The sequence below is a fragment of the Tasmannia lanceolata genome, unplaced genomic scaffold (assembly GCF_043159265.1).
Source record: "Tasmannia lanceolata isolate RefF3 unplaced genomic scaffold, GAP_Taslan_0.1 ptg000019l, whole genome shotgun sequence".
Taxonomy (NCBI): domain Eukaryota; kingdom Viridiplantae; phylum Streptophyta; class Magnoliopsida; order Canellales; family Winteraceae; genus Tasmannia; species Tasmannia lanceolata.
The window spans coordinates 11,057,529-11,129,617 of record NW_027518696.1 but is presented as its reverse complement, the minus strand read 5'-3'; the positions used below and the strand labels follow the sequence as shown (position 1 = coordinate 11,129,617).

The window sequence follows — 72,089 nt, the reverse complement described above, 5'->3', positions numbered from 1 at the left end:
AAACCCTTTGGTTTGCTGCAAACCCTTTCATTTTTTCCTTCGCCTATAAACCCTAGGTACGAAATCCGTGGTTTGCCATAAACCCTTGCATTTTTTTTGTGGATCTTTGGTGTCTAAACCCTTTTAGCTTTTTTCTGCCATTTTTTTGCTCTTCTCATCTCTGTCTAAGCTTTCTAAACCCTAGAACTTTTCATGGATCATTTTTCTTTGTTGTATTTTTCTTTTTTGTGCCATTTTTTCAGAAAACCCTCGTTTTTAGCTGTAATCTATGCTTTGGAGCCCTCATTTTTGGGATGATGTTTGTTTTTTCACTTATTTGGGCTTATCTGTGTTTATCCATTTTGGGTTCTGGAATAAAATTTATTTTTCTGATTTGGAACTGTGATATGAGTTTTTCCATTTTCGATTTGGTATTTAGTTGTGATTGAATCGTTTGTTGTGAACTCTTATTATTGTGTGTGATGGTTAACCACAATGGTTTATCTATTAATTGCTTCATAATCAGCTATGTTTATCATTTGTAGAGTTTTTTATTAATCCGTGATACCAAAATTATCTTGTTGTCGATCTTTTTTGTGTGTGATTACATGGCTAAGCTACTAGATGTACTGTTAACATGGAGGTGTTAATGTGGGTTTGTTTGTGGTGGTGTTAATGGGGGGTTTGCTATGTTGGATTTGATGGGAATCCATCTTATTATGTTTTATTGGTGGTGGTGTTAATCAGATCTGATTTTTTGCAGGGGACACCAATTTCTGATTCTCAATTCTCTGAAGAGATCCTAACTTGCAAGGTAATAAATCTGATGTTTCTTTACATTTATCTTGTTGTTCTAATCATTTATGATGTTCCTCTTTCTTTATCTTGTTGTTGATCCATTATTAGTTTGCTTCATGATTTTAATCTTGTTTGTATGTGATAGTAGCATTGTAGGATGACATTCTGGTTGAATGTTGAGATGGGGGTATTAATGGTGGTATTTGTGGGTTATGGATGGATGGTTTATGGATGGATGGTGGTATTTGTGGTATTAATGGTGGTATTTGGTGGTGTTTATGCGGGTAATAATGTTTATAGATGGATGGGTTATGGATGGATGGTTTATGGAGTGGTTGTGTATGGATGGATGGTTTGTGGAGGGATTTGTATATTCATGGTTGGTAGGTTTATGGAGTGGTTCTGTATGGATGAATAGTTTGTGGAGGGATGGTATATGCATGGTTGGATTGATGGTTTTTGGATGAATGGTTTATGGAGAAAGTGTTTATTCTGTTTGTGTTGTTTCTGATTGTGTTGATTATCTTATTTTTTTATTGTGTTTAAGATGCCTTATTTTTTATTGTGTTGTATTTTCTATTGAGTTATTGACTTCTTATTTAGAGTAAGATGCCTCGTCGTCCTACAAGGAGGAAGAAAATAGTGTTGCGAAGAGCTGAGTTGAAGCGTAGGAATGAGTTAGTTGGGCAAGCAGTCGCACTACTAATGACTGGTGCTGCTGCCATCTTAGTACTTTGGAAAGAGTACTATGAAAAGTATCTTCTCAGAGCTCCCTATGAAAGCAATTACTTAACGCGTCGTACGTTCATTTCTTTTGTCATCGATTCAGATGAACATTGCTACGGATGAACGTCAGCTGCTTTCGTCAATTTGTTGAAATATTTAAACAGGCGGGAACCCTAGAAGATACAATCCATTGTAAGGTGGAGGAGCAAGTTGCCATCTTCTTGCATATTGTGGCACATAATCAGAGGGTTAGGACTATTAGAGCATGTGCTAGACGTTCAGGGGCAACTGTTTCGACGTATTTCAACAAAGTACTAAAGGCAATTTTGGGTATGCAAGATTTCTTCATCAAACCACCGACAGGTGAGACACCATCGCAGATTGAGGGGAATCCAAGGTGGATGCCATATTTCAAGGATTGCATCGGTGCAATAGACAGGACATACATACGTGCTAAAGTACGTATTGAAGACAAACCTGCCTACTTTTGTCGTAAGCATTTTATAGCTCAAAATGTTTTGGCGGCCTGTGACTTTGACTTAAAATTCACGTATATCCTAGCCGGATGGGAGGGTTCGGCTTCTGACTCGAGAGTGTTAGCGGATGCATTAACAAGGGCTGACAAGATTCCACTTATTACAGGTACATTGTATATGACATAGTTACATTCTAGTAAACAAGTTCCCACTTATTACTAGTTGCTGATATAGAATCTTTTTTTATTTGTAGGAAAGTTTTACCTCGCCGATGGCAGGTACCCTCTCTTACGACATTTCATTACCCCGCATCGTAAGACCGCATACCACCTAAGTGAGTGGAGTGGGCGGCGTCCACGGACTAGTAATGAGTTGTTCAATCATAGACACTCGTCCGTTCGAAATGTCATTGAGCGCACATTTGGCGTCTTGAAGAAGCGTTTCCATATTCTTAATGAAGAACCAATGTACAATATCGACCTTTCCTTCTCACCAAATGTCAAATTCTATCAATGCAATGTGCAAATTTTCGACATGGAAGTCATTTATTTATGATTTAGACATCTCTTTTTGGCTTATTTTGGATATTCCTTTTCTATTGATGAAATAGGTATAGAATATTTTGGATGGGTTTTATCTCCTATCAGTTGCACTTTAGTGATCCAACTGGGTCCAAAATTGTAATATATTGCCTATTCTTATGAATTATTTACCATATCTATAGCCCTATGAAATGGGTTTTTAACCAGAGCAGCTAAACTATTAGCATATTTGACATACACATTATTCTCACTGCCATTGATGCTTCATACAATGATCAATTAGATGGGCAATTCTACTTTCTTCTGTTTTTTCCTGTTTTTATTATATCTATTTTAACAGGATCAGGCCTACAGCAGTTTTGGAATTTGGACAATCGATTTCATATTTAACAGGTCCGTGCCTGTAAGTTGGAGAAATGGACGGTAAAGATTGAACATGTATTAGAAACAGAGGCTCATTTAATGGATATGCATTGTCGAAACTTACTATGTTAATGAAAGCTAATTTTCTCATATTTCATGACTTTAATGATTGAACATTTAGGCTCTGTTTCTTTCAAAGTACAACAAATCACTTGAATGAAATATTGTGATGATACTGATGTTAATATCATTCATTGAGGCTCATTTCATGGATATGCATTGTTGAAACTTACTATGTTAATGAAAGCTAATTTTCTCATATTTCATAAAACGGGCCATAACTAATTCTTATCGGGCCGAAAAATACATAAAACGGGCTGAGCCAAATGGGCCTTATCACTACTGCTATTAAGAAATTCGAGACCATTCAAAAAGAAAGAAAGAAAAAAAAAATCGAGACGTGGTCCCAATTATTCCTCTAATTGGATAATTGGCTAAAGCGAAATTTTGTAGCGTATCAGGCTTCCTATGCATCCTATTAGTAAGCCGTTGTATCAGGATCCTATTAGTAAGCTGGTCCGGGCTTATTAGAGACCAATTATTAGTCTGCTTTGATATATATTACCAAAACTGATTGGGGATATTTCATGGCGAACAACAGTTAGTTTTCAGATGCTCCACAGGTTCCTCATAAAATGACTGTTGAAACATCTTAAATAATCACCCACAATAGGAATTCTATCACCTTTGTACACTAGTATTTTCAGATGCCTAATGGTCCAATTCTCATGTAGCTAACAATCTACTTGAGGTTATTACTCCGGGTCCGTTTGGTCCCACAAAAAAATGAGAAAATTTTCCTTTTCCTAGCATTGTTTGGTTGTCAATTGCTATTTACATGTGACAGTAGTTATCGGCTGTAAAATTTTCAAATGCAAACAGTTTTCACTGTTTCACTTTGCTCTCAAATTAGGATGAAAAGTAAAGATACATGGAATGTATGGCTGTAGACACCCCATTTTGACCGTACCCTAAATCTCTCCTTGTTTGAGCAAAACCCCATCAAATGAATGAGATAAAACCCCAAATTTCTTCCTAAGCTAGGTTAAGGTCTCAACTAGCTCCCCGTAAAATTTCATCAAAATCCGAGCGCATTTGCCTAGCGAACGATCCGAAGAAGTGTCCGCAGTGTAACCGAAAAAGGGGGGCGAATTATCCTGGAGCGGTGCGATTTAAATCTGAATAAGACACGATTCAATCGCGCGCCCATCAAAATTCGCGCAACCGCTCGCTAATCATAACCCGTTGTGCCAATATCTATTTTTTTTTTATTTTCTATAAATAACCATTTAATCCTCGTAAAAAAAAGAAAAGAGAAAAAATCCCTTTTAGAGAGAGAAAGAGCGAGAGAAAGAGAGGATTGTAGAGAGAGAAAGTGGATCTGATCTTCTCCGATCATCTTCTCCGGCAGATTTTCGGCCGGTGCGCTTTTTCTGTTTCTCCTTTTCATTGTTTTTCCTTATCCTCTCGTAAGAAACCATAGCCTAAAGTTCTTTAAATCTCAGATCCTCTTTTCTAGATCCTAAACTCAAAATCTTAGATCTGTACGATCCGAAACCCTAAATTTGTTTCTCTTTTTTCTCCGATCGCTTTCCGGTTGATCTTCCGGTCAGATTCTCTTCTCCGGCAAACCTTGGCCTAACTTTTTACTCATTCAATCACTATAAATCTCTTTGACTTTCATCCTTGTTAGCAGATCTTGCTTTTCTTTTAATTAGAAATCTTAATTTTTCACATCGAGAAAATCAAAACGGAAGAAGAGGAATCAACGAAGAGATCTACACGTTTACAAATCCGATGGTTTGAAGCATAGATCTGGCTATTATTCTAACGGATTTCATCAGATCTGAAAGAAGAGAAAAATCAAATCGAAGGAGGTAAGTCTTGCTCTGTTTTGTATTATGTTTTGGGATTTTGTGTTCTGATCGCGTGTTAGGTTGTTTTGTAAGATAATCTTCTCAGTTACATAGAAATTTTATCTCACATGATTTTTTTTTTACCAGCTGGTGTGAGAAAGAAATACATCTGAAATATTATATATGTATATGTGTATATATATATATATATTATTATTTTTATTATTATTTTTGAAATAATGCAATCTATGCTAATAAAGAAAATGTGTTTTAAATCTGTGACGTTTAGAATCTTGCAAATTTTATTGTCTTTAGAGCTTTAAGAATAGTGAAGATAATTTTAAATACTAAAAAAATTTGTGGCAGATACTCATTGGTATATAATTGTGCTTGATATGCTTTTAAAGTTCAGTTATATGAAAATTTTCTAAACTTGTTTAATTTCTTTGAGAAAATGATGTAGTTGTTTTAGAAGATATCATTTGGTTTAAAATGATGTAGTTATTTTGAAAGGATCTCATTGAAATCTCCTTCGTGTCGCTGATCCGTGAATTCATGTTTGCTGGTGTGATTTTTATTACGAAATTTGCTTCAAATTCCTGTTGTTGTCTAGGATAATTTATGAGAAGATGGTTCTTTAATTGTTGGATTGAAACACTTATTCCTTTTGCACTATATGATCTCGAAATATAGGATCATCTTCTATGAACTGTTGTGTTTCTATCTTAGCCTGTTAACCTCTGAATTCTTGGATTTAAGAATCTAAATTTGATACACTTTGGCAGCCATCATATGTTTGGAAAGTATTTAGTTAAAAAGTCTGTAAGAACCTATTTAAGCATGTCTGCTATTGATTTATTTCATGTATCTCTACTTCATGTGAGCAAAAGTTGTTATTTGGTTTTACTAAGAGTGTTTGTGTGTCCATATGAGTGTTATTCTCTCATATGGATAGATTTTATCCTTAGGTTGTAAACAATACTCATGGGTAATGCTATGTAAATTATAGGATATTTGATGCTTAAAGCTTTAATTCAATGCATTTAAATGTTTTGGTCATTGTTTGGAATAATAGTAATTACATTTTCTTTTCTTTTCTTTCTTAATGAGAAAGGTATTTTGGTAAGATAAGAGTTTAATTTTGTGCATGATAATAAGGGTTATTTATGTAAGCTTACTGAAACTTTAGAGTTGTTAACATTTTTTTTAAAAAAAAACTGACCTTGAGTTGTTATTACCCATGATCAGTTTAAAAATTATGTGGGATTAGTTATATTATATTTCAATCCTGTTTGAGATTTTGTAATATCCTAAAATTCTATTAAGTGTTGTCCTTCTTAGCTTCAATTCCACTAATTAACTGGTCTTGGACTTTTGTTTTGTTGATATAATTTAGACCCGGAGGCTGATGTAATCATCTTTTTTATCTCAAACCTTCATGTGTGAACCACATCATTATTTCTTGGGCCATTATACTTCATTTATATTTAGAAAATTTTGCTCACTTGGTAATCGCACAAGGCTTACGGTCCTTACATTCTTTGCTTTTAACAAAACTTTTTCTCTTAGCAATTTAGTTTAATATAGGTGGGCATTACCATATTCAAAAATTTGTCATTATCTAGATTGCCTTGCATGTAAAAAAAATGACATTAGACTGTATTGATCATAGCTGGTTGTATTGTTAATAAAAAGAAAGTGAGATGATATGAATGAGAATACATGGTTATATTGATGTCATTCTCTCGGCATAATGGGTAGAGGAATTGATATCTGTATTGATATGCTGTGATGGTGGCATGACATTATTGTTCTTGTGATTGTATAATCAAATTGGGTGGCTGCTTCAAGCACGAAAGCAACAAATTGATAATACTATTATTAATATTAAAATGAAGGAGTCCACTGTTGATTATAGATTGTACGAGTATATACCCATTCCATGCCCCTTTGGGTTTGAGCTTTATCAAGCGAAGAGATTATTTAAAATGCTATGAGCCCATTTCTTATGTATTTTATTGATGTTATCAAAGATCACTTGAGGTCATTACATTTTTTTTTAAGTTAATTTCTTTTATCTGTTCAGTGATAGTTCTAATTAATATATTAGTGTAGCGATGAGTTTTAAGCTCGTTTGATGAGTCCTTCTATGGTAAACAAAAATTAAAAATAGGAGTGTATAATGATATAAATATGTGAGAATTGTATAATCATTGTGTTTAAACATTATTTGTAAATAAACATGTTTTTCTACAGTTTTCAGTTAAAAAGTGATAGATTTAACTAATGCATATGGAATGATATTAAAATTGGTTGAGTCCGCATGTCATAGAGAGTTTCTTTCAAGTATCATGAATGATATTATTTCAAATATTGACGTATTAGTCATATTAAGTCGATATGCCTTTTCTGTGAACATCATAATAACATGAAAACTGTTGAATTTTCCCTGTTGCTTATTGATTGACATAATTTGTTGAAATGGAAGATATTATTAGTTTAATATGAATGAAAAATTATCGAGTATCATTTATAATTTACAAGCAAGGTTATTTTCTTAGTATACCAGTGAATGGTTTTGTACATTGAAATTGTGAGATATACGTTGTAAATGCTGTTCATAGTGATAGTGTTGTTGTTAAAATAGAACAGGGCTGCTTATGTTACTGTTTCTTGCTGAAAGTGTAACCATTTAGGTATTTCTAACTGCACAAAATCAGTCCCATTTTATTTTGATTGTCAACATGACTTTCCGATTGGACCTGCCTGATCATATTCTTCCTAGGGGCTGTTTTGATGGAGTGGAAATTTATCTGCGAATTTTTCCATGGAAAATGATTTCTCCCTTGTTGGCTAAATCAGTCTCTCGAGAATGAAATGTTTGCCCTGTTTTATAGGAAATTTGCATTCCTACTTGTTCCTTGATTTCTTACCTTGGATATATATATATATATATATATATATATATATATATATTTGTAACTTTTCCCTACATCTAAACGTTCCCTTTAAAAAAAAAAAAACTTGAAATCACATCTGACACTTATTGTTGTTAATATTTCACAATAGGCAACTCTACCTTCATAATTAGCAAATTTAAATAAAAGTCTAAATATGGTGCATATATTTGGGATGTGGAACTTCTTGTGCTATGTACTTTGCAAAGCATTCCTCTTTCAGCATTTTGATGATGAATCTTACTATTAATTGATTGATGAAATAAAAACACTGAATTTGGTAATTTTATTATTAGCTTTTCTTCTTGGGGTTCTAAGATTACAAGTTACTTGGTTTGGAGCCATGTTACTTCGGATTGTTTCCGTGTTGTAAACAGTGTGGTTAAAATCTTATGATGCTCTATTATTACCTAAGATGCAAATTCAGTGATGTGGAAATTGATTAAAGAATCATAATTTAATCCTTTTAAGAAATTAGATAGAATTTATATGAACTTATGATTCAGTGACTCATGATTTGAATACTCTTAATTTATCCAACTCTTGTTTCATTGCCTTTCATCTTTAATTTGGTAGTTTTTTTTTACGTACTTTGCTTTCCAGTGGACATTCCATATCCTGTTATTTTCATGACTTTTGGTGTTCTGCTAGTACGAGTAACATATAGCCCATATCATTGTTAACAAAACTGGATGTACCATGGTCATAACTACATCAAGCTTATTTGATTCCTTTAAGAGCAGTGAAATGATATTTTCTTTACATTAAATAGCTTCATACCACATGATGTTATTTGTTTAGGATAGATTTGAGATTGAGAAGAGATTATTAAATGGTTATTCCATAAGATATATAACAAGTCCTATCCATTATCATGATAGGGGCGATGAAGGCGCTAGCCCAAGCCCACCATAGGGGACTTGCTCAGTCCAAGTAGCATTCCCCTCTTTCATTTAAAAGACTTGCCCAGTCTGTTAGGTGTATACCCTAGAACATTAGAAAACCATTCATTGCAAGGGCAATGAAAGAGCTATCTAGAGCCTTTTTTAAGAGACAGGCCGTGTCTCATTTATCCTACTGATCATCATCGTTTTAGGGAGACAAGCTATGTCTCACGAAAACATAATCAAATCATTTGGAGACAAGCTTTGTCTCATTAGCGAGTCATACATAGGAGGCAATCCAAGTCTCAAATAGAACACCTCCTTTAGATTAAGGACCGACTTGGTCTGTTAAAAAACCGTATCCTTCTTGTCTTTGCAAGAGCAATGGAGCCCATCTCTGTGTTTAGGAGACTAGCCTACTCTCACTAGCACCCTTCTTATCTCCTCTTCTTTTAGGAGACTAGCCTAGTCTCATTGGCACTCCCTTCTTAGGGTTGTGCACTAGGAGTTAGTCCTTTCATATAGGAGTCAGTCTTTTAGCTAGAGAGTCTGTCTTTAGTTAGAGAGTCAATCTTTCAGGAGTCTGTCCTATCATCATAGGGGTTAGGATTCTGTCCAACCTCTCGTCAAGTCATATGATTTTATCCTGTTCCTAGCAAGGTATAGGATGCTGTCCAACCCTTGTAGAGCTGTGATTCTGTTCATTTTTCCCCCGCAAAGCATAGGATGCTGTCCAACCTTTGCGGGATATTCAGGAATCTATCCCCCCCTTATGATGATAGGGATTTGTCCTCTTGTGTCAAAAACTCAAAAAAAAAACATTCAAAAATTTCAAAAAAAACACTTGAAAATTAAAAAAAAAACATTTCAAAAAACCAAAAATCTCAAAAAGTATTGAGTCTTTAGTAGTAGTTAGGAAAATCTGTTCCGAACTACGTTGGTTTGATCCCTTTCAACAGGGTACGTAGTGCAGCTTGGGATTCATATCCCAAGTTCAGTCAAACCTTTAAAAACAAAAATATTTTAAATCTTTCAAAATTGTAAAAATATCCAAACCCTTTTCAAAAAGATCTTCCCTTAGAGTTAGGAGTCTGTCCTAGCCGTTTGGGTGTTTTAGAGTTAGGAGTCTGTCCTGATTTGTTTGATATGGTGTGTCCTGTCGTGTGAGTGTCCCTAGAGTTAGGAGGCCTCGAGTCGATCGGTTAGACATTTAGTCGAACCGATGGCTAGACTAGGAAGCATATAGTCAGCCCATGGTTTTCATTAGGTTACACAGCCTAGTTACACATAGAATATAGGGCCCACCTGCATTAGCTTAAGGCTAATCAACTTGCATTAGTTAGGGCATATAGAGTCTTAAAAATTACAATTCACATGAACTTAAGTGATCGTACAAAAAAAAAAGCTTTAAAAAATCAGTCGAGTCTAGTGGATCGAGTATAGGATAGTGGCTCTAGATGGTTATGCATAGTAGTTTAAAATAGGGCATCAAACTACTTTGACTCCGATTCTTCCCGAGGCCGGGATACGTAGAGCAGCTGGGATGGACGGCCATCTTGGTCCGAGTCAGGTCGCATTAGAGTTAGAACTCATTTTGTCCAGTCATGTATAGAATTGAATTGTGTTGTGTGTTTTGGTGTGTTTTCTTACTTTCATGTACAGATCCTATACCTTTAGCTGTAGCATGCATGTGTTTGCACATCAGAACTCAGACACCAATTAGGTATGACACTCATAACCTAGTTATTCTTAGGCGACACTTCTTTCATTTTTTTTATGTGTGCTTATTATTCATCTCCGAGACATGCATGATTAAATAGACGTCTTCTTGGAGATATTCGCTCCCATTTCATATGACTTTCGCCCAAAACTCTTCAAAATTATTAAGTAAATGGCATAAGAGACCAGGTGTTTGCACTTGGGCGGATGAGGTGCTCTTTAGACCTTCCGAATTCGTAACCAGGCACGAACCTTCTTTTATATCTCTGGTTATCCGTTGCAACAGAGCATAGTATGGGATCCTTGGCCCACTTCCTTGGATGACGACTCTTCTTTGTTTAAGGTACGCCTCGAATCTGGGCTAGTTCCCGAATCGAGAGGTATCTCACCCTTTGTATCGCTACTCATGCTGTAAGGGGCACTTCTTTCGAGAGTTCCTTGGTAGAGCTCTCCATTCACGTGGATGATCCATAGAGACCTAGCGTGGGGGCACGTCCTCCCATCTCTCTCGGATCGGGGTCCACAATGGCCCTTTCCTTCTCTATTACATACATTCAAACAGACCTAAATAAATAAGATGGGAGGTGATATACATGGAAATTCGAAGACTCATTGGCTCCATTTATTTGAAATAATTTTCACTCAGTGAGCCGAGGGGAGTTCTTGACTACTGATCTTCCCAATCTCTATGTTGTGCTTTATGGGTTTTTCACTCGTGCCACGAATCTTAATCACCAGGCCTTTTCACTCGTGCCAACATAGGAAGAGGTAGGGGTGCAACTCGGGTTGGGTCGGGTTGAGGCCAACCCTAACCCAACCCAAGATAGCATTTCCTCAACCTTAATTAAAGCGATCCCTTATTATAGCATTCTATTAACAACTGTTCAAGTCTAACCAATAAAAGAAGGGGAGTGATAAATCAACTACCCAAATTGATAAATTGACTCGCCATGTGTCTTTCTCTCTCCTCTAGGTTAGAGAGAGAAAGAGGAGAGAGATAGACCCATGGGGAGTCAATTTATCCATTTGGGGAGTTGATTTATCACTGCCCTAAAAGAAGGGCGCTGATATTCCCCCTTTTTGTAAAATATTTTTTCAACATTTCCAAACATGGCCTTTTTGTTCCCAATAAGTACCTTGATTTCTTAATTATTAATGTTTGCTTGCCCATATTTTTACCTGAAAAAATACAAATTAACTCCGTATAATTTCTCATAGAAAATGATATTTTCACCACTTCTGTGATGTTTCTTTTCCATTTCCCTGGCAACTGAATGCACATTCATGTTGTTTCTTTACTGTTTCTTTTCCGTTTCCTGGCAACTGAACACGCACTCTTACTGCTGTCTTAGCAGTTTCTTTTCCTTTCCGTTTCCTTCTGCCACGTCATTTCCTTTTCCTTTCCGTTTCCTTGTGTGGACCCCGATCCTGAGGACGGTGCCGAGGGACGCGAGATCCCTCCTGCAATCCTCAAAGATCTCCACAATGGAAGAGAGCTCTGCCAAGGAACTCTCGAAACGGATGCCACCCTCACAGCATAGCATGAGTGGCGATATAAAAGGAAAGAGATACATCCCGATCCGGAGCCAGGGCTCGAAACCAAGATATACCCGAAAATAACTCAGAGTCGCCATCCATGGACACGCCATGGAACCAAAACAAATGCTCTGTTTGCAATGGATAACCAGAGATACAGAAGGTCCGTGCCTGATGACGAATGGAGAAGGTCCGAAGAGCGCCCCCAATTCGCCCGAGTGCGAACACTTGGTCTCTTATGCCATTTACTATTAACCTTGAAGAGTTTCAAGAGAAAATCATATGAAATGGGAACACGCATCTCCGAGAAAACGTCTATCTAATCATGCATGTCTCGGAGATGAAAATGAGCACACACAAAAGAATCAAAATAAATGGCACCTAATGATAACTAGGTTCTGAGTGACATACCTAACTGGTGTCTAAGTTCTGATGTACAAACACATGCAAGCTATAACTAAAGGTATAAGATCAGTACAAGAAAGTAAGAAAACACAACAAAATATACAATATAACAACACCACAAATCCTAAGACTCTAAAACGATTTAGCCCGAGTCCTCGGATGGTCTGATATTCATCCAAAGAAGCCTACGTATCCCCGCCTCCACGAGAATCAAGGCAACGTAGTTCTTCGCGTCTATTCTAAGCTAGGATGCCTAAGACACCTAGACCTCTATCTTAGACTCGATCTAAAAGACCGGACTAGTTATTAAAGCTTCTTGAACGATTATTTAAATTCCAGTGAATTGTAGATTTTAGGACACCCTATATGCCCTAACTAAATGCAAGTTAGGCTTAAGCTAATGCAAGTGGTTCCTACAACCTACGTGTAACTAGGCTGTATGCCCTAAGAAAAACAATAGGATTGCTAACGTATCCAAGACCTAGTCATCAGTCGGCGATGTGAATCGCCAACTAACCGGACGGAGGCACTCCTAGCTAGGACAAACCCCTAACTCTAAAACAAACACAAACAAGCACACAACAAATCAAAGACGAAATCCTAACTCTAAAACTCTCTATCTAGGACAAACTCCTAACTCTAGAGGAAGATTTTTGTTAAAAACAAGGTTTTAAAGTTGAAGGGTTAAAGCATTTTTTATTTACAAAGTTTGGCTGGACTTTGGATAAAGATCCCAAGCTGCACTACGTACCTCGTGGAAGAGGATCAAGCCAACGTAGTTCGAAACGAACTCTCAAACTACGCTTCTAAAAGAAACACTCAACACTTTATATTTTTTTAAGGTTTTTTATATTTTTAAATGTTTTTGATATTTTTAAAGTTTTCAAATGTTTTTGAGTTTTAAATTTCTAATGTTTTTGGATTTTAAAGCTTTTTCAATGCTCAGGACCTTTAAATGTTTTCAATCTTAAAGGGAACACGCAAGTAATACCACAAACTAGGGCAAAGCCCTAAAGCAAAAGGGGAAACCCCGGATAAGCAACTAGCGTCTCAAAGAGACAAACCACAACACGTAAAGAAGTGTCCCAAGAACAGAGAAAACAATCTAAGATCCCAAGCAGGGAAGGCTCTATATGACTGAGTTAGTCTCAAACAAGGATGAATGACAACAAATCTAAAGGCGAACTACTAACTAACACACTAAAAAAAAGAGCACAAATGAGTCAGAGACTCACTAAAAACACTACCAAGAAAGGGGTAAAAATGAGTCAAAGACTCGCCAGGAGGAAGGGTTATTCTAACATGAGGCTAGGGAAGCCTCCTAAAGGGGAAACTCTCTACAGGAGACAAGGTTTGTCTCCGAGACACAAATGACGTAAAAAGGAATAAGAGACCCTGTGCATATTTGGCAAAGGTAAAACACCCAACCGGGCCGGACAGCTACCTAGCCCTAGGGTGCAACAAATGTGCGACCCAATACCCATAAGGGTAGGGGTATGAAGCCAAGCCGAGTAGGATGTTCTCCCAAAACCAAACGGCGCACAAAGAGGAGGTTTAGCAAGAGAATGAGACCGGGCGGGTCTAAAAGGAATAAGAGACCTTGTGCATATTTGGCAAAGGTGAAACACCCAGCCGGGCCGGACAGCTACCTAGCCGTAGGGTGCAACAAATGTGCAACCCAATACCCATAAGGGTAGGGGTATGCTGCCAAGCCGAGTAGGGTGTTCTCCCAAAATCAAACGACACACAAAGAGGAGGTTAAGCAAGAGAATGAGACTGGACAAGTCTCCTATATACAAAGGAGGGGTATGCTACTTGGACTGAGCAAGTCTCCTAAGGATGGGCTTGGGCTAGCGCCTTCATCGCCCTCGCAATGAGAGGGGATTCTAGTATCTAAAGAAATTTAACAGAAATCTATAAGACTGTGTTAGTCTATCAAAGAGAGAAGAAAAGGCTACCAGATAATCTCAAATTTTCAATCAATTATTACAAAAACAAAACAAATATCCGCAAAGTATGATTTACAACTAAAGAGTGCACAATCTGTAAGAATATCAACCATAAAATGGTAAACAACATTAATTAGTCCAGACCAGCCGCTGGATAGCCTAATAAAGCAAGAAACAACATTAAACACTTCTATGCCCAACCACAAGTACCACTGCCCCAATATGGGGGTGAAATCAGATGATGCTAAAGTAATCATCTGATATCACAAATACACAGGATAATATTTCTAAGCCCGCCTTGAGATCAGACAGTACTCATGTCGATAATATCGAATAGAGTAGTCATCTGATCTCCTTCTTTCCTAAAACAATTTATTTAAATAAAAGACAAGTTTATGAACCTCAAGAGAGTCTCACCTGAGCAGTCCATTTATTATCATCTTCAAAACCTAACTCAAAGATTAGTACAAGAGAAGAATATAAAAAAAAAATATCAAAAGATTATGATAATTCCAATTTATTAAAAATTTCAGTGCATACATGGGACATCAACTTGTGCAGATCCAAGTGTGAAGCGGTGAGCCATAAAACATAAAGACGGGCTCCAAGTAACCTTATCATTGCCCAGAGAAGGGTTCTTTTTAAAAAAAAAATATGGTTAAAAGAAATCCAAAAGGTTGGGTAGGCCTACTAAACAAAAGAGGGGAGCGCTACTTGGATTGAGCGAGTCCCCTAAAGATGGGCTTGGGCTAGCGCCTTCATCGCCCATACAATGGAGCTACACAAATTCCTAACTAAGGGATAGAACCCTGGACTAATGGATAAAACCTAAGAAGGTGACACATCACAGATTACACTATGAATTACTCAAAAAGGTGAGGCGCACCAAGTCAAGGTCTAATAAGGCTGCTGACCCTGTCACATATTAACACTAACAATGCCAATTAGACTATATGCATATTACCCAAGTAGAGACAAATGACAGTTTGGTCATGCAAATTTTGAGATACATAGCATCAAGACAATGACTCAAACACTCATGGATAAATGACGATCACATCTAACCAAAACCTTAAAGATTTCTAATTAATATTCCCCCACCCTTAGAAGCACAAATCATGACCAACGAATATAAAGACAGGTGATGGAAGAAGCAATGTAGCCTTCGAATTCAAATCCTCAAAAATCAAGACTTCATAAAATTAATTTGAAGAGTGTACGATAACCCCAGGATTTTTCAAAGACATAGCAGCTAAACCTTATTCCAATATCGATTTCCACATACAGCTTATCATATAAAATGCACACAGTTCATAACCCATTACTGACATGGAACCCATAAATTCAGCCATATGATGAGCAATGACATAAACACCATCAGACCTTGATATTTCATTGAACACCTACTTGCGATACAAACTCAGATACCCTTTGGAGTTAAAATAAAAAATTTGATCAGGAACTATATGAGCATCACATCAAATATGTATTTAGGATCATGTCATATTCTTTGTCAAACACAGTAACTCATACAACCTATGCATGGGCCGGCAAACTCAAGGTCCTGTAGTGCCTTCATAAATTGCTATGAACTCGGTTCTATTTTTGGAGTTGAGATTATAATCCTAATAAAGGAAGGAAAATACATTCAACATGAAAACCCTTTGGATAAAGAACCCATGGATAAATAACTCCAAACCACCATTAAAATGCAGTGAAACAAATTGATCCATTCTCGAGGACCAAATCACAGAAATGTGACTAAGAAAGCTGAAGAAGAATTCAATTTACAGATCTTGCAATACCCAGCCAAAGGATAAATTGATGGCCAAACCAATGAGTAACCATAGCTCATCTCTGGTTTCTTTTACAAAAAAAAAAAATTATACCAAAGCATCAATCACCACAATCCAAGGCATGCAAAAAAATTGATTCCAGAGGTCAAACAAAAGCATAAATGATAAGCAGAAGATATTAGAGATTAATACCTTTCTATGATGAAGCTTGCCTTATTCTTTCTTCTCCCTTTTTCTTTAAATGGCTAACAAACCCCCATTCTAGCTTTCTTCTTCCTTATTTAGACACCAAGAGTCCTCGACAACACCTTGCTCTAGGAAAATTTTGTCCGACTTGAGCCTCCCTTCTTTTCCCTGGAAAGTAGAGACGGCGGTGGTGGAAGAATATCGGCCGGATTCCGGTGAAGAACCCACCAGAGAAGGTGGGATTAGCTTTTAAGGATGTTGGTGGTGGAGAGAATGATGGTGGTTACCGGAGAAGGAGGGAAACGAAGAAGATGAGATGGGTTTGGGTCGGATTTGAGATGGTGGCCGGCCGAAGTTGCGAAGAAGGTGGAGAAGCTCAGAGCTAGATTGCCGAAAAGGGGTTGACCGAAATCTGTGGTGGTGGACTTCGGAAAAAATGGGTTTCTGTAAAAAAAAATAAAAATAAAATGGCGATGATTGTGTCGGATTTGAGGAAGAGGAAGAGGTGGATAGGGATTTTGATGGAAAATGGGTTTAGGTGGTGGGAGATGGAAATGGGGTTTTGGCCGGCGGGAGGGTTGGCCGGAGTTGCCGAGGAGATGGGGATAAGGGTCGGTGGCGAAGGTGGCCGATGGTGGTGAAGATCAGCCGGAGAAATTGCCAGAGATGGCAACTCCTTCTTCTTCTCCTTCTCTGTAATTTTTCTTTACGAAAATGAATCTCTCTCTCAATCGATTTTCTCCTCTGCTTTGTTGGTGGTTGCAAATGGGAGGAAATAGAAAGGGCTTCGATGGTGATGAAAACGACTCGATCAAGGTTGCAAAAAAGGTGGGAAATGGAGGTGGTAATGGCAATCGGACCGGAGATTCCTCAGATAAACGGCTGCGGCAGAGAGGGTTTATGATGATGGCTAGGGAGAAGATGAAGGCATTTGGGTTAGATGTGGGTAGGGTTCAAGGGTTAGAGGATGAGATGGGTTTGATGGGAAGAAGATGGTCGGCGATGATGGGTATCGGCCGGAGTCCGGTGGATTTGAAGAGGGTTTGTGGTTTGGATTTAAGGAGAAAATGGGAATGGGTTTGAGGGAAATGAAATGGGTTCTGTGGTAGGGGATGGTGGTGCTGTGAGGACCTTGCCGGATTCCGGCAAGTCCACCGGAGAAGACGGGTGGCGGTTGGAAGAAAAGAAGATGGAGAAGAAGAAGAAGAAAAAGAAGAAGAAGAGGGGGGTGGAGCTGACCGGTGGTGGGGATGTAGCCGGCCGGAGAAGAGGGAGCTGCCGGAGAAGAGGGGAGGAAGGATAAAAAAAAAACCGAGGCTCTTCTCTGCGAATTTTCTCTTTTTTTCTCTCGAGAATGGGCTTTGCCTTTTTTAAATACAAGGGAAATGATATATTCAAACCCCCCTTTTCCTCCGAGACAGCCCCTCTAATGTATATTTCATACCCTTCAACCAGCGGGGGGGTGCCTAAGAAGAAAAACAGAAATGATATATTTGCTACCCCCCAAACCTTCCCGGACACCCCCCTTGGCAAATTTAGGACAACTACCATTCTATAAGAGGCGGCCCAAGCAGAAAACAGGGGAAAAAAATTTGCAAAAATATCTTCTTTGAAAAAATGATCTCAACCGTTAAAATCACCTTTTCATTCAATGGCTGAGATCAAAAGACACATAACCAACTAAGATTCCCTCTAACTAATCCTAGTCCTAATCACTCACTAACCTAGCTTAGGGCTTAATGGTGACTTGGAGAAGAAGAAAAGCATCTTCGCAAATTACGAAATTGCCCTGGTTCAGGATAATACACCCCTCAATTAAGTTGTACACTAATATGCATACCCCTATATCTCCCCGGACAGCCCGCCATGGCTAATTTGAACTGGTTTTTGAGATTCCAGCACAACCCCTTTTCTGGCTAAATCGCCACTCTTCCGAACTTGTCCCACGACACTGCCTTAGCTCGTTTGCTAGGCAAACGGGCTCGGATCGCGATGAAATTTTACAGGGACCTTGGTGGGACCCTAAGCTAGCCTAGGGCGTAATTTGGGGTCCACACACACTGATTTGAAAAGGTTATGCACAAAACAAGGAGGTGCAGGGCACGGTCAAAATGGGGTGTCTACACCTTGCTGCAACTGAACAGGCCCCAAGAAAAAACCATAAAAATTGAGCTCAAAAGGAAATAAATAAAAAAATAGCCTCAAAACTTAGATATATTGAGTGAAAAATTATAAATGGGCCTGCATTGTTTTGGTGATCTAAATCATTCGTTTGCTGGGCCCGACGTTGATAAGACATGTACAAAAACTAGGGCTGCAACTTGGGTCGGATTTTACCTGATCTGCATCGACCCGACCCGAAAATAACATGGGTCAGTTTAGAAATCATGGGTCTTGGGTAGGGTCGGGTTTTAATTTGGAAAACCTGACTCAATCTTGGGTAGGGCCGGGTTTAAAGAAAAAAAATCCGAAACCCGACCCAACTCATATGTTATAAAAATGATGTGCAAATATGTAATTTAGGATTCGAGAATACCTTATAACGAATTAACACCTTAATTTGAGAAGGCAGAAATCAACAGTAATTATTCTGCAAGAATCAATTGTAATCAAACAGAGAAATAGTTAGACCACTTATCGAGTTAAGGCACGAAGGATCTCCGCTGTCTTTAAGGTAAATCTTGCCCCCACTATGACAAATTAATGGTGCATATGGGCGTCTCGGAGTATGCCTCCAGGATACAACAACTCTTGCTCCAGGGTGTGCACTCACGTAGCCTGGATGCCTAAGAACTCGCTTATATGTGCCAAAGCCTTGATCAGAAAACTAGAGAGAAGACCAAAAAAGAAAGAGAGCAGAAGATGAATCCGTTAAGGATATCTTTCTATTTTCTCTAAAATAGATTTTATAGAAAATCAATCAACATGTTAGGGTGAAATGTGGCACTCTTTTAGTGCGTGAGAGACATTTCCCAAACAGTCACTAAACCACAATTAAGGAATCTCAAACGGTAAAAAGAGTTAAAACAAAATAAATAAACTCTTGAACCGTTAAGAGAAAAAGAGAAAAAATAAATAATAGAAAAAGAAAAGGCCTTGAGCCCATGCGCACGGCCGGCCGAGCCGCGCCGGGCCGGGCGGTGCGCTTGTGTGGTAAGACCAAAAGCCCGCCGGACCCAAGTGGGCGATCCGTGCACATAGGATCCCCATGACCTCTTGCTCATTCACAAGGCTAAGAGAGTGAAAGTATATATATGGCCACTCTCATCCTCTCACACTTCTCATCTGGGACTAAAGTTTTCTCATGACTTTAGTCCTTTTGGAGGGAAGCTCAAATAATTTGAATGAGAAGCCCAAAAGCATAAAACAAGCCCCAAAGAAGGACAAACATATAATGACTAAAAACACCCCATTGTAAGTTTGAATTATAAAAAGATTTTTTCACATAAAAAGTCAACAATTCCCCACTAATTCAAAATTACAAAAAATAAATAAATTATAAATGTAAATAAATTTGATCAAGGCAAGATGTGTTATGCATTAGCAGAGGTGTCTGTTGGACATGAAGCTTTACTTAGTGTAGATATATCAAGTTTATCAAGTACTCGGTGAACATATGTCTTGAACCAAGCACTTTTAGTAATAAACTGAGACAACATACCACACACACAACACAGAAGGCATAAGCAAGTTCATACAGTGTCGCACTTTTCGGTCATGTGCTATATCCTGCTTTCATTAGCGCTCTAGAGAATTTAGCCCAATTCTCATAGGAAGCGGCCACACTTCCACACTCATATAGGTGTATCTATCAGGAGTACCCTGTAACTACGCACCCCACTGACAATTAGTTAGCCAGCTAGTCAGCTATAGATAACATTAAGAGTCCTACAACTCATCCTCTTAACGTTACAGGTTGCACCCACATCATAGGGATAGGCTTAGTGAACTTAATTCACAAACAACTTGGTACAAAACAGATCACTCAAATAACTTGTTTTTCCCATCGAACCTATTTCTTGGGATCTCCAGTCAGATAGGTTGGGTTCCTGTTATAGATGATCCAAATAGTGGGCTTCAGCCCCATCCCCCTCGATGTGCTCATGACCAAATTTTTATTTAGTCCTTTTGTAAGACAATCTGATATATTATCAATTGATCTTACAAAATCTATGGTTATCACTCCATTCTGCAACAATTGTCTTATGGAGTTATGCCTCCGACGAATGTGTCGGGATTTACCATTATATACATTATTACTTGCTTGTAGACACCCCATTTTGACGGACCTTTTTTCCCAAAATTGAATACATTTCTGAAATCGAATAAGATCCCGAGATCGAGCAAATTCCCAAAATTGAGCAAAATCTCGAAATTCCCGAAGAACCGAGTCCCGAGTGATGGATAGACCCGAAGAGTCCCCATTGTAGTTAGTCTTGTGAAACTTTTCAAAGCCTTGATCCCCATATGCCCCAAAATTTGTAAAAATTACGAAAATGCCCCTCACATTTTAATATTGGCACACTCCCTATTTGAAACCACAAGTTCAAATGATGTTTGGACAACCCCTTCTTGATATTCTCACTAACCTATCTCGTCTTCTAGTGTTAAATTGTTGTCAAGAGGTTATTACATTTTCATGCTCATTGAAGAAGAAAAGACAAGCAGGTTACTGCAATTATCAAAGAGTGGTTGTAACGATATCACTTCCCTTTATGTAAGGCAGCAGGGGTGTAAAATATCCAGAGCAGGTGTGCCAATACCAACCCTAACTGCAGCAACAACAAGAGGCAAATGCTCCTTGCATATTCTACCCGAGTCATCTCCCTTGTAGGAAAAAAGGAGTAGTGATAAAAGCACTAGTTGGGGGGCTGTTCCAAGGGAGGAAAGGGGTGGGATATATTATTTCCTTCTTGAGTCTGTACCTCATTTTCACCCCCGTCACCTCCCTGTAGAGAAAAAGAGTACTTATAAATATACATGAGGAGGGCTGTCTAGTAGAGAAAAGGGACTGAATATAGCATTTCTTGGGGACTTGTTCTCTTACCTGAGCCACCTCTTTTAGAGATGAAAAAAAAGGCAAAATATACACTAGAGGGGGCTGTTCAGGGAAAGAAAGGACTGTGAAAATATGATTTCTGGCAAAGATAATCACACCCCATTTTCACCTCACCCCCGGGTAGGGTGAAAAAAGAAGAAGTTATAACTACACTAAGAGTGGGCTGTCTGTGTGAGAAAAGGGGTTGAAATATCACTTCCTTTCATAAAAACCAAGTTAGGGATTATAGAAAAGGGGGATCGGATCTGATTTTGAGGAGCGGGAGTCGTTCCCATTTTGAGAGAAAAAACAGAGAGAGAGAGGGAGAGCAAGAGAGGAGGAGGGAGAGCAAGAGAGGAACGATCCCCTTTCTTAGACCTCATTCGCGCCGGAGATCCAACCATCCTCTTCCTCTCGCCCATCCACCACCACCACCACCACTTCTTCGAGCTCAGCAACACTCTACCCTTCCCTTGCTACCAACCCACACCACTCTACCATCATCTCCATTGATTTCGGCAATCTTGCCGGAACCTCCGACCAACCTCTGGCCATCATCTTCAACCTACGACCACCATATATACTCCACCCCCACGAAAGCTTCAAAACGCCTTTCATTTCCACCATCACCCCCCATCATTTCCAGCCTTCATCTTCCCTTTAAACCCTCGTATATTTTTCTTCAAAACCCCATCTCTCACCTCCAAGTTCATCACAGACCCCATCATCTTCCTCTCCATCCATATCCACCATCAATAACCATTTTGTTTCCCTTGGATTCAACTCCATCTAAAACCCTCTTTTCCACCTCAGCCCCATCTCCCCTCCTTCATCAGCCACCTCATCTACACCATCCTCACCATCAGACCTCTAATTTCCACCACCCCAATTTCATTTTCTCATCAAACCCATCTCCTCCATCACAAGCCCCAGATCCGACCATCCTTATGTTTGTCCGAGCACCGCAAGTTGCGGCTCACTGCAACTCCAACGACCCCACTGGAATCTGACAATTCCATCAGGATCTGGAGTGTTGGAGAATTTGGGGCAATCTGGACCGTTCACTTGCAATAGAGAAGAAGAAGAATTTGAAGAGGGTTTGAGTCTCTTCATTTTTGAGAACTTCATCACCATCAAAACCCATTTCCTATTGTTTCAGCATCTATTGCGTCCTATCCGAGCTCCACCGTCAACCTCTCTTCCATCATTTCCGATGCCGGTACTGAATCTCCGACGAACACTTGACGATTGCAGTTCTGTCCGGCACAGGTAATGTTCCACCCTGTTTCTGGTGTCTAATATCAGTGATAGTATGCCCCGGAAAATTGCATGAAATGGGTTGTTGCATCTCAAATAATCTCTTAAAATAGTTTCTGGTCATTAGAATTTTGAATGTGGGGAAGAAATTGCTCTCGAGGATTTTCTATATATTCAAGCTTTGTTTGGAATGATACATTTAATGCTATAATCATAAGCTACACTGCTAATGATCTATGTCATTGAGTTAATTGGGAGAAGAGTATCTGGTGCCAAAATGACTGTTGTAAGGAATGATTTTCAAATGCTTGCAAGCATGTTGGTTGTTGTAGGATCCCAACAGAGAAGACAAGGTATTAGCCCTGTTTCCCATTCCAATTCCATCTTGGTGTTGGACTTTAAGATGTACAACAGGGCTATTCAAGCTACATATGTTATGTTGGTTCGTGAATTCCCATTTCTCCTTTGCATTGGGCTCGTGATTTGTGTTTCATTTACGCAATATGGAGTTTCAGTTAAAGAGCACTATGCAGCCTTCCTCTTCTCCATCATAGTTCATGACCTCTACAATCTCATATTTCTAAGTAATTCTGATTGATTTTGGATTACATGCCTTGTTTGAAGATAGATCATTTGCCTACTTGTCTGATTTATAAGAAATGATGCGGCTATAATTACTGTTATTGCTAAATGAGCCATGGGTGGGACTGTCCTATAATACAATAGACAGATGGAGCCCTTCTTTGATCCCGTGTTAAGTGGCTGTGAATTAATTTGATGGTACTTTGCATTTTTAAATCTCAGATTGTGAACCATATTGGATTTGCTATCGTTTGAGACCATCAAAATTATTCTCATATATTTATCTCATAGATTACTGCTGTTCTCTATAGTAGCACATAATGTTCCCCTCTCCTATTTTCATGAAACCATGTGTTTCTTGTGCAGCAGTAATGCAGGTTATCCTAGAATTGAGTAGTACTTTCTTACGGGCTTTTGTCAGTTACTTTTTGAATCTTCATTAGAATTTGGGGTTGTCATTGGTGTTCGATATTCACATCGATTTTCGAGAATTCCCTGTCGGGTCTATGGCGATGACAAAATGTTTCTTGAGCCACTCCTTTGCCCTTCATGTCTCATTTCTTGTCTTGTCACTTCTCATGGGGCTTAGGAAGTCCCTCCTTTTCGTGATCATAATTGCTTACAGGTTTCGGGGTTTCTTCTTCTTCGGGGTCCCTCTCCTCATGTTCCTAGGGATCCTACTCGGGCTTCGGGATTCCTTCGATTATAGGGACATTTCCTTGGGTTTATTCTCCATTCAGAGTCATTCTCCTTACATTCCTTGGGATCCTTTTTTGGTTTCGAGATTCCCTTGATCATAGGAACACATCGTCGGGTTTTGGCGACGACGGACGGAAACCTCCTGAGCCAGAACCCCCTTTCAATCAAAAGGGATAAAAAACAAAAAAACATCAAAAACACCAAAAACGTTTTTCGAAAAGCTGTTTCGAACTACGTTGGCTTGATCCCTTTCCATAGGGTACGTAGGCAGCTTGGGACCGTCATCCCAAGTCCAGTCAAACATTTTCAATAAACGTTTTTACATCTCTTAAAAAATCTTTCAAACATTTTCAATAAATATTTTTAAAATGGGCAAGGATGGTGATTACCAGGTCACTTGGAGTCCTTTTTTCATTTTATTTCCGATTTTCATCGTGGTTTTCCGGTTTTATCGGTTTTCCGACGTTTTCTCGGGTTTTGGGATGGGTGACGACATAGCGTGACCCCTTCATAGGGATTGTCCTCGCTGAGCCCAATGATAGGCTATGACGACCGCGAGACTTGTCCGATCTTTAGTGGATCAGGGTCGTTGGGCTTGATTGTTTTAAAATCGCCCCCCTGAGCCTATCGCATGTCCCTTTTTCTTTTCCCTGGCATTTCTGGTCCTCGCATACTGTTGATTTCCCGATTTCTTCCTTTTTCTTGCATCTTTTAGGTCATCGCGTGTTTGTCTTTGGTTCCTTGTATGTTTACTTTCAGCTTGCTTACTTTGTTAGCATGTGATTGATTATTATTTTCTAGCATCTTTTAGCTCATCTCTTGTACAGTTTCACATGCTTATTTACACGATTAGCTGTAACATTTATCTGCTTACTTATCATGGGTCATATGCTCAGCTGTAGCTATTTACTGCTTTCCTGCCTATCATATCTGCTATATTACTTGCGTAGTTGTAGCTGTGCATGCGGATGTTACTGCTTTCCTAGATGTGATGAGTTAAGATTAGATGCGATGAGTCAGGATTTGGATGTTTATTTTCTTTTGCCCATTCCCGGGCCATGCATGCTTAGATAGACGTTTTCTCGGGGATACTCGTTCCAATTTCATATGATTTTCGCCCAAAACTCTTTAAACTTAATAATAAATGGCATAAGAGACCATGTGCTTGCATTTGGGCGAATTGGGGGCGCCTAACACCTTCCCCATTCGTCATCAGGCACAGACTTTTGTATCTCTGGTTATCCGTTGCAACAAAGTATTTCATGGGATCCAGGGCCGACTTCCTTGGATGACGACTCTTCTTTGTTTCAGGTACGTCTTAGTTTCAAGGCTTTTGTCTACGGATCAAGAGGTATCTCATTTATATCGTCACTCATGCTGTGAGGGCACAATTTCGAGAGTTCCTTGGTAGAGCTCTTCTTCACATTGTGGAGATCTTAGAGGATTGACGGGGATCTTCTATCCTCGCCATAGTTATAAATTTCGTTTCGTTTCGTCCGAAATGGACGAAACATTTCGTTTCGGAACGAAAACGAAACGAAATCTGCAAAATTTCGTTTCGTCCGAAATTTCGGTAAATTTCAGACGAAATGGACGAAATTCAAAATAAAGGCTAGTTTGACTGGATTTTGCAGAATTTACGACAATGCCCCTGGAAAGGTTCTTTTTGGTTTTTGACCATTTTAACCTCAAAATGTGACCGTTTATAGCTGTTGGGAATGGTATTTTAGTCATTTTTAAATGCACAATCAATTAAAAACTCTATAAATAGCCTTTTCCCTATCTTCTTATCCTCCACCTTCACATAAGTGATTCTCTTTCTTTCTCTCCTTCTTTCTCTACTTTCACTTACATTATCTATTCTACTAAATTTTTTACAAGTCTACCCTCTTCTTCAACTCAATCCAAGTCAATTTTGGAGCAAAGGGAAGGCATACATTCAACTTACCACTATAAGTCAAGAAATCAAGAACTATTTCCAAAGGCTTATTTCAAGTGAGTGAAGGCTAATTTTTTCTTCTTCTCTTCAACTCAAGTTCAACCTCAAGGTTCTCTTTATTTCTTTCCATTTCCTTTCTTTTATTTCTTACTTCATTTGTCCCCTTCTACTTCATTTTTTTGTAATTTGTTTCAATTTTCTTTCTTCTAATTCATTTTCCCCCTTCTTCTACTTCATTTCAGAATGAGTGGGTCGGGCTCGGGACCTTCTGCAGGAGCATCCTCTATTGGTTCGGCACCCGCTAGATCGGATGACCCGGCATGGGCTTACGGTACATTGGTTCCGGGTCAAAAAAATAAAGTAACTTGCATATTCTGTGGCAAAGTCATATCGGGTGGAGGTATAACCCGCTTGAAAGAACATTTAGCGGTTGTTCCTGGTGAAGTAGCATCATGCAAAAAAGTGACTGAAGATGTAAAATATCGAATGAATCAACTTTTAGATGCAAAGAGAAAAGAAAGGGCTAGGATGAGCCTATCCAGAGCAGAGGTTGGTGGTTTTTATGGCACACCAGACGAAGAAGAAGAGCAGGATGAAGAAGACATTGGCACACAATTGCCTCAAGTCCCTCAACGAAGAGGTAAGGAAGTTCTTGTAGAACCGAGTGGTACAAAAAGGAAGAAGAAGTGAATCACAGGAGGGATCAGGAATTTCTTTGCACCACGAACAACCCCTGGAGCCCAGCCAAGCATTAAAAGTGCTTTGGCTACTAAAGAAACGATGGATAGAGCAGACATGGCGTTTGGCTTGCTTTGCTACGATGCCAATCTCCCTTTCAACATTGCCAATTCACCTTTCTGGCAACGTATGTTTGATGCTGTGAATGCCGTGGGTTCGGGTTATAAGGCACCTACTTATCATGCTTTAAGGGGTCTCATTTTGAAGAATACAGTGGATGAGGTAAACAACTACTTGGAGGAGATTAAGATGTCATGGAAATACACTGGCTGTAGCATTATGGCAGATGGATGGACAGACACCAAACAACGTTCCTTAATCAACTTTTTGGTGTACTGCCCTAAATGAGTCATATTCCTCAAATCTGTTGATCGTCTGGCATAGTGAAGAATGCCGATGAATTATACAATATCTTTGCAAAGATTGTCGGAGAGGTGAATCCGGAATATGTGATGCGATTTGTAACTGACAGTGAGCCAAGTTACAAAGCTGCTGGGAAAAGACTAGAAGCCGGGTTTGGTACATTTTTCTGGACTCCGTACGCAGCTCATTGCTTAGATCTCATCTTGGAGCATCTGTGCAAACCGACTGTATTTCCTCACATAGCAACCACAATTGAGGGGGCTCGGACGATTACAAAGTTCATCTACAACCATGGAAGCCTCTTGAATTTGATGAGGAAGAAGTTCACAGGTGGGAAGGAGTTGTACCGCCCTGCTGCAACCAGATTTGCTACAAATTTCATTAGCATACAAAATTTGGTGTTGAATCGGAAAGCACTTCAGCAGATGTTTGTGTCTGATGAGTATAGTACTAGTAGGTTTGTCCAACACCCACTGAGTGAAGGGGTAGTTAGTACTGTGTTGTATAAATATTTTTGGGACCAATGCAAGTACATTCTAAATATCAGCGAGCCTTTAGTGAGAGTGCTGCGTTTGGTAGATCGGCAGGACAAACCGGCGATGAGTTACCTATATGAGGCCATGGATAAGGCCAAAGAGAAAATCAAGGAGAGGTTGAAGAGAAAATCAGATTACAATCCCATCTGGAGGATCATCGACCAAAGATGGGATAGGCAACTCCACAGTCCCCTCCATGCAGCAGGATATTTTCTTAACCCTGCTCTCTTTTTCACTCCTACCTTCTCTAGGCACAGTGAAGGTACACAAGACCTCATCACCAATCAGATTGAATATTATCGAGAGGCTAAGGGTATGTTTGGAATGAAGCTTGCAATCCGCAACCGAACGAAGTTGGGACCGGGTATATTTGAGTTGTTTGTTTAATTAAGTATAATTCATTTTAACTTTCAGTTTCTCAACAAATAATGCTTTACTATCTGTTACTCTACAGTTGCATGGTGGAATCAATTCGGAGGTGACGTGGAAGAATTACAGACCTTTGCGATCAGAATCCTCAGTCAGACCTGCAGTGCGACTGGGTGTGAAAGGAATTGGAGCACCTTCGAACACATTCACTATGCAAAGAGAAATAGGTTGGAGCACCAGAGATTGGATGACTTGGTGTTTGTCCATTACAATCTTAAGTTTCGAGAAAGGTATACAACGTAATATAATGTTTTCAACTTTCTCCTCATCACTTTAAGCTTTTAAGTTTAACCTTTGACATTAAACTTAATGTTTTCCTTTTCAGGGACTTGTTGAGGAAATCATCTACCACTAGTGACCCTTTGAGCATAGACCATCTGGATGTCATGATGGATTGTGTTGCAGAAGAAGAAGATGTCATATTCACGCCGGAAGACATTGGATGGGAAAATCTTGAAGCACCTACTGCTGTGGTTGGGGCCGGGGACGACGACAACTTTCTCATGCCTCTTGAAGAAGATGTCCCTACTGGTGGTCCAGGTGGTGATGACGGCGGCGGCGACGACGACGACGACGAAGAAGACATTGAGTATGATCATCCGGGTTATGATGACTGAGAGTTGTTGCTACTAGCTATTGTCTATGTTTCACTTTCATGTATCTCTTTTTTTTATGTATCTATTTTTTTTATGTTTTTCTATGTATCAGACTATCAGTTGGACTTGTGTAAGACTTTATGTGTTTAAGTAATGAATATGGCTTTTGAGACACATATTTTGGACTATTTATTAGTTTTTCATATTTTTCTATTGATTTTATATTTTTTTGGATTTTTCTCATATTTTTTAATATATTTTTTGTGTGAACGAAAAGTTTCGATCGAAATGCACCGAAATGACCGAAATCCCACCGAAATTCCATTTCGATGGCCAAAATGAAATGGCGACCGAAACGGAATTTACAACTAAGATCCTTGCCATCGTCCTCGGGATCAGGGTCCACACTGCTCTTCCAATAGTAGCTTGACAATCACAGTGGATTGTAATACCCAGTACTGGTTTATTCCAAAGTGGAATATCAGACAGAAGGTTTCTAAGCCATTCGGTTTCCTCACTTGCTTTCTCTAAAGCAATGAACTCAGACTCCATAGTGGATTTGGGTATACACGTTTGCTTGGTAGACTTCCAAGAAACCGCTACACATCCAGGAATGAAGAAATATCCACTCATAGATTTGGTTTTAAATCCAGATACCCAATTGGCATCGCTATACCCCTCTAGTACAACATGATATTTAGTAAAATGCAAACCATACTTTATGGTTCCTTTAAGATATTTCAATACTCTAATTAGTGCTTCTCAGTGATCACTACCAGGATTACTGTTATAGCTACTGAGTCTACCCACTGCATAGACTATGTCTGGCCTAGTGCAGTTCATTAAATACATTAGACTCCCTATAACTCTAGAGTATTCAAGTGGATTTACTCCACTTCCTTTATTCTTACATAACGTTATACTAGAATCATAAGGGGTAGCTACAGGTTTACAATTAAATTGATGAAACTTCCTTAATATTTTTTCTACATAATGAGACTGAGTTAGAATTATTTCTTCTGGGTTTCTTTTTATTTTGATACTCAGTATTACATCTGCCTTTCCCAGATCTTTCATATCAAAATTATTTGATCAAAAATTCTTAGTGTCTTTAATTACACTTATGTCTGTTCCGATGATCAACATATCATCTACATACAGACAAACAGTAACATCACTATCCCCACTAAATTTGCTGTATACACATTTATCTGATTCATTTATTATGAATCCATTTGATAGCATCACACTGTCAAACTTCTCATGCTATTGTTTTGGGGCTTGTTTCAAACCATATAGAGATTTTGTAAGTTTTCACACCTTTTGCTCTTGGCCTTGGATTACAAAGCCTTCAGGTTGACCCATATAAATCTCTTCATCTAATTCACCATTCAGAAATGCTGTTTTGACATCCATTTGATGGATTTCAAGGTTATAGATTGCAGCTATGGCAATAAGGATTCTAATAGTGGTTATTCTGATTACAGGTGAATAAGTGTCAAAGAAGTCCATTCATTCATTTTGCTTGAACCCTTTAGCTACTAGTCTAGCTTTGTACTTATCTATAGTTCCATCTGTTTTTAATTTCTTCCTAAAAATTCACTTCCAACCAATAGGTTTGCAACTAGGCGGCAGATCTGTCAAGATCCATGTCTCATTACTCAAAATAGATTCTTGACAACTTCTTTCCAGAATGAAGAATCTGGAAGTGACATTGCCTCTTTATATGTCTTTGGATCTCCTTCTAGAAGAGAAAAGACATATCTTGTAAAAGGGCAAGATATGTCTTTTCTCTATTCTTGCTCTTTTACTTCTTCTAGGCTCTACTGATTCTTCAGACACATGATGGTTTTTATCTATAGATTCAATGGGTCTTTTAAGTGTGTTCTCACTTAGACTAGTCTTATAAGGGAATATAGATTCAAAGAATTCAGCATCTCTGGATTCTATTATGGAGTTAGGTTGCATATCAACATGATCTGACCTATAAATCAAGAACCTATATGCACTACTGTTCTGTGCATATCCAATTAATGCACAATCTACAGTCTTAGGACCTAACTTAGTACTCTTAGGATCTGGAATCCTAACTTTAGCTAAGCACCCCCACACTTTAAGGTATTTAAAATAAGATTTTCTATTCTTCCATAACTCGTAAGGAGTTTTGTCAGAATCTTTAAAAGGTATCTTGTTCAGAACATAACAAGCAGAGAGAAGAGCATCTCCTCATAAATTTTGAGGTAATCCTGAACTTCCTAACATAGAGTTTACCATGTTCATTAGAGTTCTGTTTTTACGTTCAACAACTCCATTTTGCTGTGGAGATTATGGTGTAGTAACTTGATGGATTATGCCATGGTTTTCACAAAATTCACTAAAAGCATTAGAGGTGTATTCACCACCTCTATCAGATCTTAAAATTTTGATCTTCTTTTCTAATTGATTTTCTACTTCAGTTTTATATGTAATGAATTTATCAAGAGATTCATCTTTGTTTCTAATAAGATAAACAATACAATATCTAGAGAAATCATCTATAAATGTAATGAAATACCTTTTACCTCCTCTAGTTAAAACATTGTTTAAGTCACATACATCACTGTGAATTAAACTTAATAATGCTGTTTTTCTTTCTTCTACTTTGTGAAAAGGCTTCTTAGAGTACTTTGATTGCACACATACTTCACATTTATCTACCACTTGATCACTTTTAGGAAGTAGTTCTATGGTCATCATTTTCTTTAAAGATGCATAGTTAACATGACCTAGTCTACCATGCCATAAACAAGAAGAATCAATAATATAAGCAGCAGAAGAAGAAGCTTTATTCATAATGTTCTCAGTTACATTCAGTTTGAATTAACCCTTACTGGAATAACCCTTTTCCACAAATTCATTACTCTTAGGGTGTGTTTGGCGTACCGTCTGAAATAACGTTTAAAACGCCGTTTTGCAAAACGGTGTTTTGCCAAACGGCGTTTTCATGTTTGGTTGGCCAGATCAAAACGGCATATTAAACGGCAAAGGGAAGTATTGTGTGTTTGGTTGCAAATGCCCCAAAACAGAGTTTTAGTGGTAAAATGACCAAAAAGGGCATTGTTTGGTTGGCCTCAATGTAACCTCTCATTAGGCCCAATATTAAAAGGTTATTAGGATCTCATTCAAACACTACTAAAATTAAACATCATTGCCAAAAAAAAATGGCTATACCTTTGGGGTTCTTCTCCTTCTTCTTGACGGCTGGATATGCCTGATTTGACGGACGAGTGGAGGCGCTGAGGCAGTGAGGCGTGAGAGGGTTTGCAACTTTGCAAAGTAGATGAAGAAAGTAAGAAACTAGGGTTTCTTTTAATTCTTTTGTTTTTAAAAAATCAAAATTAAGTGATCATATAATGATATCAGTAGCCCCTTGTTTTGAATTAAATATTAACAATTTAACAAATTTGTGTCATCAAGAATGATATTAACATCCCCACTTTGTTGGTATTTGACGTAACGCATAAAATCGCAAGCATATACGTAAAAATGGGTTTTGGTGAGGGCAAACATGTAAAAATCCACAGCCCAAAAACTCCGTTCAAAACAGCGTTTTGCAAGACGCTGTTTTGAGGGTTCAAAACGGTGTTTCAAACGGTGGCTGCGCACCCAAACACTCCCAAACGGCCATTTGGCCCCGAAACGGTGTTTCAAACGCCAAACGGTGTTTTAAACGGTACGCCAAACACGCACTTAGTGATTACAAATTTATCAGCTTCAAACACCAGTTTAAAACCTTTCTTGATCAGAAGTGACCCAGACACCAGATTCTTTCTTATATCTGATACATGAAGGACATCACAGAGCTTCAGAACTTTTCCAGATGTAAGCTTCAACAACACTGTTCCTTTACCCGCCACAGCAGATGACGAGTTTCTCATGAAAAGCTGCTCTCCATCCCTTACAAGCTCGTAGGAAGAAAATACACTTCTGTCACTACAGATGTGTTTGGTGGCACCAGTGTCCCCCCACCAGTCCTTCACGTTACTAACCAGGTTCACTTCAGATACTACGGCCGATAGATATTGATCTTCAACCACATTAGCCTGAGGTGCATTGTTTCCTTCAGGGTCTTTCTTCTTATCATTTTTCCGACAATTTTTAGCATAGTGACCTGCTTTTCCACACAAAAAGCAGTTACCCTTCTTCTTCTTGAAATTCGTATTGTTTTTCTTGAAATGACCTTTTCCTGATCCAGGCCTAGGTTTGGAAGAGTTTTTCTTTCCAGATGAAGATTCAGTGAGATTTGCCTTAGAGTTCAACTCATAGGACTTAGATTTCTGTTTTCTGAAACGATTTTCCTCTTCAGTTCTAAGGTAAACAAACAAGTCTTGAAGAGAAAAATCATTTCTGTCATGCAATAATGTGTCTTGGAATTTCTCCCATGAAGGTGGTAGTTTTTCAATAATTGCACCAATTTGGATCTGTTCTTCTATCTTGATCCCTCTAGCAAGTATGTCAGAAACAATCAACTGGATCTCATTCACTTGATCCATAATAGATTTACCGTCTATCATCTGATATCGAAAATATTTTCCAATGAGATGTTTCTTTGAACCCACTGCTTCGACTAGATATTTCTGCTGTAGAGTTTCCCACAACTCTTTGGCAGACTCAATTCTAAAAAAATACGTCAAACAACTGATTGCTAAGACAACTCAGAATATGCCCTTTGCAGAGATAATTATCTCTTTTACATTCTTAGTGAGATGGGTTCTAGCAGGTTCTTCCTCATTTTCTAAGGTTCTGATTGTTTCAAGATGTAATCTAGGTTCAGAAAGAATCGCATCTTTTCTTGCTATCTACCAAAATCCGATCTGTCAAATTTTTCCGGTCTTTCGGTTTGGGAAGCCATAATGATTAATTTTCAGAAGTCAAAATTCCAAAATTACAGATCACAGACCGAGAAAGTTTTGCCTTAAGATTGTTATAAAAATGATGTGCAAATCTGTAATTTAGGATTCGAGATTACCTTAATTTGAGAAGGCAGAAATCAACAGTAGTTATTCTGCAAGAATCAATTGTAATCAAACAGAGAAATAGTTAGACCACTTATCGAGTTGAGGCACGAAGGATCTTCGCTGTCCTTAAGGCAAATCTCGCCCCCAGTATGACAAATCAATGGTGCATACGGGCGTCTCGGCGTATGCCTCCAGGATACTACAACTCTTGCTCCAGGGTGTGCACTCACGCAGCCTGGATGCCTAAGAACTCGCGTATATGTGCCAAAAGCCTTGATCAGAAAACCAGAGAGAAGACCAGAGAAGAAAGAGAGTAGAAGAAGAATCCGTTAAGGATATCTTTCTGTTTTCTCTAAAACCGATTTTATAGAAAATCAATCGACACGTTAGGGTAAAACGTCGCACTCTTTTAGTGCGTGAGAGACGTTTCCCAAACGGTCACTAAACCACGATTAAGGAATCTCAAACGGTAAAAATAGTTAAAACAAAATAAATAAACTCTTGAACTGTTAAAAGAAAAAGAAAAAGAAAATAATAGAAAAAGAAAAGGCCTTGGGCCCATGTGCGCGGCTGGCCGAGTTGCGCCAGGCCTGGCGGCGCGCGTGTGTGGTAAGACCAAAAGCCCGCCGGACCCAAGTGGGCGATCCGTGCGCATAGGATCCCCATGACCTCTTGCTCATTCACAAGGCTAAGAGAGTGAGAGTATATATATGGCCACTCTCATCCTCTCACACTTCCCATCTAGGACTAAAGTTTTCTCATGACTTTAGTCCTTTTGGAGGGAAGCTCAAATAATTTGAATGAGAAGCCCAAAAGCATAAAGCAAGTCTCAAAGAAGGACAAACATATAATGACTAAAAACACCCCATTGTAAGTTTGAATTACAAAAAGACTTTTTTCACATATATGGCCACTCTTAAATATCTCTTGAATAACATAGAAAATTATTTTCCAATATATTGATACAATTGTTTTCATTGAGGTGATCATGTCTGTTATGTGAAAATATAGTGTACTTAAATTTATACATTTGATGACATATATTTAGAGATTTTTGGTGTGAAGGTTTGTTTTTTTTCCTACAATCTTTAAAATTAGTCACTATCCTACGCTGAAAAATAAAAACCCGACCTGACCCAACCTGAGAAACTATCTTGGGTAGGGCTGGGTTTACGAATCTTAGATTCTCCTGTAAAAAATTAGACCCCACCCGACCCATCCCTATATAATTCTCGGGTTGGGTAGGGTTTTGGAAAAACCGAACTGCGCGACCTGAGTTGCACCCCCTAACAGAAACCTATTGTCCATTTTTTTATTTAAAAACTGTACGGCCCCATCATGAGATGATCTAAACCATTTATTTGTTGGAACACAATGTAAATAGGTTGAGGTGAAATAGCCTAATGTCTAGTTTTGACCAAGAGGAGAGATTGTTAGTTTACCCTTGTGTGCGTGGGAGACGTTCATGATCCGCATTTTGGGGGTCCATTCTCCTATTTTGATGCCATTTTCCCCACTCTTCCGTTATTTTCTCCTCCTTTTATCCCCTTCTGAAGCCTTGTCCTCTTATCTCTTCGCACTCCTCTCTTTATCCCTCTCCCCTGCAAACCATATTAATGAAAGATTTTACCTTAATAGAAATGGGTTTTCACTATCCAATTGAATCCCTAGGTATTTCCATGGAACTCTCGTTATCAATTAGGGCCAGATTGGAATTGTTTTATATGCTTTTTTGGGTAGTGACTATGATAAAAGTCAGTATGTGATTATAGGAAATGGAAGTAAATGTGAGTTCTCAGTATACGGTTATGGGGCAGTTTAAGCACATAAATTATTGAATAACACATTTTCGGAGATCGGCAAACGGCGAATCAGATTTTCTAGCTAAATCGGGGGTTAGCAGGGCTAGTTTAGAGTGGTTTGATTATCTCCCTCCGTAAATTGTATTTGCCTTTTTCTTCTCTTTGTATTTTGTGAACCTTCTCGGTTCCCTTCTTCAATCTATTAATATTAAAAAAAAAAAAAAAACACATTTTCAATGTTTGACACATGATTGCACATTCTATTTTCAGAGCCCGAATATATTTATGATTGTAATGAGCTGCTCTAATATGCCCACTAGCCACATGATACTGAGTTGATGTTGTAATTTGGAGGGGTCATGCTCTAGTCTTTATCCGTGATAAGAATAATTGTTCTGTATTCAATAAGTTATTTTTAGTTTTCCCAGTAATTTGCGCTTTTGTTCACATGAATCATTAGGAAATAATTACTTGATCTGTCGATAAGAAAATAAATATTGTTGTGTTTCTTACCTATGTGACAAGGGTCTTGTTGAGTTTTGGAAGAAACATTTTTACAGTTAGGCCATGCCTAAAGTTGTTAGGGTTCTCTTATGAGGTTTCACAGCATGGGCCTTTGGGCAGTTTTTGTCACAGTCACTGTTGTGTTGATTTATGCTTGTCACATTCTCAAGGTTGTTTATGTTCTTTTATTTCTTTGGCTATGAGGTTTTATCCGAAACTGAGTTTGAGTGATGGTAGCAATTCGTTACATATTTTTATTTCTCCACGTTTGGTAGCACATTTGGAACTATTTTTACTATGTGCGAGCAGAAATACCTGGACTCTACCTTTGAAATCTGGATTTAAAGTTCAAAAAAGGGCGTCCCAGTGCACGAGGCTACCGCCATTGCGGGGTCTGGGGAGGGCTGGATTTAAAGTTCACACATGTCAAATTTGTGGGTAGTCGTGTCCAACATTTTTGTAATAGTCAGGCCAATTTACTATTTCCTCAAGTTTATCAATGCTTCAAGCTTCAAGGTGGAGAGTTCTTAATTTGCACATTTATCTTGCAAGTTTGATGTGTAAATGTAATACACTTAGTTGTCAATACCGCTTCGTTTGGTGTTTCGCTTTGATCAGTGGGTCGGGACGTTTTGGTGTTTCGGCCATTTTGGGGTTTTGTTTTGGAAAAAGGTGCTACGATCATAAAATTTTTAATAATTAAAAATCAAATAAATTTTTAAAAAATATTAAACTCATTATACCAACTAAATTTAACGAAAGACGCATTTTATTACTTAAAACATCAAATTTATTACCATACATCATCGGAACTAAGAAAAAATAATCATACAAAATGCTAAGTGGTAACTATAAATATTACATATGAAATGAAGATTGATTTGTTTAAATTTCTCACAGATCACATCTCATATCTTAAACGTAAGTAACACATCTCATCTCTTAAACATAAGCAATCTCCTTCTAGGGGATTTCATAAGCTGGATCATCATACTCAATTAGATGATACCCCTCATTATCAACACCGACAGGCGACAACTCTTCAAACATTATCAGGATCGACATCCTCATCTTTGTCGTTCGTAGTACCAATACCAGTAGGTTCTTCCACTTTTTGCCAACCTAAATCCTCTATAGTGAAAACAACGGGATCATCCTTTGCTATCCAATACATTAAGACGTCAAGATTCTCTAGACTAATGGGTTGCTAGTAATTGTTATCTTCCTCTGTTAATCCCTAGTACAAAAATGAATAATTTCTAATGAGCTTAACTCAAAACTTAATGTGTGATTTATTCTAGACTAATGGGGTCGCTAATAGTTGGGGTTTTGCTGTCTTTTTTTTTGTTTGGGGAGGCAAAGAGATGCACTTTATCCTTCAAAAGGCTATAAAACAGTAAAAAAGGGAGAAAATAAGGGCAAAACAGTCAAAAAGAAAAAATAGCCATTAAGGGGCATTGCGGTAATTTTTTTTTTTTTAAAAGATTTCCAACGAAACATGAATTGGGAGAATCGGAACGAAACGACCCAATAATCAACTCAACTCAACTCAACTAAGCCTTTGTCCCAAACTAGTTGGGGTCGGCTAATGAATCCTTTAGAAAATCTTCACGAAGAAGGTGAAAGAGTCTACCCGGCTCAAATTGACTAAGTCTAATCCTGACGCTAGTTGGGTTCGTCTACGTGGATCATTTTCTTCCATTCTCTCCTATCCAAGGTCATGGTCTTTGTTATGTTCCTGGCCATCAAGTCTTTCCTCACTGTTTCTACCCAAGTTGTTTTCGGTCTGCCCCTTCCTCTTTTTACTCCATCAACTTGGCACGAGTCCTTTCTTCTCATTGGAGCATCCAAAGGCCTATGTTGGAATCGGATATGCCCAAACCATCTTAAGCGGTGCTCTCTCATCTTCTCCTCAATTGGTGCCACCCCCACCATTTTACGGATGTCTTCATTTTTAATTCTATCTAACCTTGTGTGGTCGCACATCCATCTAAGCATTCGCATCTCCACTACACTCATCTTATGCACATGCTACTTGATGGTGGCCCAACATTCTGAGCTCTACAGCATGGCTGGCCTCACAACTGTCTTATAAAACTTTCCCTTCAACTTGGTAGGTATTTTACGGTCGCACAGAATCCTGAAGCATACTTCCACTTCAACCAACCTGCTCTTATTCTGTGGTTAACATCCTCTTCACTCTTTCCTTCCTTATGTAAGATTGAACCAAGATAGAGAAAGATATCCCTCTTAGGTACCTCCTGTCCAGTCATATTTACTACATCCTCGCCCCGCTTCCTTACATCACTAAAGTTGCACTCTATATACTCTGCTCAATCTAAAACCTTTGGATTCCAAAGTAGTTCTCCATAACTCTAACTTAGCATTAACTCCTGGTTTGGTTTCGTATTGGAACGAAACGACCCAATACGGAATGAAATTTTTACCGGAGTGTTTCGTTTGTATGTTTTGTACCAATTCCCTTACCGATATGAATCGTTTTGTCCGAAACAAAATTCACCTATAAGGTTATCATTAAAAAAAAATAAAAAAAATTCCACCTATAAGGACTAAGGTCGTGCGTGTAGACCCCATACAAGCATATGCAAACCATTTAAGCAAGGCAATATGTATGTATATACATAGATACATGCATGCATCTATATTACCTTTCAGATTCAATATATATATATATATATATGAGAAAACGGTTCCTACACATATGTGTAGATAAGTTATCTATACACTAGCTTAAAATACAGTGGGGGTCACATTATTTGGGTGATCCAAACCATTCATTTTTAAGGCCCTCACATAGATAGGGTGTCCATAAAAAATCAGATCCATAGGATCATCCTAACCATTCAAACTGTGGAGGCAAAAAATGGACTAATTTGTGAAGGTTTAAAGACATCCATTTTACCTCCACAAATCGTAGGTTGGGATGATCCTATGGATCTGATTTTTTGTAGACACCCTATCTATGTGAGGGCCTTTAAAATGGATGGCTTGGATCACCCAAACAATGTGGGCCCCCACTGTATTTTAAGCTAGTGTGTAGAGAACTCTCTACACATATGTGTAGGAACCGTTTTCTCTCTCTCTCTCTCTCTCTCTATATATATATATATATATATATATATGGCTAGCCTCTGCTTCTTGCTGATTACCATCATTACTGATATGGGTCGATCCAGAAGCTGTTCACAATTTTGATATTTTAGTGTTTATTCCCTTCATTATGTTGTGACCAAAGATCAGTGTCAGTATTGTGGTGTGGGAGAGGGGTGTGTGTGTGTTGGGAATTGGGATGTTGAGTCATGTTACTAATTGCTTTTATGAATCAAATTCCATGCACTTAGTTCCAGATATGAATCCTAGAGTAGTGATTTCTTTGTTTAGTAGTAATGCTTAATTCTGTATGCGGCAGTTGCTCTATGTACAACTATATTTGCTTGGATCAGTAAGCTTTACAAATCAAGTGGAAACCACTCAAATTAAATCAATCTAGGGCTTCAATTGTATGTCTTTAATCTTTAATGTAATAAAAAAAACCCAAATAAAATCTAACGGGAAGTTGAATTCTTGGAATGACAATAACAAGATGCGTAGGAATTATGAGAAGGAGAGAAAGAGAAGAAGATAGAACTACGAAGGCATCATACCGAGCTCTACCTTGGGCATTCCATCAAAGGTTGTGAAAGCAAGGGGTTTACTTTTTTCATTCTTACCATTACACACACACACACACACACACACACACACACACACACACACACACACCTCATGAATTCTAGAGACTTCCAATGCCTTAAAACTCCAATTTGTGGGCCCTCTTGACTTAAAACCCAACTTGTTGAACATCCCCACATATTTTTATGAATGTCTAAATAAATAATAAAATTAAAAATAAATAAAATAATAAGGAATTGGGTTTATAAGGATCCCAATTAGAAAATCTATGGAAATAAACGCTCCCCAACAAATTGGGCTGATAAGGATCCCACTTTTCATTAAAAATAAAAAGAATCCCACTTATAAACCCACAAAAATAAGACATGTCCCCAAACACTATGGAAATAAACTCTCCCTACTTAAACAAGTCATAGGAATGATGGGCCCCATCTTTATAACTATCACCACTTAAGTGACTTAAAAGAAAAAGAATCTAAAGTGGCTTTAATACCGCCAATGACTTAAGTGACTATTATACCTCCATTTACCATCTAACTCCCATGTAGGTCCTGTCTCATCTTGGAACTTCTAAACGAAAGTTTAGAATCGACTCTTTTGTCCCTTTACATTTTGGAATTGACTGTTTTGCTCTTGTTCCTTCTGTTATATTTCTTGATTATATAGACACACACGCACGTGCGCACTCACGCTCGCACGTCTTACTGACATCTGACATCATTAATACAATGCCTAGCACTTGGATTCTCTAGAATCTTTCCCGACAATACTACCCACTTCTGGTTAGTTATTTATTTCTGCATTACAGATTATGTTTGGCATTATAATTTTGAGAATCCCTTTATTTGCAGAATTTTGGTTGATGTTATAATCTAACAGAAGTTCAGAAGTCCTGTACATCTTTTACCCCCAATACGTCTGCTTAAAATACTACTAGGTTTTTCCTTGTCATTTGAAAGTCTATAGCTGAAACGGAATAGCTTTGCATACCAGCTACTCTTTTATTTGGAATTCAATTAATATGCTGATATTTGTTGTTTCAGACATTACCAACAGCCCATTTGATGCAAAGCCTTTTTTGCTTGGGAACTTTATGCCGTTTTAGTTTGCCAACAACCAGTGGAGCACTGGCTACATGCGCTTTTCAGTATTGCAAGAGCCTAGATACAGAATCCAGATTTTTCTGAAAGGAAATCTGTTGCTTCCAACAATGTCCTTTGCTGGTATTTTGTCTGAGAGTTCTCATCATTTAAGAAACACTCATAATTTTAATTTGCTCAGACTCAGTACCTGTTGGACTTCTGGAAGAGTACTCTCTACAGGCAGTTGCAACCTGCGACCTCTGTCAACAAAAGTAGAAGGAAGGAGTAAAAAACAATGGAGCAATAAACCATGCAACATCAATCTGGAAGTTTTTGATGGAACAGTTAGAAGAACAACGAAGTTGAATGTTAAAAAATCAGACTTTTTTGAATTTAAAAGTATTCAGAACGACGATGTTCAACAGAAGGTTGCATATGGCAGAGATTGTGACCGGTCGTTGACAATTTTTGTTTTTGATATTGAAACTACCGGGTTTAGCCGACACACTGACAGAATTATTGAGTTTGCACTTCAAGATCTTCTTGGGGGCAAGAACAGTACATTCCAGACTCTTGTCAATCCTGAACGAACTGTGCCAAATGCAAAGATTCATGGAATTAGCACTCATATGGTCAACAGATCTGATGTTCCGAGGTATGTTTCTTGTAAAATTATGTAGTTCCAGGCTTACATCTCTTGTGCTTCTTATCCATCAAGTAAAAGACCTTCCCAATAATTGATTTCGTTGATATATAGTTCAGTTTCTTCTCAACTTGTTACAAGGGCATTTATTTATTTATTTGAATGGATGCAAATTTCATTCAAAACGAAAACGGAGGACTGAGATGGTCAACTAGAAGGTACAAGGAGAAGCCACAAGAAAGACATAATGAGGATACAATAAAGGAGCACAAGTTAGGGAGAAAGAAAATCAAACATCTCCAACCCTTGCTTCCCCACACCATCCCTAGCTCCACCCTGTCTTGAATCTTGTCAAAGAACTGGGCGAATCTCCAAGGAGGGCCAATTGACCCATTGAGCCAACGAATGACATTCATGGAGTCTCCCTCAACTATCACCTTATCCAACCAGTCTTCGTTTAAGTACTTAATTTCCTGATGGACGGCTCTAACCTCCTCCTCGCTTTCGTCCGCTATCCCGATAGGCCCTAAAAAGGCCCAAATCACATCACCACTTCAGTCTCGTAGGAGACCCCCGATGCCTGCTGGACCTGGGTTCCCCATTCTAGAACCATCAAAGTTTAGTTTTAGCATCCCATTCGTTGGGGCCTCCCAATCTTGAACAATCAATGGAGGCCTATGTACACTGAAGCACACCTCCCTCCAACCCTCCCATAGAAAAGCCGAAACGAACCGAAAGGAAGGAAGGATTCTCGCCTCAGTGCTATCACTTTAATAAAGAGGAAGTGAGGGGACTTAGTGACTCCTTCAAAGACTCTAAAGTTCCTTTCTTTCCATAGGACCCATAGAGTTGCTAAGAGGGAAACGTTCCAGAGCACTTTTTCTTTTTTCTTCCATGGTACCGCCGACTAACCTTCCAGATGATCCAAAAGGTTGGATGGGAATACCCAAGTCATACAAAATCTGGATAGAATACCAATCCAATCCTCCCTGACTACCTTACAATGAATGAAAATATGGTCAATCGACTCCCCTACTTCTATGCACAATGAACAATGGTCCACTATCCACATCTCGCATTTCCGAAGGAAGTCAATCATTTGAATCCGCTTCTGACATGTTGCCTAGCCGAAGGTGCATACTATTGGAGGAGCTTGAATTCTCCACACTTTAGCTTCTATGGAGTGCACAAACCACAACACAAGTTGGTTGTAGAATGATTTGACCGAAAACCCCCCAGTGGAGTCCCTGATCCATATCCTTTTATCCGCCCAATTCATCTTCATGTAGCATACCTCTAACAACTCAAGAAGCCTCCCCACCGCTGCAATTTCCCTGTCAAAGAAGTTTCTTCTAAAACTTGGTCTCCATAGCACCCCGTCCCCTCTTCTTTCAAAACAATCTTTCACTAAAGCCTCCTTATTCATTGCTAAAAGTGCGGCCCAGTGCACGAGGCTCCCGCCATTGCGAGGTCTGGGGAGGGCTAGATGTACTCAGCCTTACCCCTGCTCTGCAGAGAGGCTGTTTTAGTGACTCGAACCCATGACCACCAGGTCACAATGGAGCAACCTTACCGTTGCGCCAAGGCTCGCCCTTTTATTCACTGCTACTTCATACAATCCTGGAAAGAGGGCTTTTAATGGGAAGGGAAACACCAAGCCTCATGCCAAAACCTGATATGATTACCAGAGTAAACCCTGAATCTTGTACCTTTGTTAAACTTGTGTCGAAAAAAACATCTCACCAAACAGTAACCTCTTGCTTTCTAAATCTGTCTTCCGATTCCCAATGGCCTGAATTTGCCACATACTTACTAGCTATCACTTTGGCCCATAACTGCTATTGCTCTTCCCCAAATATCCAAAGCCACTTTCCCTGAAGTGCAAGATTTACCTCCCTTATTCTTCTTATTCCCAAACCACCCCGTCATGGTCTTGAATACTTTCTCCCACTTCACGAGAGGAATGCCTTTCTTGTCATCTTATCCTCCCAAAGGAATCTTCTCTGAATCTGTTCTATTCTATCCACGACGTTCATAGGACATTTAAAGAAAGATGGTAGATGGGAATGTTACCCAGGACCGCCTTGATGAGAGTAACTCTACTGCCCCGTGGCATTAGATTCCTCTTCCACGTGTCTGATCTTTTTTCAATCCTTTCCACAATGGGGTCCCATGTTGGTTTCTTAGGTCTACCCACCCCAAGAGGCAGGCCTAAATAAGTGGATGGAAGCTGATCCAATTGGCATCCTAAAATTCCAGCTAAGCTAAGTGTCACCTGAGAATGACAGTTCAAGGCGAAAATTTTGCACTTAGTTCATTATCTGCAGAATTTGGGTGGAGCAAAATAGCGGAGTATCATCTGCACAGTTCCGTGTGGAATTATGTAAGACAGACATGGAGACAAGATGTATGACTCTCAATCTGGAAAACATGGCATCCTGACATATCCAAATGTCGTAGGATTGTATAAACAGATCTATTATAGTATTGAAAAGTAGTTCATAACAACAATGGATATTGATAAATATTAAACAGTTACATAAACATAAGTCAAAGGGAAAGAAGAAAAGATGGGTTTTTCCCTAGTTGGCAGGCCACCGACCCTTCTAGGATATGACGAGTGTAATAAAATGGGGCGAGGATGGATTTTTTCCTTAACAGGCCACCGACCCTTGTTGGACATGACAATTGTAATAAAATGGGGTGGTCTGTAAACAAGGTTTGGTCAAAATTTAAGGTGAACTAATTTGTTTGATTTGGTTTCTCACTTAGGTTCCTTGTTACTTCGCTGAATTAAAACCTAACTCTGTTGAATTATTGGGCTTGCGAGTATTTGTATAAAAAGCTTATAATAGTCAATTAGCGGCTTAGGGAAATCCCCTCTGACGGATAAAATCACCCCCTTAACGTTATTCGTTAAGCTTTAAAGGTAAAGAAAAAAGTTCAAGGGGGTGAATTTATCCTCAAGCAGTGAACCATTCTCACAGAAACCGTTAGGGGGGGGGGACGACAGATGCGAGTGAGGAAGAAGTTAGGGCTGCTCGTCAAGGAATAAAATATCTAGAGAGAGCTCTTATGGATAAGACAATTGTGGAAGGTGAATCTTTGAATGTAATCCGATGGTTGAGAGGCTCGGTTGTACCTCCTCGGAGATTTGCTCATTTCTTTGATGAGATTCAAGATAGGATAGGCAAGTCCTCAATCATCTTCAACCATATAAAGAGGTCGGCAAATGGTGTGGCGGATAGCCTTGTTTATCTAGGAGTTGCAAAGCTGGATTTGGAGATGTTTGACTTTCTTCCGCCATGATTGCTTTTCCTCTTTTTGTTATTTCTTTTTCTCCCTTCGTTTGTACTTTGGAGTCAACCATCTCGGTCTTCTCCTCTCTCCCTCTTCAAGCTCTTATAGAATAGAAATAAATAGGGGTTTGATTTATAGCTCTCCTTAATGATTTCAAATCCCACAAGTTCAACCAACAAGTTTTATAGTAGTTTGCCTACTGAAGCATCGGCCACCTTGTTTTGTGCTCCCATTTGCGTTTTAGCACAAATTATACTCTTCAAGGAAAGCACTCCAGTTGGTGTCCCGACGACTATTGAGCTTTTGTTGAGGATTCAAGTACCTTAGTGCTCCATTGCCGTAATAACGAACACGCTCACGATGAATAAGGTTCTCTCCAATGCTTCATAGCTGGTACGATAGCATATAATTCAAAGTCATATGTCGAATATCACTTTCCTGCTTAATTTAGCTTTTCATAAAGAATGATTTTGAGCGTTCCACTTAGCTAATAACCACTCCAATTCCTATGCATGAAGTAACACGGTCCATTTCGAATATCTTTCAAAGTTAAGATTGAGAGGTGTAAATGTAAGCGTCTTGGTCATTTGTTTCTTCACTAGTTGAAAACTCTCGTTGACTTGGGCAAAATACAGGTCCCTTCTCCTTTCAATTGATACATAGGGAAAATTTTCCCATTCTTCTTATGAATATTCTCTTCTTCATGTTGGGTTATTTTCCAATTGAAAATCCATGGTCTACGCAAAATGATATGATTTTCATCCATGGGCACCACATTGTATCCTTATATATCCTTGCTAATGAAGAAATTTAATTAGTAGTGCATAACAAATAAGTGGTGCACCACATTTTATCATTTTTTACGGTTTTAAATGCTGGACAACCATCACTGATTAGGCGAATTTGGAGATCTCTAGCCCCTCCGAGAGTGGCTGCTTTTGGGTGGACGTTGGTCCATAGGAAAATAAACACCTGTGATCACCTGAAGAAAAGACACTTCAGCCTAAAAAGTATGTGCATTCTCTGTCGGCAACATGAGGAAACGTTGGATCATCTTATGTTGCATTGCCCATATTCATACCACCTGTTGAGAGAAAGATTTAGAGAAGAAAAAAGTGAGTTGAAGAGAATGACTCCCCCTCACTAAACTATTAATATAAGTGGAGGATGTACAATGGCGATAATACCCTAATGAACTATACTTATTCTAACACTCCCCCTCAAGCTGGAATGTATAAATTATACATTCCTAGCTTGTTACAGATATCACTCAACTTTGCTTTACTTAATGGCTTTGTGAACATATCAGCCAACTGATCTGTAGACCGAGTAAAGACAATACAAATTTCTCCTTTCTGAATCCTATGACGAATGAAGTGACAATCAATTTCGATGTGTTTGGTGCGTTCATGAAAGACCGGATTTGTTGCAATGTAGATAACAGCCTTATTATCACAATCCACCTGTGAGGGAGATGTAGATACGACCCCGATCTCAGATAAAAGCGATGTCAACCAGATAATCTCTGTACTCGTGTGTGCCATCAGTCTGTATTCTGCCTCAGCACTAGACTTGGCAATGACATCCTGCTTTTTGCTCTTCTACGAAATGAGGGTTAGGATTAGGGTTGTGGGATGGAGGTGAGGGAGGGAGATTAGGGTAGGGGTTAGGTTGTGAGATGGAGAAGATGGAGGCTAAAGGTAATCCCTACGGATCAGAAATCCTAGGGCTCTGATACCAGGTTGAGAGAAAGATTTAGAGAAGAGAAAAGTGAGTTGAAGAGAATGACTCCCTCTCACTAAACTATTTATATAAGTGGAGGATGTACAATGACGATAATACCCTAATGAACTATACTTATTCTAACACCACCTGTGGGTGAGAGCAGTAGGAGTTTTCGGTTTATGCTGGGTATGTCCCGAATCTATTAGCTCTCTTCTCCTTGGCTGGCAATCTGGTCCCTTCAGTGACACAGGTAGAGCATTATGGTCAACCTTTCCCTACGCCATAACTTGGAACGTTTGGAAGGAATGTAACAGACAAATATTTGAGTAAAAAAGTAAAACTTCTGGTCGCCTAGCATCAGACATTAAAGTGGAATTAGTCTCATGGACAAAGACTAAGAAACGAATTCCCTATGGGATGGGAGATCTTATAAGGAATTGGTGGTCAGTTATATGGGACAGAATAATTAGAACCAATCCTAAATCTAAATGTGTACCACTACCACTGGGGTGGCTGAAACTTAAACTTAACTTTGACGGCTGCTCCCTCGGCAATCCAGGGAAGGCTGGTATAGGGGGAGTCATTAGAAATTCTAGCGCATCGATGGTTATGACATTTTCCAGAGCGGTTGGTATCTGTGATGCAAACGAAGCGGAAATCAGGGCTCTCCTCTTCGGACTGCGGTGGGCTGTTGAGAATAACCAACGTCCCTTAATTGTTGAAGGTGACTACTAATGCGTAGCCTAGGCCTCTGGTTCCTCAAAGGGAGGAATTGGTTGCGGAAATATTGGATCTAATAAGGGTGCTTGATCCGAGGATTGAACATCGTAAGCGATTGGCGCATGAGGTAGGTGATAGCCTGGCAAAGGCTGGAGCCCAAAGGGAAGAAATAGAAATAGCATCCTTTCTGTAAGCCCGCTTCAGGCTGCTGAAAGGAAGAAAGGAGTAGTTTAGGATATTATACTTTTTCTTACTTTTTGCATCTTCGAATTGGCCTCGGGATGCCCGTGCCTTTACTCTTTAATATTTTGTAAAGCAAGGTGGGACTCCTTGTCTCGAATGCTATCTTAATATTAATGAAATGTCATTTTTCAAAAAAAAAAAAAAAACAATTAAGAATTGCATTACCTTCCTTAAAACATGCTACATTGTATCCTTATAATCTTTCAGCTCAGTGCACAATCTGCCCTGATTCTTTTATCTGTTGAACCGTAATGTCATAGACCATAGAAAATTATCTCCCAGTTTGTAAATTTAGTGGCGTCGTAAATTTTCCAAGCCTTACCTCTCTACAATGAAGTGTCTTTAATTCTACATAATAATGAACATTCCCCGCTGTCCTTGCTGTTGGTAATACTGTCCATCATCTTTTTTATCTCCCCATATCTAACTCACCAGACATTCATTCACCCATTCCCTTTTTTATTCCGTCGCAAATCATCATATTAACTTTCCCATCAACTAATTGTTAGCTCTATGAAGCACGGGTACGGGGTGCGGGTACGTTCGGGTACGTTGAATATAATAATATATTTTAATATTTTATTATATATTTATAAAAATTAAAAAAAAATTGTAGAGCAATTAAATAACAATAAAATCACCAAAATGGAAAATTCTAATATTACTCTTCATTCCATAAGTGATTAAGTTCCATATTTCATAACATGAGGCATCAATACTTCATTCATTAGAAAAAAAAAGTCTGTCACCAGTGTGTTGACCAGTGCCTGACAAGATGAATAATTTTTAGAGACCAAATTATGAGATTTTTTTTACCGGACTTTTGGGATTTAATAATATTTGGACACGATAGATTTTATGAATTTTTAAAATTTGAAAAATACCCCACCGTTTGGAAGTTAAGAAAGTTAAAATTTTGACCCGACCATTTTTCTTTGAATTTTGTACTAGAACTAGAGAGTTGACTTTTTTTTCCTTTTAGATTTGGGTGTTGAAACTATTTTTAATAAATCCAAAAAGGGGGGTATTCCGTTATTTACATGTAAATCTTAAGTAAATGGACAATGCAGAGTACAGGAAATAGTAAAGACATTTTACTTAGGAAAGGGAAGCAACAGAAGAAGCAGGACGTGTCACGTACGCGTGGTGTGCACCCGACACGCACCCAACCACCAAAACTAGTTTTTTTTTTTAAAAAAAAAAAAATGGGGTACGCACCCCGGACGTACCCGCACCCCATACGTGTCGGGTGCTGGTGCGGGAGCCCCGGGAGAGTACCCGTGCTTCCTAGGTTAGCTGGCTATTCTCTTTCACCCAGATCTAAGGCCTCTAATATTCCATGTTATGTTATGATCTTCATGAGAGTATTGACTGAAGTATCTCTTCTCCCAACCTCTTCTTAAGTTTTCTTCCCCTTTACCTCTTTTCGAGATTATTCCTTCATATTTGACCTCATTATCTTTCTGTTTTCAGTCTGATTCTTACATTCCATCACATCACATCTTCCTTTCCTTGACACACTTTTTCCCCAAAAATGAATCTACCTGCACTGATTGTCCGATCCCATTCCAGACTGGTTTAGACACCCCATTTTTCCAAGACCGGACTAACGATAGTTTGGCGCGATGATGGTCCCGATGATGAATCCATGTCTGGGGGAACATACGTATCCTTGTGATATTGTATCCTTAGTGTGAGATCCGGAAGGTTTCGGCACTCCAGATAGAAGAATTATTGTCTATTATAGGCACAAAAAGTGGAAGAATTCCTAGCTCATAGCCTTTTGACACAGAAAATACCTTTCAAGCTTAGTCCAAATTTGACCCAACCAGATCGCAATAGCCTTGAGGTTGCACATCTGAGATCCCCGAGATCGAGCCAAGAAACCAGCATAAACAGCCCTGAGCTAGCCAATTTCAAATCCATGTCAATTTTTACGTTCGTACATGCTGAAACATACCAAAATCCATTCTTAAGAATTCAAAATGTACGAATTCCAGATCTTACATAGACCAAGTTTTCATCCAAAAATTTCATTTGAGCAGGAATTTTCCCTCTCATTTGTGCCTATAAATAGGCCCTACTTCTGTGTATTTGGGGAGAAGAATTTCAGCTTGAAATTCTCCAAAAAAGAGGGAAAATTCCCTCCCTTGTGTGAGATAGAGTTTTTGAATTCTCGCCGGACCCGACCGGAATTCTTGCCGGAGCAGAGTTAATTAAGGGTCCTATGCCCATTCCTAGGTGGCGACTCTTCATTCATTATCAGATCTGGGTTTTGATTTGATTTTCTAAAGTTTTTCTTCAAAATTTTAGGATTTCAAGTCATTTTCAAATTGGAGGTACAATAGACCAGATCTTTGGGGTTCTGGGAGCTCTACAAACTGGCAGGGCTGTGATTCCTCTTAAGATGGACTGCATTGACACCCCCCAACGCACCACACACACCACCACCACCACCACACGTGTGCACACACGCACACACATCACTACCATTTACAACATATAACATAAGAAAAATGGTAATTACATCATTGTAGATACATTAAAGGCATGTTCAGCAACACTTCTGATTCTCGCCTAAAGAATCGGGCGGAAACGGAGTGATGAGAAACTTTAGAAACAGTTATTTATCGCTTCAAGGAATCCTATTTTTAAGTCGAAAAAGTAGCAGAAATTTTGGAAACGGACCTTAGCGGATCACGCAGCCGAACAAGATCTTTGAGATATTTTGGCTTTCGTCATTCTCCACCCCGAAAAAAGGGAAAAATCCCGTAAAAGAATAGTTGCCGAACACGCCCTAATTAAGTGAAGTACGAATGCTGCTAATATAGATAGATACATGAAAACCAAGTATGAGGAACTTAGAACCATGTGCTTTAACACTTTGCATTGCAACTATTCAAAAATAAAAATAAATAAATAAGCATTGCACTATAACTTTGTTGCCAGGGGCGGAGGCACATATAGCATGAGGGGGGCCATGGCCCCCCCCAATGACTTGAAAAATCCCATTAAAGGTGCATGTACATCCATGCATGCTTAGGTACTTTAGTGGCTATGCCCCCCCCCCCCCCCCCCCCCCCCCATAGTGTAAATTCCTGGCTCCGCCCCTGTTTGTTGCTATACCATTCAAAAAAAAAAAAAAAAATTTGTTGCGACATCTTAACTTCTAAAAGATTGACCATTATGATCTATGATTTTAATTTTTTCAGTATCTCAGTGAACTGCATGACCAGATATCTTCCTCGCAGTATGTAGATTCTTATTGCTGAAATTTTGTTGCTTAGGTGGAAGGATCTGGTTCCAATCCTACTGAAATACGTACAAAGCCGCCAAAAAGTAGGGGGACTTGTTCTGTGGGTTGCCCACAATGGACGTCGTTTTGATGTGCCCTTTCTCATCAAGGAATTCAGTCGTTGTTCCATGGATCTTCCTCCAGATTGGTTATTTGTAGACACACTTCCTCTTGCTCGTCAATTGGTGAAGCCAGATGGTTGGTTTCTTGTTTTCATTTCTGATGCTTCATATTGTATTTATCAGAAGAAAAAATTTAGGTTGGCAAAAGGAATTTATGGTGTGATTTTTATTCTGTTCACAGGATCAAAACTCTCTACCTCAACATTAGCGGCACTCCGCAACTACTATGAGATTCCATTAATGGGTTCAGCTCACAGAGCAATGTCAGATGTCAACTCATTGTCGTTGATATTGCAAAAAATGACATTCGATCTGAAACTGCCCATCTCCGGTCTCCTGGAAAGATCTTTCAAGGCTTCAGATATCACACAGGTTCTTTCCTCGGAGAATGCTCCCCGAGTTAAAAAGAGCATATAGATAGCCCCTTTGTGCTTGCTCCTCTAATGAATCTTTCAAGGCTTCAAATATTACATTGGTTCTTTCATGAGAGAGTGCTCTCTAAAAAGAACAATTGCAAATCCCTTTTGAACTTGTCTTATTACTATTGTTGTTATAGTAGTCCATTCTTTTCAGAGTAATCTCTGGTCCTAATTGCATCCAAAGGTTCTCTTACCATAATTTAAGAAGTGTAATCAACATGTTTCTCATTCAAAATGCCTAATTTACTCGATATAGTATCAACAGAGTGTTGCCTGCCCATATGAGCCTGTTTGTGATGTAATCCTAATGTATTGACTTCCATGTACTCATAATTTTATTAAATTGCAAATTAGCCTTTTGTAGGCAAAACTTTGCATTGTACTTCTATTTTCTTATTGGTAACATGAGTAAATTTGTGAAGCTCCCAACTAGATTTCTGTTGGAAGTGAAGAACATATACAAGTAATTGGGTGCATGCATGTGCTCTTTCAGGCTAATGCATGAACTATTCTAGTTTGCTCTTTATTCATATTATCATCTCTCTTTTTGTTTTGGAGCTTTATTTCTCCATCCTCTAATTTGCATCAAGGGAGCAGCTTCCACCAACTAGCAAATGGCCTTCCAATTTATATTGTTCGTCTTTCTTGAATATGTTTCTGTTCTGATTAGGTGACAAGAACATCTTGATTCAAAGACACTGTTTATGGTAACTGAATCACCTATCTATTTAAATTCCCCATCAAAATAGTTGCTTAATGTTTTATTTGGTGGAGGAGGCATCATTAATACAAGCCTTTAAAGACTTAAATATGATAATTATGGTTGGTCGGTACTGCTGCTGTGCATATAGTTTCCATATTCATCCACCTCAAAAGCATTTCTACAATAATTTCTTTTCTTCACAGGTCAGGATCTAGCTACTATTAGCCATTGAAGAGTCAGAAATAAGCATTCAACCTAGACTTCGAAACGCCTAATTTTCAGATCCCATCTCCATCTTCTTTGCTTTCGGTGCCACCAACAGGAATTGGACCTTGCTAAGTTCAGGTGACTTCAAACAAGTTAAAAATAGGAATGATCCCACATGGGAAGGGGAGAAAAGATTACTTGGCTATATACATAGACTCTCTCTCTCTCTCTCTCTCTCTCTCTCTAGATGTGTTTTCAGCATCTCCAAGGGGTGGGCCCCGCAAGTGGGTTGGGCACGGTAGTGCTGCTGGAAAACAAAACTGAGAGCGTGAAAAACCCAGAACCGTGGGCTGGGTCGTCACAATCATTGCACCTGAAAGTTGGTTAATCATGGTTTTGAAGGGCAGATTCAGACAAGAAATCCTTGCAGACGAGCTAGTTCTTCATGGATTTTGCTAACAAATCATTGCTTGAAATACTTAGCCACAGGGCAAAGTGACCACATCGATCTTCCTTCCATGACCACCACCATGTCCTCTTCACACAAGTTTATGACATTCGGTGTGTGTGAGGGAACAAAATCTTACTAGTCTATGATAACAGCACCCAACGTTTTGATGGGTCCAACCATTAGTGCTACATTGTAACAATATCTTACCAGTCTGAAATTAGCTGCACAAGCAGTGGTATAGAATGCAAATTGTTGTCAATTTTGGCTTTTTTTTTTTTTTAAATCCTCAAATTTTATTTTTTTTAAGCAATGCTTACTAATTTATTTTCAAATGAAGACAAAATCTGTTGAAAAGTGAGCTAGTGTATCTGCTCTCGTTTCAGCAGATTTTGTCTTCATTTATGAAGTGGCTGCTTTCACATGCAACAGGCCATCCGCGAAATGTCTTCTGCGATGGACGCTAGCAAATCCCTTTTCAGAATTCTACTCAACTCAACTAAGCCTTTGAACTAGTTCGGGTCGGCTTTAGTAAGAATTTAATATATATGTACTTTAATTCAAGTTAGATAATGTTAGTTTTTTCTAGATTTATCTTTTTTATTTTTATTTTTCAGAGTTTTAAAATGTATAAAATATGTCAAAAGTTACCAAGAAATTTTAATGTTCATACTGAATTATTTCTTTACTATCCTTTTTCTCTTTTTCAGTAGTTTTTTGGAAAATTTTAAAATAATATATTTAAGCCATTATAAGAGCCATAAAAATACTATACACTAAATGCCTTTTTTTTTTTAATTTCTAGGAAATCAATTATTTTATATAGTTTGGTTTAAATTTAAATTACCAAAATAGTTTTTTATTTTTTTGATATTATACTTTTTGAAAATACACAAAAAATGAGAAAAAGAGTCAAGTTTTCGAATTTGTGATATTAATAAGTTTCAATTTTTTGGCCATTTTCTTGATTACTATTTTATGACCTTTAAAAATAAGTAAATAATATTAACTGGGTGATCTGCCCTTTATAAATGAGTAAGACCCAAGATTAAGATTTTTTTGGATTTGGAAAGTCATCAGTGCCGAAAACCATACATGTAACCATGGTTTCAAATTTCGGTCGGATTTCGGTGGAGACCGACACTGAAATCCCGAAAAACCGAAACGATATTTAATTTCTGAATTTCGGTCTAAATTTCGATTTTTCCAAAATTTGACCCAAAAAATCTGGTTTTTTTAAATTAATTTAATATCAAAATTTCAGTAATTTCGGCCAAAATTTAATATTGAATAAAATATTCATTTTGTTTTTGTACCAGATTTCGACCAAAGTTTTGAAATTTCAGTTGAAATTTTGAAATTTCATGGGTCTGAAACCGGTACCAAAACCGAAATTTTAAACCATGCGTGTAACACATTTATGATATTGGTCCGTTCATACTACTAATCCCATGTTAATGAGACATGGCCAAAAAATCCAACGGCCGAAAAAATCCATATTTGGTGAAAAACAAAAACAAAAACTAAAATCCTCATTCAATAGACACTATGTTCTTTGATCATACAGTAAGGAAATGTTCAATGGGTGTGATTTTTCCGATCAAGCTATTCTTGTTTCGTTTGCAAATTGGACCCTTGAACTGCATATTATGTGGTTTCATTCTCGGTTGTCCAAAACACCACGCCAACTGAATCTTTAATTTCATTTGCCTATCGATAGAGACAGAATAAAAAGACAATTAAAAGGAATTGTCTTTTGGTTTTATCATGTTTTTTTTTTTTTTTGGTATAGCTGCAATTTCATTCAAGGGTGGTTTTATTCTGTAATGGTTCTGAGCAACCTTACCAATTGGGCTTTGGGCTGCAACCTCTATTGTGATTAGATTAAATAGATACAACTATAAAGGGCAATGATATACTCGCCCCCTTTTCTTCCCTGAGCAGGCCCCTCAAATCTGATGACTTCGAAGAGGTGGAAGATAAATGGAACAATGCCTTATTGGCTTCTTCCTTGGTAGAAGGCCGTACTTCGTTGCTCTCAAAGATTCTCTTCTCAGACAATGGAAGCTAAAAGGAGATTTCTCCCTTCATGCTCTAAATAATGGTTTTTTCCTCTTCAAGTTTCTTGAATCTCCTCCCACCACTTTTGGAGGTAGAGTTCTTGTCCTCCAAAAATGGACGCCAGAAAAAAAAATGGAGAGAGTATAGATGACTGAAATTCCTATTTAGATAAGATTTCCTTGTCTTCATCTAAAATTTGGACTCGCAGAGTGTTAGAGAAATAATTCTGTATCTGTTGGAAAGAAAAAGCAGTAACCAGTTTGCTTCAAGGCGCGAAATCGCTTTCCTTAAGACAGATTTCGCCCCCACTAGAAGTGTGCAAAGGGGATCCGCGAACTGCGTCCAAGATACAATGAAGCCAGTAGGAATGTCCTACTAATTTGACGACGCTATGCACAAGCGGAGTCAAATCCGAAATGCCCTTAGAATCTTACAAGCCTGAGAGAATCAGTCTAATTTCTGTTACTGCAGTATAACAGTAATTAGATAAACAATAAGAAAATAGTTTAGTAAAACGAATTTTGGTGGGAGCAAGAAAGAGAGTATAATGCACTAGAAGTCTTAAGAATTTATCCAGAAATGGGTAAATTCGATTGTACTTTGAAATGGTTGGGTTCTGCAACTTTTATAGAGCCTCTGGTGTCTCTTCAGTGTGAAAAGCACCCATGTATAGAGTCTTTCCAGATCGGTTTGAATTCTGGCCGTTAGATCGCGCCCATACGCGATTCAACGAACCAGATCAATCCTAGAGAGTCTGTTGGGATATTTAAATTCCCGTCCTCCCATCTAACCGTTAGATGATCCATCTATGGTACAGATCGCACCCCTTAGATCCTTGACCGTTGGGAAGGGACACAACCTAATGGATCGCACCCACTGACCGTTGGAGCACTGGGCCCGCTGGGCCGACCGTTGTGCTCGAATCAAAGCCCAACCCAATCGAACTATTCGACACTGGGCTTGGGCTTGATGGGCCTTTGAACTATTCGGCCCACCCACTAGACCGATCCACAATCGTCTAGATCCAACGGTCCAGATCAGATCTGGAAAAATTAAAGGCTCCAATTGCTCATCGCTACGATGCGGCGTGCGAAGTGCAAAGTGCGCCTAAAAAAGCGCAAATAAAGCGTCACTATGCGCCCTATAGCCCATTGCCCATTGCCCATTGCCCACGCCGCGCGTGCGCGAACGGTGCGTTGCACCGTCCCGCGGGTCCAACCATGGGTTCAACCCAATGTGCAATCAAACAAGTAATAGAAAAGTGTAGTGCTTTATAAGCCCTTCTCTTTCTTTTCTCTCATCCGATTTGGGACTATCTTTTCAACTACATTACACTATTCTCTTTCTCTTGCAAAAAACAACTATTTCCAAAGAAAAGTTTTTCTTTTTCCAAAACACACTTAAAGAAAATATTTTCCAAAAATTGTTTTGACCAAAAACACTTGATTTTGAAAAATCTTTAACACAGAGGCCTCGGTAAAATTGCTAGTAGATTTGGAAGACCCATGTACATGGACTCCTATACAGCTAATTCGACTCGTTTAATGTTCGCCCAAGTTTGTGTCATGGTAAATGTGAATAAAAAACACCCGGATTCCATCATAATAGAGACTCCAACAGGGACTCACATCCAATTGGTGGAATATGATTGGAAGCCTTCGGCTTGCAAAAACTGCAGAGACTTTAGCCATGGGACCGATAAATGTAATTGCATTTCTGATTCTCAGAACTTTTCAATTATCCCTCCAAGGCAAGTTTGGAAACCCAAGTCAATAGCCAATGATGTCCCAAGAGTTCAGTTAGGAGGAGCTGGATTGTCTAATAATGGGAATGATGGGGTTGCCTCAGTTGCTCATCAGACTAAGACCAATCCTCAGATCTTAAAGGGTGTTGTTTCTTCCCAGAAGAAAGCCCAAATTGTTAGCAGCGAAATCACTAAAGGAAAACGATGCGAAGCCAGCCCCCAAATTCATCCTCATATCAACAAATTTTTGGCTCTGCAAGATTTGGATCTCTCTCCATCCACCTTTGATGATCTCCCTCAACCCAAGAAGTCTGAGATCCATGGCATGGCTTCTGATCCAGGACCCTGGCATTTTGTCCACAAAAGGAAGACCAAGAGCCCCTCCCTGCTCCTCTTAGCATCTTCTTCTAGCAGGCTCCACTTCTCTCCGAAGAAATCTTAGAGTCCTCTCTTTGATCCCTTGGGTTTCCATGGTCTCAGTCATTGGCTTTCGTTGGGATTGGTCCCTCTTGCTGCAAATTGTTGGTGCTTTTTTTTCTTTGGTTGATTTGTTGTCTCTTTGGTGCTTTTTTTTTCTTTAGTGGGAGTGTTTTCGCACTCCAGAAGAAATTAGTCTTCAAGTGGGAGAATGTTGAGTACGGCTCTTTCAAATTAGGAGGTTGTTTCTTAATTGGAAACTAATTCCTTTTCACTAACCCTATCTCTTGTTACGATCCAAACCGTAATAGTGGCCCACATATAGGGTTAGTGAAAAGGAATTAGTTTCCAATTAAGAAACAACCTCCTAATTTGAAAGAGTCCCTCTATGTTCCTCTATGCTTTGAAAAACCTACAGGCTACAACAACTAAAACCATTATGTAAATTGGCATTGCCTTGTTCCTTGTAACAGAGGGACAAAAAGTTAGAGCCCCTCTATGTGTGAGATAGAATGGGTCTCTTGTAAAAGGGGTGGGTTTGTATGTGGGTTGTTTACTATTTGAGAGGGTGAGTGTGTACTTTGTAATTTCTCTTTGATTAGTGAAGAAGAAGTCTGTGTCTCTGTTGCTGCCCCGTGGATGTAGGCACAATGTCGAACCCATGGTTTTAAATTTCAGCAGAAATCTGAAATTTCGGATCGGTCTGAAATTTCTGAGTTTAGGTCGAGAATGAAACCAAAATTGGTAATACCCAAAACGGTAGTTTATTTCGGCTAGTCGAAATTTTGAAATTTCAGTCGAAATTTTGTTTATCCCGAAATTTTAGGGATTTCCTCAATTTTTTATAATTATTTAATATTATCCCAAAATTTCAGCCTAAATTACCGAAATTTCAGTTGAAATAAACTACGAGATAAAGTAGCCGTCAAATTGACTTTGTCGGATTTTGGCCGAAATTTTGGTTTTGGTGAGGACCGAAACGCATTCCAAAACCGAAATTTGAAACCATGGTCGAACCTCACAAATCTCTGTGTAACTGTGTTCTTGTCTTTTGCTTTCTGTTATTGTTATCGATATCTGGAGCACAACCTATTTACGTTATGGCCCATCACATGGACGGTTTAGATCATCCTATGATGTGGTCCGTACAATACTTTTTGAAAAAATAGGGGAGTATAAGGGGCTTACACGATATAAAACCTCGATCAGTTGGGTTTTTATAGGCCACCCGGCCTGCCTAGTTTTGACAGGACGGCTGGGTCAAATTCCAATAGTTCACTAATTTAGTGACCCGGACCCGTAATTATGTGCGGGCTCTGTGGATCCGCAGGTCCGGGTCACTTTTTGCCAGGTCTAAAAAAAAAAGAAAATGGGAGAAAAAATGAGATTGCTTTCGTTGAGAGTTGAACTCAAGACCTCCCGCTTACTAAACGGGTGCTCTAACCAACTGAGCTACGAAAGCCCTTTTTGTTACAAAGGGAGAAATAAAATTATTATATCTAAGATTAAATCAGAGACATCCCTGATCTGAACATATAAGAAGAGGTTGTCTCCTTAGTCCTTAGTCCAAGTCAATCTGGTCGCCTGATATTCTTGAGGAAAGCAGGGTCATTTCCGACCACAATTTTGGTCCCTTCGTTTGCACGTCTCTCTTTCTCTCTCTCGTGTAAATTGCCTGGCACCTTCGCAGTACTTATATAGGGCACTTTCGTAGTAAAAACACTTGCAGGCCTTTTATTTCTCCAATATTAGGGTTTGTAAAGATCAGAAAAATTTATCACAGAACTCATGGAGTCTGATTCGTGGACTGCTCGTCTCTCTACTTCATCTAAGCGCCAATCTGCTTTGCAATCTCTAGCTGGTTAGTGTACAACCTCTCTCTCTCTCTCTCTCTCTCTCTCTAGATATCCCGTGATTGAGATTTTTTTTGGGTTTCTTGATTAGGGTTTTTATTGTACATTTGGTCTTTGATTCAGAGTCGAAGGTGATTTTTTTTTTTAAATTTTCGGTTGTGGATGCAGATTTGTACCTTGGATTTGAAGAGATCGACGGTGAGGATGAATCCCGTACGGAATTCCCTTGCCCGTTCTGTTCTGAGGATTTTGATATCGTAGGTCTGTGCTGCCATATTGATGAAGAGCATCCGATCGAGGCGAAAAACGGGGTATTTCTTTGTTTCTCTTTCTTAAAAATCCATATTTTTTCTTGTCTTTTTTTTCCCCAGACGTTCTCTTAAACATAATGGACTGAATTAGTTTTTTTTTTTTTCTCGTAGTTAGAACTTATTATGTTTTTATAGCTAAAAGAAAGTTAGAATTTTTATGTATTCGATTGTGTTAAAAAACTGGGACTTGGAATTTAGACTTTCGATTATCAAGTTAAACTTGCCTCTGTCAATGAGAAGTTGATCATTGACTCAGTCCAGGTTTTACAGGACCGGGTTTGGTTGGGAATTTGGAAGCCCGGCCTAACCCTGAATCGACTTGGCCTGAACTCTCAGTTGATAAATGAGTTTTGATAATAATCTAGAGTTGAAACGTCCCTTACTTTAAAGTGCCCATTTTAGTGTTGTAAATAATCTAGACATCCTTAAAAAACTATCTCCTGATGCGAAGATGTTCTTCTTTGAGCTTTCAGAAGGATTGTAGTACTGCTTTTGGATGGGTTACTTTTGATGCAAAGATCTAAAATTCTATTTTATATGCTCTTACATTAGCCAATTTCCGTATTAATATTGTTTGTTTATAATTATTATTCACTTTAAAACATCTTATGGATACTTTCTGCTCACTATCAGGATATGTTTCTTTTTCAGGAATGTCCTGTTTGTGCAACTAGGGTGGGGATGGACATGGTTGCCCACATAACTATGCAGCATGGACAGTTCTTTAAGATATCCTCTTCACTTTAATTGGGTTGTAGTTAAGATTTGATATGGATGTTTTTTTCATTCTGACTCATTATGCCAACGTCATATTTTTGGTGCTCATTATAACTTGGATTTCCTGCACACTGTATCACACATGATATTGATGGAAATGCATGTCTGCAGAAATCCATATATATTTTTTTTCTAATAATTGAACTGAAGAACTGGTAGTTTAGCCCGTACTAGCTATTCCTTCATCCTTATTTATTTTAAGTGTCCATATCATGAATTTGGGGCTATGCTTTGAATTCCTTAACAAGACTTTACATGCAACGGAGGAGGAGATTCCGTAAAGGTTCAATTGGCTCTCATTCAACACGTTCTTTACTGAGAAAGGAGCTGAGGGAAGGTCATCTACAATCGTTTCTCAAGGGGTCTTCCCGTGTAGCTGCTTCCTCTAATACAGAACCTGATCCACTATTGTCATCATTTATTTACAATTTACCCGTGGCCGATGCTTCAAAAAGCATACTGCCTGATTCTTTGGATGAAGGAAGCCTGATTAAGAAAAGTTCGAGTGAGAAAGTGGTAGGAAGGTATGACTCTTCACCTACCTTCTACTGACACATTTTAACTACCTGCTTATCCGCTATTCCTTTTTATGATATTTCTTATCATGAACCATTTCATTGCATGAAATTTGTATTAAAAGAAAATTGTGGGATGCTGAGCATAGTTTCTTCTCTGATTGAACCATTCCAAAAGAAGAAAAAAAATCCTTCTGTGATTGAGGTCATCTGATTTCTAGCACACTATAATATACTTAAAGTGTGGAATGGGAGTAGTTTATTGTTGATTTATGAAAATTGATAATTTGTATCACCATGTGTTCTTGCAACAATACAATATAATTTCATGTTTGATATGTTGGGAAGAGAAAATACTTTATTAGAACTACGGAGTACAACAAGTGTTGAAATTCAGACTCATGACAGACAATGCCGGAGAAAAAGAATCGGGCTGGGAACTAAACACATCAAGAGCACTTCATTCATTGGAAGATCAAGCAACCTTTTCCTCCCGACAAATCTAAAAGGCATTTGGTACTGGAAGTACTCTGTCACTCCCCCCTCTTCGAGTATCGCTGATATTACTCCAATACACCATGGAAGATTCAAACCTTTCCACATTGCATCCAACTCACACCATGCTGTCGTTAGGACTTCACATCTCCTTAAGAACCAAAATAAGACTCATCAACTTGATTTGGTCTACTTGAGTTAAAAGATATGCAATTCTTGAGTCCACAATTTGGACCACTTTTATGTCACACAACATCATAATCCCTTCCACGATGTTGATGGTAAAGTAATTATCTTTGTCTGCTCCCACACAAATGGAACTGACATCAGCCATATTGACCTTGGAAAACTTTGTTTCTTGTAGTTTTCTTTTGAATGGCAACTGTGTCGTGTATTACATCATCCATTTATAGGAGTTATTGACCTATTTCATGATCACCCTCTATCTCGTAGTCCCCTATCCCCACACATTCGAAGACTTGGTCTTCATAAAACAGTACAAATTTTCTTCCTACCCTCTCTCTCTTCAGATCACCCTTTCTTCTAGAATCACTTTATTGAGCAACTCACAAGAGCATTCACCCCTGTCTTTCCATTGTTGCCACTCCACATCACTTCCCTTTTTGTCTCCCATCAAGATAAATAAAGAGTTCCCCAACCTCATCTTTTCTCCACGCACCGATTGAAAGATGCTCCCAACAACATTCTCACCCCTTCCATCTTTGTTTCGATGCAAAACAATTAGTTTCCTGAATCAATCAACTTGTTTGAATCAGTAGTCGTAAGTGACCCCAAAACTGCCTTTGTTTGTTCCTCCCTTATGACAATCTAACCCAAACTTTCTTTGTTTGAGTCAAAGAATCCTACATTTATAACCTCACTACAAAATTGAACCAGAGTATGAAATCATTGTGATGCCGGAGCAATGAGGGAAGAGGTGCAAGTTGATCTTAAACTTCTTTCATGATTATCCAATAGTGAGGTTAGATTTGGTTATCACACGCTTTCTAAAATATTCCAAATCTAAAATCCTCCAATATGGTTCAAATTTCACAAGTAGCATTCGTCTTACTAATCCCACGTGAAATCCAACAAAATCCGACCATTGGATCTTGAGATCAACTGAATCTATTAATTCAATGGTTGAGATTGAATCGACCAACCGTAATAAGTAATATATTGATTTTTTTTTAATGATACTATATCGGAATTTTTAATAGGTTATGTCGATATATGTTTTATTTCCATTTAAAAAACTTACTATTAGGATGGGTTAGACTCAAAACAAGCAGTAATTGTAAAGTTGTGGTTGTAGTATTCATACAAAAAAAAGATAAAAGAGATCTAGAAGTGTCTTAGAGAATCCTGATGTACTGGAATTCGAGATGTGTCCGACATACCTTAAACAATCCTGTAATGCATGGGTGGCCCATTTTCAAAACTCTTAAAACTCAAACAACTTGAGCAGTTTAAGTAGAAAAAGACCCTTCCTCCCCTAAGATTTAAAAACTTCGTAAAACACACTCTAATCACTCATTTAACTCCCTGATAGGGCTTGTTCCTTAGTGGAGATCTAAAAAAACTTGGGGTTGACATCTTTCACCATGGGTATCTTGGAAATGATTGTTTTGCCCCCTTTTTTTTTTGTGAGGATGATCCTCCATGACACAGAAAATACCAGACATGGTTATTTTAGACATTTTACCAAATGTTGTCGATAAGTCATATGTCTCATTTCAAAATTAATGAATCATTACTGTCTTTCCATTTGTGGCTGTCTCTATCTATTTTCTCCTATCTTCTCCTTACATTACCATAACATATGATATTCAATGTCATCTAAGCAGGTGATCGATCAAGTGCGAAGCTAAGGACCATGATCTTTTATCCAGAAATTTTATTTCATCCTACTTCAACCATTAATTTTCTCTTTATTTTATCTTTTCCTCACCTTTGAACTCCCTACATATGCCCTTCTTTCCTTATTTCTAAGATCACATACACTCCTTTCCAGCCCTACAAACCCTATTTTCTCTTTGCTTCAATCCAGAAATGTCCTTTTTTTTAACCAGCCTACTCCCCGTCTTCATCTTTTTGAATTTCTTTCTAGGGTTTCATTCTTTTCTTTCTCTCAATCCTTTTTGCTCTTACAAAGGCTCAATTAGCATTTAAGTGAGTCTCCTAAACATAAAGATAGGACCCTCACTTAAGTTGGTTGCAAGTTAACATCTAACTCAAGGGAAAGGTGCTTCTTAGCACCGTCCTCATTGTCAGTGTTTCATCACACCGCCTTGGCCACAACAGTAATTCCTTATGATCTTTAGCTTCCCAGTGCATATTAATGTTTTTTGTAATAAGTTTCCCAAAGTCTTATTTGCGTTCTAGTTGCAAAATTAAGAAACACACTGAACTTTCTTTCCTTCATATATTTAAAATAGTTCTTTTCCATTTGAGTAAGAAACACACTTGAAGACAAGGTTTTCCTTAATTTTTCATGAAATATTTCCTTCTAATGCATTCACACTCTCCTCCCCCCCCCCCCCCCCGCGCGCCACACACACACTCTCAGTCTCTCTCTCTCTCTGAGAGAGAGAGAGAGAGAGAGAGAGAGAGAGAGAGATTTTATAGGCATAATGGAGGCTCAAGACATGCTTGAAGAAGTGGAGAGTTTTCCAGAGGGCTAGAAGTAGAATTGTGTAGAAGACTTTTTGAGAGGTCTAGAGCTGTATACATACGTTTAGATAAATTAGTCGATTCTAGAGTGTTTCTGCATAATGGAGGCTCAAGACATGCTTGAAGAAGTGGAGAGTTTTCCAGAGGGCTAGAAATAGAATTGTGTAGAAGACTTTTTGAGAGGTCTAGAGTTGTATAGATACGTTTAGATAAATTAGTCGATTCTAGAGTGTTTCTTGCAGTCTCTTGGTAGAGACATGTACAGAGGATTCTAGAGAGCCTAGAAGGTTCTAGGTTGGTAATATTTTGGGCTTTTGGAAGTCTCTTCTGGCTTCTATTTGGTTTCTATGGAAGTAGTGATGAAGCCATAGGGTTAAATCAAGTATAGGCTAGGGTTTTGAGGGATATAGATTATTCTTTTGAGTATAGGATATTTCTTCTTTTTGTGGCTTTTTCTTGCAGAAGTTTTTCAGTGGCCTTTTAGATTTGAACAAAACTCATAGGAAACACGCATTTGGACGCCACAATCAAATGATCAATTGTTAAGCAGTCTAGAGAGGAGAGCTATATGGACACTAGATTACTCTGAATGCCACCTTTTAAGTTTTCCCAATCCATTGTTGTAGTTGAGGCCTAAAGATATTGATGATTGTTAAGTACTGTAATAAAAGGATTAATGCCCTAGGAGTCCAAAAAGAATGAATCTCCGCAGTCCCCACCTTCAATGTCTTACAAACGATACACCAAACAAAATTAGACCATTGTGCATGCTGAAATAGGTTGGAGACCCCCTAGCCACATGCTCCTCTCCTCTGCTCTTCTCCTCTCTCTCTCTCTCTCTCTCTCTCTCTCATATAACACACAGAATATCTATTTTAAGAACGATTGTGGCATTACCATTCAAAGCAAGTACTGTTCTGGCACTGTTAAGGGATTCTAGTGTAACTTTTTCAGGAGTTTTATGACAAAACTTGCTTAAGTAGAGACACTAGGGTTGCCTATGGTTTCAGACCTATTAATTTGGTTAGAAGCACATGTATGGTTATGGTCCAGGTACTCTCTCATTTTCTTTGTTGTGTGTTGGGTGCTTAATCTATATCCAATACAAGGGTCTTTTTGGTGTATTTGTGTGGCTCCTTGGTATCTTGTGCGTGGATTTTACACAAGGCTGATGGTCAATGATTTGGTAAGATGGACAAGGACAGTCTATGATTGTGGGTTTTCTTGATTACTTGATAGGTGGTTCATGTGTTTTACACAATGCTCATGTCAATGATTTGATAGGAGGGATTCACTTTGTCGTTGTAAGAAGTAGGGGGTGTGCGTTTTCCCTTGGCATGGTTTCTGTTTTCGATGAAAATATCACTTTGGGGCTTCTTTGAAAGAACACACACTCTGTGTTTTAGAGAGAGGGAGGGAAGCGCGGGGGGGGGGGGTGGGGGGGTGGTCACGGGATGACAATTTGGCTCACTTGATCCGGCTTTTATAGGCGTAATGAAGGCTCAAGACGTGCTTGAAGAAGTGGAGAGCTTTCCAGATGGCTAGAATTGTGTAGAGGACTTACGAAGAGGTCTAGAATTGTATAGATACATGTAGAAAAATTAGTTGATTCTAGAGTGTTTCTTGTAGTCTCATGGTAGAGACATCTATGTAGAATTCTATCAAGCCTAGAAGGTTATAGGTTGGTCCTAGATCATTGGATGATTGCCATGTGGAAAGATCCAAAACCATTGGTGCGAGAGAAGGGGGGCCTATAAATAGGTGAGGCCTCTCCATTTGCAAGATACCTCTCAACATTCAGTGTTGTAAGCTTTCCACAAGTAATACAAGGCATTCTTTCCATTCACGTGTGCACTTCCTTTGTGAATGCCTAAGCGTACTTGCCTTACGTACATGATTAGTCTACTTGAGGTCGGACAAGTTTAGTCCACTTGAGGTCGGCTGACTTGGGGTGAACGTTGGAGCATTGCACGAGTGCCACATGAGTGTGAGGCTTAAGGATTAGATGGCTCGTGACATGAGGCTCCACTGTCAATAATTCTTGCTCTACTTCTCTGCATACAGTTTTCTGATGAAGTGCCTAATATCTATGGTACTTTACGATATGAGATGATTCATTTACATTCTATTCTTAGATGTTATGAGGCTGTCTTTGGCAAAGGGTGGATGTAAGGAAAAGCATTATGTTGGGAATGTGGGTTTCAAGGTGAAGTATTCTTGATGAGGAAGCGGTTTTCACTTTTAGGAGTGCTCATTCTTAGTGTGTTATTTGAGGATTTCGGTTGGTTTAGATAAGCCGTTCTAAATTCTTTGGGATTCAGTGGTGGATTTGCATTAAAGGCGTCTCATAGCCAACAGATTCCATCTTCTTTTATTTCGTAGTGGAATCGCTTCGATCATCCATGCTTTCCTATGTGTTCCATGCCTTTATTTTGATGCCTGACTAGTCCGTGGATCTTTTGCAACTCTTGCAAAAAAGATTTCCTTAGGAGGGAGGGAGGGAGATCCACATCTTATGCTCATCTTCATTGGGTTTACTTATCAGGGAGAGTAAACATTATTAGACTTGTAAAAATGCCAGTTTAAGAATTACTGGGCTTGTGAAGGGTTTCAGAAGACATGATTTACCAAGCTAATCAACTAGCTGACTCTCTCATCCAAGGGGGTATTTCTAGTTGGCCAACTTTTTATTTGATACCAAGTCCACTCTTTATGATAAAACTTTGATTGTAAAAAAATCTCTTTATGATGAAAAAAGTTGATCATCCTGCTTATCTCTGTTGAGGATGACTCACCACATGGAATTTGGGACGTGAGTGGTCGAGGGTGACTACCAGTCTTTGTAATTTCTTGGGTGAATCTTCGCTGATTTCAAAATAAAGAGCGTATGAGCCCTTATGCAGATTCCGTTCATATATCCAATACATAATCTAAAATTGTGCGTAGGACCATGACAATGACAAATAGACTTTACCTTAATCTCCACCCCCTGGTTGCAAATCAAATCTCAGCCTTTACAGTTGTAGAATGGAGATATCAAGGTGATGGGCTAGAGTTTGGTAAGGACGCTATAAGAGAAAATTACAATGTGAAATAGAATAAATTGATGTTTAGTGATTGCTTCATTTTACATAATTGAGTTTTTAGTGCAATCTAGCTGATGTTGCCCATTTAGTCATAACTTGGTTGTGGATTCTTTAGGGCAGGGGTATTGTTCTCGCTACATGCATTACAGGTTTTTCGGATCAAACTGTTTAGAGTTTTGTGGAGCTTTCTCTTTTTCTTTTTTATTTTTCAAGGTAGAAAAATTCAGATTACAGAGGGACGAGTTGTCCGCCAACAACGGAAACTACACCACATGTAAAGGCCTATACTGTGTGTCATTTCAGAAAGTATTGATATCTACGTTTTCCTGTGTGTTTGTGGAGGACTCTAGCTTTTATAGTGTTTTCTGGCTTGCTGGATCTATGGGATCTGATTTGCTACATTTCATTTTGACACAATATTGTGCTGTTGGCATTTATGTTTGGATCTGACCCATAGACTTTATCTGTTTCCAGTGCCGGACCATCTCTATCTGAAAAGGAGCAGAAAGAGAAGGCTCAAAGGTGCCACTTTGTACAGGAGCTTTTGCTTTCCACCATTCTCAATGACACCTTATGAAGGGATACTACATGCTGGTGGCAGCAACTATTGAGGAAGCCTAAAGACAGCTGAACACCTTCTCTCAATTCCCAGAGCCTATGTTCCGCTTCCTACATAATTTTTATAAAAAGGTTGTATGTATTAGCTATGCTGATATTTTCTTGGTAAAGAGATTACAGCATTGGATGTAATTATAATTATGTTTTTATAAGGAAGTAGGTAGGTCTGAACTGCTCAGATAAACATTTATGTATTAGAGCACTTGTGCATAATGAAGATGGTATTAGATGTTCCATCTCTCTCTCTCTCTCTCTCTCTCTCTCTCTCTCTCTCTCTCTCATTTTATTTTATAGGTTATAAGACCTGGTTTTAGAGGTGAACTTTTTGAAGCTTTCTATTTCAGTTATAGTCATTTGGAATGAGTCTTTGGTAAGACTAATTTTGAACTTCAAATGGGCAGAAGGCAAACTGGTCGAGTCGCTCATGGGAGCTTTGGTCCTTAACTGACCTTACACGCTTGATTTTTATATTGTAATCGATTCACAAGGTACCTGACCAAATCAATGGTCTTGATCACTGAAGATATGTATCATCTATCATGTGCCGTGTAAAATGTTGTTCATCACCATTTTTTACTGAGACTCGGGTTAATCTCAGTCTAAGGAAAAAAATAATTTGAAAATTTCCTTCTGCATTTTTTTCGCACGAAAGAATATAATCTAAACCGACCTAGCTCAATTTTTATTTAGAGGTAACTTAAATTTATGATGAAATCCTTCTAAATTAACGATAATCATATCATTTGCCTCCAAAATGTAGGAAAAAATTTCCCCCATGAAAAAAAGTTTCTGTTAAAAATGTTTTTCCATGCAAACCAAACAGGGCCAGTGCCCCATGGGTGAGAGGGAATCGATCCAAACACTAGTGATTCTCATATTTTCTTGCAAAGAGTTCTATCTTCTTTCTTTAAAAGGAATATACTTTACAAAGATTTGATGAAGTCCTAATCCCACTTTAACTAGTTCTCATGTACCATGAAATGACATTTGGTCGATTGAGATTCTAGGATTCCCCATGAATAGTGCAGCCTCACCGATCCCAAAAGAGAAAAAAGGATGAGGGGTATGCGTCGGAAAGATTCACACATCTCCAACATGGGTTATCTACTTATCTTAAATAATGCACCAAAAGGCAGCTGATATTTGCACTACCATGTTTTGATTTTGACACAAAATCACTTTGTCTTTTAGTTTTTTACTTTCTACTCATAGCTTTTTGGGAATTGTAATAGCTTTTGACAGCAGGTTAAACAATAAAAGACAAGGTGAGTTTGTGTAATTATCAAAACACGGTAGGGCAAATATCAGCAACCTGATTACATAGTGGACAAATGCACCGAACTACTAAATTGTGGAGCCTACCAATAAATGATTCTGCAGCGTCATCTCTCTAGAATCCATTTTTGCATCTCCAATAAATCCCAAATATCATTCCAATCAAACAGTGTCGAGTAGAAACAGAGTCATGGATTCCAAAATCTCTGCATATCTCGGCCTTCCCCCTCCATCTTCAAACCCTAATTCTACTCACAATCTCATGGATTTTGACACCATTTTCAATAATTTCCAATCTCTCTTACCCCATCCCAAAAATCCCAACCATATCAAAGAGAAGAACAAGAAGAAAAACACAACCCATCTCACCTTCTCATCCACATCTATTTCACTACAAACTCACCATCTCCCATCCGAACAAAACCCACAAAACCCAAAACCCATATCCCCAAAATGGCTAAAACCCACCACCAAAGGGAGCACAAAAGTTCAAACCCTAATGAAAAATCTCTCAGTCTCTGAAAAGGCTCTCATAGGAGCCATGGCTGGAGGAATAGCTGGTGCTTTTACCTATGTTTGTCTCCATCCTCTTGACACCATCAAAACCAAGCTCCAAACTAAAGGGGCCTCAGAAATTTACTCTGGAACATTTGATGCAATCACCAAAACCTTCCAAACAAAAGGAATTCTAGGGTTCTACAGCGGTGTCTCAGCAGTAATCGTGGGCTCGACTTTCTCTTCTGCAATTTACTTTGGAACCTGCGAATTTGGTAAATCAATTCTATCAAAATTTTCACATTTTCCACCTCTTTTAATCCCTCCCACTGCTGGTGCAATGGGTAATATTGTTTCCTCTGCTATTATGGTCCCAAAAGAGTTAATTACTCAAAGAATGCAATCTGGGGGCGCTGTTGGGCGCTCTTGGCAAGTACTATTGAGTATTTTAGAGACAGATGGGGTTTTGGGTCTTTATGCTGGTTATTCTGCTACTTTACTTAGGAACTTACCTGCTGGTGTTTTGAGTTATTCTTCATTTGAGTACTTAAAATCTGCTGCGCTGAATAAAACCCAAAAGGATCATTTAGAACCATTTCAGAGCATGTGTTGTGGGGCGCTCGCGGGTGCGATTTCGGCGACTTTGACAACGCCTATGGATGTGGTCAAGACTAGGTTAATGACTCAGGGTGGACCCATGATTTCTGGGTCTGTGTATGGTGGGGTTTCTGTGATGATAAGGCAGATTTTGAAGGAAGAAGGATGGGTTGGACTTACCCGAGGAATGGGTCCGCGGATTCTTCACAGCGCTTGTTTTGCTGCGTTGGGTTATTTTGCGTTCGAGACCGCCCGGCTCACATTGTTGCATCAGTATGTTATAAAAAAGAATGAGACAGACAATCGATGATTGTAAGTGACTTATGGTTCTGATTTTGGTTCTATTCCATTTGCATGATATTTGCTCACTCATGTCTGCAGGGAACAGATGACCTTGTTTAGTATTGGGAATTTTACCTTCTCAAATGTTTGGGGTGTCAATCCGTTAATGTTACTTTTTATTGAAATGTTGGTAGAAAGGTTGTGAGCCTACTCCGGACTACTATTTATGGAAATTATTATTATTGTTGTTGTTGAAAATGAAAAAAATAATATACAGGTGCTTAATGGTAATCTACGATGATCATTGTGGGTCTAATATTTGCTCTTTTGAAGAGAACTTATAGCTTGTGTATTTGTGATCGAATGCTTTTCTTTTTACGTTTTAGCTCTTTTTTTTATAGGTATGATCAAATGTTTGTTATCTTGTTGTAAGGCAATACTCTTGGTTCCTATACTTCTGTACTTAGTAAAATGCTATATGATCTATGGAAATAGCCTTATCTCTGATGGTGATATAATTCAATGAGAAATAGGGTTCTGTTTCTATCTTCCTCTATTTTATATAGTTTCTCGTTTGAGCATTTCTAGCAAAAATGTATTTATAACGTACAGGGGAAATTTCGATAAGTTTATTGTGGAAGTTTTTCTGCTTCAAATTGATGACGTTGGGCACAATATATCTTGCAGCTATAGCTAGAAGTAGATCCTGTTTTACATCGAATTTAGATTCAGAAAGATAATGTCCAATGTCCATGGTAAAAGTAATTTTATTCAAGCAAAGTGAGGCAATGGGAAAAGAAGGATGTTTGTATTGGAAGATGCATACTATCTGTGGGTGTAAAATCTGAAACTGAGACTAGGTGAAAGGCAATTGATTTTTATCTGCTGTTGTACCTGTCATTAATTGATTATGTGAAAGGCTATTGACCCTAGGAGAAAGGATAAGATCATGTTCTCCCGGCTACTTAATTATTCATCTTTACCAGAATATGTGAATTTAGGTATTTATGAATTTGTGAAGAACACAACTTACATGGAAGTACTGTTGAGTGTTGATACTCTGGGAGTCTTGCAGTCAAAACACACGGTCCGGTTCTGATGTCCTGTCATTTGGAATAGCCAATTGTTATATTGGTCATTTCTTAACCTTGATGCCGGTTTTGTTAAGTTGACCTAGTAATTTTGTGCAACATAAGCTGAAGCCTTTATTTTCATTTTTTTTTTGAATGATAAAAAATGAAATTAATAATAGAGAACGAAGAACAACAGCTGGGGAAGCCCCCGGCGATCGAGATGATCAAAGACCAAATGATGTAGCGTATATGGTGGCATGCATGTGTGCCTAGCTTGATGGACCTCAATTTTGATGCCATAATGGTGGTCAAAGTATTATGAAGCCTTGAAACTCAAGTTTCACATGTAGTTACGGTATTCTGGTACTTTTCTCTTTGAATATAGGAGTTTAGAGTTACAAGATATTTTGATAGTTGTTGTTGTTATATTTTCCAAGCTGGGTCAAAGTCTTTGGTTTTATCAATAGTGTAGTTGAAAGTTGTAATGGGAGTAAATGGTTTATGTAGTGGAAAAATCTATTAAAAGGGGGTGATCAATGTATGTTGGGGTCATTGAAGAAAATACATGAATGAAGTAAAGAAACTCTTTTGGGGTTGAGCATTGCTCCCATTGTTCTTCTTCAAGTTTTCTGGTTTTTTCCTCTTGTTCTTCTTGTCGCTATCATTTGGTATCAGAGCTTGAGATTAGCTCTTGGGTGGCGCCTCTTCATTCCTGTGGATCTTTCTTTCGTGGTGGCGAGAAGACTTAGAGGAAGGCGCCGCAACAAACTGATAGTTGATGCTATAGATGATGAAATACAAGACCTTCGTAGGCAAGTTGAGCAATTAACTTTGCGCTTAAAGCGTCAAGAAACTCGTGGTGAAGACTATGCTTTGTTACAGGTTTGTGTCTGCTTATGATCTTTGGAACGGATGGAGGGTGGTGTGCCAGAGTGCTGAGCAGATCCCAAAGATCGATTAGGTTTGGGAGCCACTCGCCCTAGATTTTCTTAAGCTTAATTTTGACAGCTCTAGCTTTGGGAACCCCGGACCTTCAGGAATTAGGGGTATTCTAAGGGACGTAGCGGGTTCAGTGAGGTGGGCCTTTGCAGGTCCTATTGGAGAGGCAAACTCTAGTGAAGCAGAAGTGCGCGCTGCTCATCAAGTAATCAAACTCCTTGAGCGAGAAGCCTTGGATAATGTAGTGGTGGAAGGGGACTCATTCAGTGTGATCCGTTGGCTAAGTGGTTCCCATCTTTCCTTGGAGATTTGCTAGTTTCTTTGATGAGATTCAAGATTTAGTGGCAGGTTCGAAGATTTCTTTTCGGCATGTGAGGAGGTCGGCTAATAGCAAAGCCAATAGGCTAGCTAGGGATGGTGTCTCTAAAGAGGGTTTGGAGTTATATGATTTTCTTTCCCCTTGACCCCTTTCTGCCCAATCAATAAATGGGGATGTTCTATATTGTTGGATTGTATTCTTTCCATTTCTTTCCGTGTTGTTGTATGGACCATCTCAGTCATTTTCT

The 72,089-nt window shown here is 38.7% G+C and overlaps 3 protein-coding genes and 1 non-coding gene across 5 annotated transcripts; 3 read left to right on the top strand and 1 right to left on the bottom strand.

Annotated features, from left to right (window-relative positions):
• The first annotated feature begins 21,517 nt into the window (after positions 1-21,517).
• DPD1 (Polynucleotidyl transferase, ribonuclease H-like superfamily protein) lies at positions 21,518-52,545 on the top strand. Of its 2 annotated transcripts, XM_077362990.1 has the most exons (5): positions 21,518-22,539; positions 40,449-41,142; positions 50,406-50,611; positions 50,717-50,907; positions 51,861-52,545. In XM_077362990.1, exons 2-5 carry the CDS (start codon positions 40,541-40,543, stop codon positions 51,870-51,872), a joined length of 1,011 nt encoding a protein of 336 aa, XP_077219105.1. In that variant the 5' UTR covers positions 21,518-22,539; positions 40,449-40,540; the 3' UTR covers positions 51,873-52,545. The 2 variants fall into 2 exon arrangements, with proteins under 2 accessions (XP_077219105.1, XP_077219104.1); XM_077362989.1 differs by lacking the exon at positions 51,861-52,545 and having other exon boundaries at positions 50,717-51,375.
• Positions 52,546-57,922: 5,377 nt separating this feature from the next.
• Positions 57,923-57,996, bottom strand: TRNAT-AGU (transfer RNA threonine (anticodon AGU)). The gene has a single exon. It is a non-coding gene; the product is annotated as a tRNA-Thr (tRNA).
• A 150-nt stretch (positions 57,997-58,146) lies between these two features.
• Positions 58,147-67,096, top strand: LOC143852797 (protein DEHYDRATION-INDUCED 19 homolog 2-like). The gene is made up of 5 exons (XM_077362400.1): positions 58,147-58,395; positions 58,556-58,698; positions 59,350-59,429; positions 59,733-59,999; positions 66,719-67,096. The coding sequence occupies exons 1-5, from the start codon at positions 58,323-58,325 to the stop codon at positions 66,819-66,821; spliced, it is 666 nt and encodes a 221-aa protein (XP_077218515.1). The 5' UTR covers positions 58,147-58,322; the 3' UTR covers positions 66,822-67,096.
• Positions 67,097-68,238: 1,142 nt separating this feature from the next.
• On the top strand, positions 68,239-69,802 carry MFL1 (Mitochondrial substrate carrier family protein). Its single transcript, XM_077362286.1, has one exon. The coding sequence runs from the start codon at positions 68,328-68,330 to the stop codon at positions 69,537-69,539; it is 1,212 nt and encodes a 403-aa protein (XP_077218401.1). The 5' UTR covers positions 68,239-68,327; the 3' UTR covers positions 69,540-69,802.
• Positions 69,803-72,089: the final 2,287 nt, after the last annotated feature.

Excerpts from the sequence above, each read along its gene's own strand:
- DPD1 (XM_077362989.1), top strand. The coding sequence starts at position 40,541 with ATGCGCTTTTCAGTATTGCAAGAGCCTAGATACAGAATCCAGATTTTT. Across the intron at positions 41,143-50,405 it reads AACAGATCTGATGTTCCGAG|GTGGAAGGATCTGGTTCCAA; the intron begins GTATGTTTCTTG and ends TTTGTTGCTTAG. Across the intron at positions 50,612-50,716 it reads TCAATTGGTGAAGCCAGATG|GATCAAAACTCTCTACCTCA; the intron begins GTTGGTTTCTTG and ends TTCTGTTCACAG.
- LOC143852797 (XM_077362400.1), top strand. The coding sequence starts at position 58,323 with ATGGAGTCTGATTCGTGGACTGCTCGTCTCTCTACTTCATCTAAGCGC. Across the intron at positions 59,430-59,732 it reads CATGGACAGTTCTTTAAGAT|GCAACGGAGGAGGAGATTCC; the intron begins ATCCTCTTCACT and ends AAGACTTTACAT. Across the intron at positions 60,000-66,718 it reads AGTGAGAAAGTGGTAGGAAG|TGCCGGACCATCTCTATCTG; the intron begins GTATGACTCTTC and ends ATCTGTTTCCAG.
- MFL1 (XM_077362286.1), top strand. The coding sequence starts at position 68,328 with ATGGATTCCAAAATCTCTGCATATCTCGGCCTTCCCCCTCCATCTTCA.